The sequence below is a fragment of the Pan paniscus genome, chromosome 2 (assembly GCF_029289425.2).
Source record: "Pan paniscus chromosome 2, NHGRI_mPanPan1-v2.0_pri, whole genome shotgun sequence".
In the NCBI taxonomy this organism is placed as follows: domain Eukaryota; kingdom Metazoa; phylum Chordata; class Mammalia; order Primates; family Hominidae; genus Pan; species Pan paniscus.
Window position 1 is genome coordinate 46,118,972 of NC_085926.1, and position 72,089 is coordinate 46,191,060.

The window sequence follows — 72,089 nt, forward strand, 5'->3', positions numbered from 1 at the left end:
CACTCTAAAGGCTGATGGAAGTCTATTTTGCCTGCTCGGAGGTGGATAGGTGGAAATCAGAAGGTATAGCAGCTCTCTGCACCCTCATCTATGGGGACATTTTAAAATCATCCCAAAGAAAACCATTCACAGAGTTCTGGGGACATTTGAAACCCTCCAGAGTCCTGAAATGGGAGGTCATTTTTCTTGAACTGGAAGGGAGACAAGTCCCATGACCAACCCTTGTTCAGAACTCCTGGCTCCCTTCCTAATTTCCTTGTTGCCCGTATGCCTAAGTTCAAGAATTTCATATACATGGAATCAAACAGTATATAAACATTTGAGATCAACTTTTTCACTCCATGTAATTCCCCTGAGATTTGCCCAAGTTGTTGCAGGTACTAATGCTTTGCTCCTTTTTATTGCTTAGAAGTATTCCATGGTATAGATGTGCCACGGTTTGTTTAACCATCCACCTCTTGAAGAATATTTAGGTTCTGGCTAGTTTTGGGCTGTTATAAATAAAACTGCTAAAAATCAATTGGCCATATGTGTATAGGTCTATTCCTGGGTTTTCTATTCTGTTCCATTGGTCCAGGTGTCTATCCCTCTGCCAGTATTGCACTGTCTTGGTTATTATAGCTATATAGTGAAACTGAACACTGGGCTGAGTGATTCCTCACACTTTATTTCTCTTTTTCAAAATTGTTTTAGCTACTCTAGGTCCTGTGTCTTTCTATGTAAATTTAACAATAAGCTTCTCTACAATTGTTGTTTGCAGTTGTTGTAAAGTGATTGTTAACATTAAGCTTGTCAATGTCTACAAAAAAAAAAAACTTTTCTGGGATTTTGGTATAAATTGCAGTAAAATGAGGCAATTGACATCTTTATAATGTTGAGTCTGTTGTTGAGTCTTCTGACTCATGAATATGGCATGTCTCTACATTTCTTTAGGTCTTCTTTGATTTCTTTAATCAGCATTTTGTAATTTTCAGGATATAGATCCTGTACATATTTTGTTAGATTTTGAGTATTTCATTTTCTTCAGAGCAATTGAAAATTGCACTGTGTGTATGCATGTGTTTTTTAGAGACTTAATGTGTTATAAACAGTTTTAAATTCACAGCAAAATTGAAAGGAAGGTACAGAGATTCACCATACTACCCCTGCACTGACACATGCATAACGGCTCCTATTATCAACATCCTCCACCACAGTAGTACATTTTTGACAATTGATGAATCTACACTGACACATCATAATCACCCAAAGTCCACAGTTTACATTGGTGTTCACTCTTGGTATTGAACATTTTTTGGGTTTGAGCAAATGTATAATGACATGTACTCTCTTCTGGCTTGTAGAGTTTCTGCTGAGAGATCAGCTGTTAGTCTGATGGGCTTCCCAAGTATTTGCTCTTATAATATCATTCAGAGTATTTTCAATGTTCTAAATTTCTCTTTGCTCTATGTATTCATTCTTTTGTTCCCTGCCAACATATTGTGTTTTAATTTTTTCTTTTTGTATATTTGTTAGTCTATTAAAATGCAATTGATTTTTTTAAACGTCTATTTTAAGTTTAGGGGTACATGTGCAGGATATGCAGGTTTGTTACACAGGTAAGGATGTGTCATGGGGGTTTGTTGTACAGATTATTTCATCACCGAGGTATGAAGCCTAATAATATTCATTCGTTATTTTTCCTGATCCTCTCCCTCCTTCCTCCATCCTTCCTACCCTCTGCCATCTGGTAGGCCCCAGTGTATGTTGTTCACCTCTATGTATTCATGTGTTCTCATCATTTGGCTCCCACTTGTAAGTTAGAATGTGTGGTATTTGGTTTTCTCTTCCTGAATTAGTTTGCTAAGGATAAGGGCCTCTAGCTCCATCCATTCCTTGCAAAGGACATGATCTCATTCCCTTTTATAACTGCATAGTATTCCATGGTATACATGTACTAGATTTTCTTTATCCAGTCTATCATTAATGGGCATTTAGGTTGATTTCATGTCTTTGCTAGTATGACTAGTGCTACAATGAACATATGCATGCATGTGTCTTTATAATAGGGAAAGATTTATATTCCTCTGGGTATATACCCAGTAATGGGATTGCTGGGTTGAATGGTATTTCTGCCTCTAGGTCTTTGAGAAATCACCACACTGTCTTCCACAATGGCTGAACTAATTTACACTCCCACCAACAGTATAAAAGCATTCCTTTTTCTCCACAGGCTCACCAGCATCTGTTGTTTTTTGACTTTTTAATAGTAGCCATTCTGACTGGTATGAGATGGTATCTCATTATGGTTTTGATTTGCGTTTCTCTAATAATCAGTGATGTTGAACTTTTTTTCATATGTTTGTTGGCTGCATGTATGTCTTCTTTTGAGAAGTGTCTGTTCATGTCCTTTGCCCATTTTTAATGGGGTTGTTCGTTCTTTTCTTGTAAATTTGTCTAAGTTCCTTATAGATGCTGTATATTGGACCTTTGTCTGATGCATAGATGGCAAAAGTTTTCTCCCATTCTGTAGATTGTCTGTTTACTCTATTGATAGTTTCTTTTGCTATGCAGAAGCTCTTTAGTTTAATTAGATCCCATTTGTAAATTTTTGCTTTTGCTGTAATTGCTTTTGGCATTTTTGTCATGAAATCCTTCCCTGTGCCTATATCCTGAATGGTATTGCCTAGGTTTTCTTCTAGGGCTTTTATAGTTTTGGGTTTTATGTCAAAGACATTTAGGTTTAAAAGCATTTAGGTCTTTAATCTATCTTGAGTTGATTTTTGTATATGGTGTAAAGAAGGGTCCAGCCTCAATTTTCTGTATATGGCTAGCCAGTTCTCCCACCATTTATTAAATAAGGAATCCTTTCCCCATTGCTTGTTTTTGTTAGGTTTGTCAAAGATCAGATGGTTGTAGGTGTGTGGTATTATTTCTGGGCTCTCTATTCTGTTCCATTGATCTATGTATCTGTTCTTGTACCAGTACTATGCTGTTTTGGTTACTGTAGCCCTTTAGTATAGTTTGAAGCTGGGTAGCATGATGTCTCCAGCTTTGTTCCTTTTGCTTAGGATTGCCTTGGCTATTTGGGCTCTTTTTGGGTTCCATGTGAATTTTAAGATAGTTTTTTCGAATTCTGTGAAGAAAGTCAATGGTAGTTTAATGGGAATAGCATTGAATCTATAAATTTCTTTGGGCAGTATGGCCATTTTTATAATATTGATTCTTCCTATCCATGAGCATGAAATGTTTTTCCGTTTGTGTCATCACTGATTGCTTTGAGCAGTGGTTTGTAGTTTTCCTTGCAGAGATCCTTCACTTCCCCGTTAGCTATATTCTTAGGTATTTTATTCTTTTTGTGGCAATTGTGAATGGAAGTTCATTCATGATTTGGCTCTGTGTTTTGCCTGTTGTTGATGTATAGGGATGCTAGCAATTTTTGCACATTGATTTTTATATCCTGAGACATTGCTGAAGTTGCTTATCGGCTTAAGAAGGTTTTGGGATGAGACCATGGGGTTTCTTAGATACAGGATCATGTCATCTGCAAACAAAGATAATTTGACTTCCTTTCTTCCTATCTGAATACTCTTTATTTCCTTCTGTTGCCTGATTGCTCTGGCCAGAACTTCTCATACTATATTCAATAGGAGTGATGAGAGGGGGCATCTTTTTCTTGTGCTGCTTTTCAAGAGGAATGCTTCCAGCTTTTGCCCATTTGGTATGATATTGGCTGTGGGTCTGTCATATATGGTATGTTCTTATCATTTTGAGGTATTTTTTTTTTTTGGAGATGGAGTCTCGCTCTGTCACCCACGCTGGAGTGCAGTGGCACAATCTCCGCTCACTGCAACCTCCATCTCCCGGGTTCAAGCAATTCTCCTGCCTCAGCCTCCTGAGTAGCTGGGACTACAGGCGTATGCCACCACACCTGGCTAATTTTTTGTATTTTTAGTAGAGATGGGGTTTCACCATGTTGCCCAGGCTGGTCTTAAACTCCTGAGCTCAGGCAATCTGCCTGCCTTGGCCTCCCAAAGTGCTAGGATTACAAGCATGAGCTACCGTGCCTGGCCGTCTTTAGTTCTGTTTATGTGATGAATCACATTTATTGATTTGTGTATGTTGAACCAACCTTGCCTCTCAGGGACGGAGCCTACTTGATCATGGTGGATAAGTTTTTTGATATACGGCTAGATTTGGCTTGCCAGTGTTTTTTTGAGGTATTGTCAAGTGTATTGGCCTGAAGTTTTCTTTTTTTGTTGTATCTCTGCTAGGTTTTGGTGTCAGGATGATGCTGGCCTTATAGAATAAGTTAAGGAGGAGTCCTTCCTTTTCGATTTTTTGGAATAATTTCAGTAGGAATGGTACCAGCTCTTCTTTGTACATCTGGTATAATTCAATTGTGAATACTTCTGGTCCTGGGCCTTTTTTGGTTGGTAGACTATTACTGCTTCAATTTCAGAACTCGTTATTGGTCTGTTCAGGGATTCAATTTCTTCCTGGTTTGGTCTTGGGAGGGTGTACGTGTTCAGGAATTTATTCATTTATTCTAACTTTTCTAGTTTGTGTGCATATAGGTGTTCTTAGTAGTCTCTTATGGTTATTTGTATTTCTGTGGGGTCAGTTGTAATATCTCCTTTATCATTTCTGATTGTGCTTATTTGAATCTTTTATCTTCTTTATTAGCCTAGGTAGTGGTCTATTTTATTAATTTTTTCAAAAAGCCAGCTACTTTATTTGTTGATCTTTTGAAGGTTTTTTTGCATCTCTGTCTCCTTCAGTTCAGCTCTGATCTTGGTTATTTCTTGTCTTCTGCTACGTTTGGGGTTTGTTTTCTCTTGGTTCTCTAGTTCCTTTAGTTGTGATGTTAGGTTATTAACTTGAGATCTTTCTAGATTTTTGATGTGGGTATTTAGTGTTATAAATTTCCCTCTTAACAGTGCCTTAGCTGTGTCCCAGAGATTCTAGTATATTGTATCTTTGTTCTCATTAGTTTCAAATAACTTCTTGATTTCTGCTTTAATTTTACTTTTTACCCAAGAGTCATTCAGGAGCAGGTTGTTCAATTTCCATGTACTTCAATGGTTTTGAGTAGATTTCTTAGTCTTGAGTTCTAATTTGATTGCACTGTGGTACAGGAGATTCGTTTGTTATTATTTCAGTTCTTTTGCATTTGCTGAGGAGTGTTTTACTTCCTGATTATTTGATCAATTTTAGAGTAAGTGCCATGTGGAGATGAGACAATCATATATTCTGTTGTTTTGAGGTGGAGGGTTCTGTAGATATTTATCAGGTCCATTTGATCCATAGCTGAGTTCAGGTCCTGAATATCTTTTGTTAATTTTCTGTCTCAATGATCTGTCTAATATTGTCAGTGGGGTGTTAAAATGTCCCACAGTTATTGTGTGGGAATCTAAGTCTCTTTCAAGGTCTCTAAGAACTTGCTTTATGAATCTGAGTGCTCCTGTGTTGGGTACATATCTATTTAGGACAGTTAGCTGTTTTTGTTGAATTGAACCCTTTACCATTATGTAATACCCTTCTTTGTCTTTTTAAATCTTTGTTGGTTTAAAGTCAATTTGTCAAAAACTAGACTGCAACCCTGGCTTTTTGTGTTTTCCATTTGCTTGGTAAATTTTTCTCCATCCCTTTATTTTGAGCCTATGTATGTCTTTGCATGTGAGATGGGTCTCTTAAAGACAGCATACCAATTCCTCATCCAGCTCGCCACTCTGTGTCTTTTAATTGGGGCATTTAGCCCATTTACATTTAAGGTTAAGGATAATATTGTTAAATGTGAATTTGATCCTGTCATCATAATGCTAGCTGGTTATTTTGCAGACTGGTTTATGTGGTTGCTTCCTAGTGTCACCTGTCTGTGTATTTCAGTGTGTTTTTGCAGTGGCTGGTAACAATTTTTCCTTTCCATGTTTAGTGCTTCCTTCAGGAGCTCTTTTAAGGCAGGTCTGGTGGTAATGAATTCTCTCAGCATTTGCTTGTCTGAAAAGAATCTTATTTCTCTTTTGCTTATGAAGCTTAGTTTGGCCACATATGAAATTCTGGGTTGGAATTTCTTTTCTTTAAGAATGTTGAATATTGGCCTCCAATCTCTTCTGGCTTGCAGGGTTTCCACTGAGAGGTTTGCTGTTAGTCTGATGGGCTTCCCTTTGTAGGTGATCTGGCATTTCTCTCTGGCTGCCCTTAACATTTTTTTTTTTCATTTTGACCTTGGAGAATTTTATGATTGTGTCTTGGGGATAATCTTCTTGTGGAGATGGGGTTCTCTGCATTTCCTGAATTTGAATGTTGGCCTGTCTATCTAGGTTGGGGAAATTCCCCTGGATGATATCCTGAAATATGTTTCCCAAATTAGTTTCATTCTCTCTGTCTCTTTCAGGTATCTCAATCAACCATAGATTCGGTCTCTTTTTACATAATCCCATATTTATTGGAGATTTTGTTCATTCCTTTTCACTCTTTTTTTCTCTATTCTTGCCTGGCTGTCTTATTTCAGAAAGTCAGCCTTCAGGCTCTGATATTCTTTCCTCTGCTTGGCCTAATCTGCTTTTAATACTTGTGATTGCATTGTGAAGTTCTTGTAGTATGTTTTTCAGCTCTACCAGGTTGGTTATGTTCCTCTCTATACTGGTTATTTTGGCTGTCAGCTCCTGTATTGTTTTACCATGATTTTTAGCTTCCTTACATGGGGTTACAATGTGCTTCTTTAGCTCAGTGAAGTTTGTTTTTATCCGCATTCTGAAGCCTACTTCTGTCATTTCAGCAATGTCGTCCTCAGCCCAGTTCCAAATCCTTGTTGGAGAAGTATTGTGGTCATTTGGAGGAAAGAGGGTCCTCTGGCTTTTTTAGTTTTCAGTGTTTTTGTCCTGATTCTTTCTCATCTTTGTGGGCTTATCTACCTTGGATCTTTGAAGTTGCTGACCTTTGGATAGAGTTTCTGTGGGGTTTTTTGTTTCTGTTTGTTTGTTCATTTTTCTTTTAACAGTCTGGCCACTTTTCCATAGGGCAGCTGTAATTTGTTCTGAATCTGCTCCGGACCCTAGTCACTCTGGATTTTCCAGCACCTAGAGGTATCACCAGTGAAGGCTGCAAAACAGCAAAGATGGCAGCCTGCCCCTTTCTCTGGGAGCTCCATCCCAGGGGGGTATGGATCTGTAGGAGGTGGCTGGAGACCCCAGTTGGGAGGCCTTACCCAGTCAGGAGGAACAGGATCAGGGAACTGCTTAAAGAAGTAGTCTGGCTGTGTTTTGGCAGAGCAGCTGTACTTTGTTGGGGGAATCCCTTCAGTCTGCAATCAGTTTAGGCTCTTCAAGGCTGAGATGCCCAAACAGGAAAGGTGGTAGCCCTCAAACCCCTACCCCCAGCCCCTGCTGCTGAGCATTCTGTCCCAGGAAGACAACAGAAAATTGTCAGCCATAGAACACTGGTAGGGGTGACCAGAGACCCTGGCTGGGAGGTCCTGCCCAGCGAGGAGGAATGGGTCAGGGTTCCATTTAAAGAAGCAGTCTGGCCATGCCTTGGCAAAGCAGCCATACTGTGCTGGGGTGTTGCCTCCTCCCCAGTCTGTTTGGACTCTCCAAAGCTCACAGGCTGGAATACCCGAGTGACCCAAATAGCAAAGGTGGCAGCCTGCCCCTCCTAGTGGTCACTCTGTCCTAGGGGGAAATTTGAACTCTGTCAGCCATAGGATATGAGTTGGGGTGGCTGAAGGTCCTGGATGGGAGGTCCTGCCCAGTGAGGGGGAATGGATCAGGGTCCCGCTTAAAGAAGCCGTCTGGCCACAATTTGGTAAACCAGCTGTGGTATGCTGGGAGATCCCTTTCTTGTCTGGTCGGTTTGTACTCTCCAAAGCCCACAGGTTGGAATGGCTGAGTCATCCAAACAACACAGGTGGTGGCCTGCCCCTCCCTGCAGGCACTCTGTCCCAGGGAGAAATCAGAACTCTTTAGAATTTGGGTGAGGGTGGCTGGAGGCCCCGGATGGGAAGTCCAGCCCAGTGAGCAGGAGTGGATCAGGGTCCCACTTAAAGAAGGAGTCTGCCCACATTTTGGTAAAGCAGCTGTGTTGTGCTGGGCGAATCCCTTTCTTGTCTGGTTCATTTGGACCCTCCAAAGCCCACAGGCTGGAACGGCTGAGTCATCCAAACAAAAAAGGTGGCAGCCCATCCCTCCCCCAGGGGCTCTACCCTGTCTCAAGTAGGTGCTACCCTGTTGCTGGTGGCTGGCTGGAATTCCAAGCCAGTTGATCTTATCCTGTGAGGTCCCTTGGAAGTGGGGCCCACAGACTGACGCTGCTCTGCTTCCTGGATTCAGCCCTCTTCCTAAGGGTATGTATGGACCTCTTGTCTTGCTTAAGTTGTAGTCATGTTTGCCAAAGATCCCAGAGTAGATTATGTAAAGGTCCTGGGCCTCTGTGCATGTCTAAGCAGCTGCTCTGCTGTGACTCCACACAGCTCTGTGTGTCAGACCCAAGGCCCTGGTGGAGTGGGTTCATGAGGGGGATCTCCTGATCTGAGGGTTGCAAAAATCTGTGGGAGAAGCATGGTTTCCCTGGGTCACACATTCACTCACGGCTTCTCTTGGCTGGGAGTGGGGGTTCCCTTGGGTCTGTGTTGCTCCTGGGTGGGCTGACATCCTGCCCTGCTTTTCTACATTCTCCGTGGGTCGAGCAGTTTCTCTGATCAGTCCTAATGTGAGCACCTGGATGTTTTAGTTGAAGGTGCTGAATTTACTCACCCCTTTTGTCCATCTCCGTGAGTGCCACACCCTGTAGCTGCTTCTAATCGGCCATCGTGGCCCCAACTTCCAATTTTAAAATAAATATTTTAACTTTTATTTTAGGTGCAGGGATACATGTGTAGGTTTGTTATATAGGTAAACTTGTGACTTGGGGGTTTGGTGTACAGATTATTTTGTCACCCGGGTACTAAGGATAGTACCTGATAGTTTGATTTTTTTTCTGAACCTCTCCCTTCTCCCACCTTCCTCCCATGAATAGGCTCCAGTGTCTGTTGTTCCTCTCCTTCTGTCCAGGTGTTCTCATTATTTAGCTCCCACTTCTAAGTGAGAACATGTGGTATTTGGTTTTCTGTGCCTGCATTAGTTTGCTGAGGATAAGGGCCTCCAGTTCCATCCATGTTCCTACAAAGGACATAATCTTGTTCTTTTTTATAGCTGTGTAATATTCCATGGTGTATATGTACCACATTTTCTTTATCCAGTTTACCATTGATTGGCATTTAGGTTTATTCCATGTCTTTGCTATTGTGAACAGTGCTGCAATGAACATACAAAGATGCATGTGTCTTTCTGGTAGAACTCTTTATATTCCTTTGGGTATATACCCAGTAGTGGAACTGCTAGGTTGAATGGTAGTTCTGTCTTCAGTTCTTTGAGGAATTGCCACACTGTCTTCCACAATGGTTGAACTAATTTACACTCCCACAGCAGTGTATAAAGGTTCCTTTTTCTCCACAACCTCTCTGGCATCTGTTATTTTTTGACCTTTTAAAATAGCCATTCTGACTGGTGTGAGATGGTATCTCATTGTGGATTTGATTTGCAGTTCTCTAATTATCAGTGATATTGAGCATCTTTTCACATGCTTTTTGGCCACATATATGTCTTCTTTTGAAAAGTATCTGTTCATATCCTTTGCCCACTTCTTAATCGGGTTGTTTTTTGCTTGTACATTTGTTTAAGTTCCTTGTAGATTCTGGATATTAGACCTTTGTCAGATGTATAATTTGCAAATATTTTCTCTCATTCTGTAGGTTGCCTATTTACTGTATTGATAGTTTCTTTTGCTGTGCAGAAACTCTTTAGTTTAATGAGGTCCCATTTGTAAATTTTGCTTTTGTTGCAATTGCTTTTGGCATTTTCATTATGAAATCTTTGCCAGATTCTGTATCCAAAATGATATATTCTTGGTTTATTCCAGGGTTTTTATAGTTTTAGGTTTTACATTTAGGTCTTTAATCCATCTTGAGTTGATTTTTGTATATGGTATAAGGAAGGGGTCCAGTTCCAATCTTTTGTATATTGCTAGCCACTTATCCCTGCCCTATTTATTGAATAGGGAGTCTTTTCCCCATCGCTTATTTTTGTCAGCTTTGTCAAAGATCAGATAGTTGTAGGTGTATGGCTCTATTTCTGGGCTGCCTATTCTGTTCCATTGGTCTATGTGTCTGTTTTTGTACCAGTACCATACTGTTTTGGTTACTGTAGCCTTGTAGTACAGTTTGAAGTTGGGTAATGTGATTCCTCCAGCTTTGTTCTTTTTGCTTAGGATTGCTTTGGTTATTTGGGCTCTTTTTCAGGTTTTATATAAATTTTAGAATAGTTTTTTCTGTTCTGTGAGGAATGTCATTGGTAGTTTGATAGGAATGGCATTGAATCTATAAATTGCTTTGGGCAGCATGGCCATTTTAACAATATTGATTCTTCCTACCCATGAGCATGGAATGTTCTTCCATTTGTTTGTGTCATCTTTGATTTCTTTGAACAGTGTTTTGTAATTCTCATTGTAGAGATCTTTCACCTCCTTGGTTAGCTGTATTCCTAAGTATTTTATTCTTTTTGTGGCAGTCGTGAATGGGATCATGTTCCTGATTTGGCTCTTGGTTTGGGTGCTCTTAGAGTATAGGAATGCTACTGATTTTTGTACATTGATTTGTATGCCCAAACTTTGCTAAAGTTGCTTATCAGCTCAAGGAGCTTTTGGGTGGAGACTCTGGGGTTTTGTAGATATAGAATCATGTCATCTGCAAACAGGGATGGTTTGACTTCCTCTCTTCCTATTTGGATGCCTTTTGTTTCTCTTGCCTGATTGCTTTGGCCAGAACTTCCAATTCTATGTTCAATAGGAGTGGTAAGAGTGGGCATCATTTTCTTCTGCTGGTTTTCAAGGGGAATGCCTCCAGCTTTTGCCCATTTAGTATAATGTTGGCTATGGGTTTGTCATAGATAGCTCTTATTATTTTGAGGTATGTTCCTTTAATGCTTAGTTTATTGAGGGTTTTTAACATGAAGCGATGTTGAATTTTATTGAAAGCCTTTTCTGCATCGATTGCGATAATCATGTGTTTTGGTCTTTGGTTTGGTTATGTGATGAATCACATTTATTGATGTGTACATGTTGAACCAACCATGAATCCCAGGGATAAAGCCTACTTTGATCATTGTGGATTAGGTTTTTGATGTGCTGCTGGATTCTGTTTGCTAGGATTTTGTTGAGGATTTTTGAATCTATGGGTCATCAAGGATATTGGCCTAAAGTTTCCTTTTGGGTATGTGTGTCGATGTCAGGTTTTGGTATCAGGATGATGCTGGCCTCATAGAATGAGTTAGGGAGGAATCCTTCCTTTTCAAATTTTTGGAATAATTTCAGTAGAAATAGAACCAGCTCTTCTTTGTGCATCTGGTAGAATTCAGCTGTGAATCCTTCTGGTCCTGGGCTTTTTTTGTTGGTAGGCTATTTATTACTGATAATTTCCAAGCTCGTTATTTGTCTGTTCAGGGACTTATTCTTGACTCACTGTTGGGAGGATGCATGTGTCCAGGAATTTATCTATTTATTTTAGATTTTCTAGTTTGTGTACATAAAAGTGTTCATAGTAGTCTCTTACGGTTATTTGTATTTCTGCAAGGTCAGTGATAACATCCTCTTTGTCATTTCTGATTGTGTTTATTTGAATCTTCTCTCTTTTCTTCTTTATTAGTCTAGCTAGTGGTCTATCTTATTAATTTTTTCAAGAACAAATTCCTGGATTTGTTAATCTTTTGTATGCTTTTTCATGTCTCTATCTCTTTCAGTTCACCTCTGATTTTGGTTATTTCTTGTCTTCTGCTAGTTTGGGGTTTGTTTGCTCTTGGTTCTCTAGTTCTTCTAGTTGTGATGTTAGGTTGTTATTTGAGATCTTTCTAGATTTTTGATGTGGGCATTTAGTGCTACAAAATTCCCTCTTAACAATGCCTTAGCTGTGTTCCAGAGATTCTCGTGTGTTGTGTCTTTGTTTTCATTAGTTTAAAATAACCTCTTGATTTCTGCCTGAATTTTATTACTTACCCAAGAGTCATTCAGGAGCAAGTTGTTCAGTTTCCATGTAATTGTATGGTTTTGAGCAATTTTCTTGGCCTCAATTTCTACTTTTATTGTGCTGTGGTTCGAGAGTATAGTTAGTATGATTTAAATTTTTTTTGAGTTTGCTGAGGATTGTTTTATGTCCAACTGAATGGTCAATTTTAAAGTACGTACCATGTGGCAATGAAAAGAATGCATACTCTATTGCCTTTGGTGGAGAGTTTTGTATATGTCTATTAGGTCTATTTGTTCAAGCATTAAGTTCAGGTCTGGAATCTCTTTGTGAATTTTTTGCTTGATAATCTGTCTAATACTGTCAGTGGGGTTTGAAGTGTCCCATTTTATTGTGTATAAATCTCAGTCTCTTTGTAAGTCTCTAAGAAATTGCTTTATGAATCTGGGCACACCTGTGTTGGGTGCTTACAGAGTTAGGATAGTTAGATCTTCTTGTTTAATTGAACCCTTTACCATTATGTAATGCCCTTCTTTGTCTTTGTTTTGTTTTGTTTTGTTTTGTTTTGAGATGGAGTCTCGCTCTGTCACCCAGGCTGGAGTGCAGTGGCATGATCTCGGCTCACTGCAAGCTCTGCCTCCCAGGTTCCTACCATTCTCCTTCCTCAGCCTCCTGAGTATCTGGGACTACAGGGGCCCACCACCACACTCAGCTAATTTTTCTGTATTTTTAGTAGAGACAGGGTTTCACTGTGTTAGCCAGGGTGGTCTCGAGCTCCTGATCTTGTGATCTGCCCACCTTGGCCTCCCAAAGTGCTGGGATTACAGGTGTGAGCCACCGCGCCGGGCCCCTTCTTTGTCTTTTTTGTTCTTTGTTGGTTTAAAGTCTGCTTTGTCTGAAATTAGAATTGCAACCCCTGCTTTTTTGTGTTTTCCATTTGCTTGGTAGGTTTTTCTCCATCCTTTTATTTTGAGACTATGGGTGTCATTGCACGTGAGTTGGGTCTCTTGAAGACAGCATACTATTGGGTCTAGCTTCTTATCCAGTTTGCCACTCTGTGCCTTTTAACTGGGGCATTTAGCCCATTAACATTCAAGGTAAATCATTGATACGTGTGGTTTCATCGTGTTATCATGTTGTTAGCTGGTTACTATGCAGATTTCTTTGTGTGGTTGCTTTACAGTCACTGGTCCATGTACTTAAGTATTTTTGCAGTGGCTGGTAATGGTCTTTTCTTTCCATATTTAGTGCTTCTTTCAGGATCTCTGGTAGGGCTGGTATGCTGGTAACAAATTCCTTTAGCATTTGTTTGTGTGAAAGGAGTCTTATTTCTTCTTTGCTTATGAAACTATTTTGGCCAGATGTGAAAAAATCTTGGTTATAATTTCTTTGCTTTAAGAATGTTGAATATAGGCACCCAATCTTTTCTGGCTTATAGGGTTCCTGCTGAGATTTCTGCTGTTAGTCTGATGGGCTTCTATTTGTAGGTGGCCTGTCCTTTTTCTTTAGCTGCCTTTAACATTTTTTCTTTCATTTCAATCTTGGAGAATCTGATGATTATGTGTCTTGGGGATGATCCAATTGTGAAGTAACTTGCAGGGATTCTCTGCATTTCCTGAATTTGATTGTTGGCCTTACCAATTAGGTTGGGGAAATCTTCATGGATGATATTCTGAAATGTTTTCTAAGTTGCTTCCTTTCTCCCCATTTCTTTCAGGAATGCCAGTGAAGCATAGATTTAGTCTCTATGTAATTCGGTATTTCTTGAAGGTTTTCTTTATTCCTTTTCATTCTTTTTTCTTTATTCTTGTCTGACTGTCATATTTCAGAAAGCCAGTCTTTAAACTCTGAGATTCTTTCCTTAGCTTGGTCTATTCTGCTTTTAATACTAGTGATTGCATTATGAAATTCTTGTAGTGTGTTTTTCGTCTCTATCAAGTTGACTGTATTCTTTTCTATACTGGCTATTTTGTCTGTCAGCTTTTGTATCATTTTATCATGACTCTTCATTTCCTTGGATTGGGTTTCAATATTCTCCTGAATCTCGATGATCTTGGTTCCTACCCATATTCTGAATTTGATCTCTGTCATTTCTGCCATCTCAGCCTGCTTAAGAACCCTTTCCAGAGAACTATTGCAGTCGTTTGGAAGAAAGAAGGCACTCTGGCTTTTTGAGTTGCCAGAGTTGTTGCACTGGTTCTTTCTAATTTACATGGGCTGATGTTCCTTCAGTCTTTGAAATTGCTGTACTTTGGATGAACTGGTTTGCTTTTTTCTTCTTTGATGCCCTGGGGGGTTTGATTATGGTATAAAGTGTGTTTTGTTGACTGGCTTCAATTCTAGTCTGCTCCTGGGTCTTGGAGGAGTCCCCTCCAATTCCTACCTCTGTGTCTGCATTTCTTTGTTGGGTATTCTGGTCCACAGGGTTTCCTCAGGTTGAGGATGAAGTTGACCAACAAGCCATTGTTGGCCCTAATCGGCTGTCATGTGCTTCCTGGGGAAACACAAGTTTGAATCTTCCTGGAGAGTTCAGGTGGAAGTAGGACTGCTAGGTTGGAAACTCTAGCAGCTGTGGCCTATCTGGCTATGCAGGTGGGGGAGTTGCCAGTCCTGCTATCCAGATGTTTTCAGAACAACAGGAGGCTGCACCCCTTGGTAAATTCAGGCAGATGTAGGACCACTGAGCTGGAAGCAGTCAAGCTAGAGTCTTGGGCTCTACTTTTTTATTTTGAAGGGAAGTTTTCCAGGGAGTGTATTCTCCTGGGTTTGGTGATAACTGCAACTCAGTCTTTTTTTTTCTTAACACAATATTTCTGCTGACTTCTGAAAAATTTTCACTTGAATGTGTAAAGAAGGGGCAGCAGCAGCAACAGTCCTTGGCCCGGAGATGCACCACAGTGCCCAGCAAGTCTTTGGCACTACTTGCCCCACGCTCTTCTTGGTGCCCAGCTCTCTCCCTGGCCCTAGTCCTTGGGTTAGGCCACCCCACCCCTACTTAGCATTGTGCCTGCCCTGGCACCAGCTGGGCATGCTGGGCTACTGCCTGCCCTCTGGGTAAAGGTGGAAGGGGTGGGGGATGTCATTGCATGGCCTGTCCCTGGACACAGTCTCCCCAGGCCTGGCCCTGCCATGTGGAATGGCCTGCAGGGTGGATGTGAGTCTGCAAAGTGCTTGGTAGGTGTCTGCAGCAAGCAGCAGGGCCACAGTAGCTGCAGCAGAGGCTCAACTTGGCTCAGGCAGTGTGGTGCGAGTGATGCTAAGAATGTTTGTAGTAAGCACAGAGATGAAATAAACCACAATTGATTTTTGTGCATTGATCTTGTTCCTGCAAACTTGGTGAACTCATTTATTAGTACTAGAAGATTTTTTTGTTAGATTCCATTGGGATATTCTATGTGGACAATGATATCATCCGCAAATAGAGACAGTTTTATTTCTTCCTTTCCAATCTATATGCCTTTATCTCAGTTGTATGTTGAATAAGAATGGTGAGAATGTACATCCTTCCCATGTTCCTTGTTTTAGGGGGAAAGTATTCATTCTTTCACCATCAAGTATGTTATCTCTAGGCTTTGAGGACGCTCTTTATCACGTTGAGGAAGTACCTGTCTGTTCCTACCTTGCTGAGAGTTTTTCCTCGTTAACAGATGTTGGATTTTGTCAAATGATTTTTCTGTACCTAATGGTATGATTATACTGTTTTCTTCTTTAGCCTGTTGATATGGTGAGTTACGTTGGTTGATTGTTAAATGTTGAAACAGCCTTTTGTACTTGGAATAAATCCCGTTTCTTCATGGTGTAAAATTATTTTATACACTGTTTTATTACTAATGTTTTGTTGAGGATTTTTGTGTCTAAGTTCATGGCCTTTTGTGTTCTTTGTTTATACTGTCTGCCTCTCTGATTTTGATAACAGGATAATACCTGCCTCAAAAAGTGAGTTAGGAAGTGTTCCCTCTTTTACCTTCAGGAAGATATTAAGCAAAATTGGTACTAATTCTTTTTTAAATATTTGGTAGAATTCTCCAATGAAGCCTTCTGGTCCTTGATTTCTTTATGAGGAGCTTTTTATTTACAAATTTAATATCTTTAATGGTTATTATACTAGTCACATTATCTATCTCATATTGGTTGAGTTTTGGCAGTTTGTGGTTTTTAAGGATTCAGTCCATTTTTTATATGTCGTTGAATTTATGACACTAGAGTTATATGTAGTATCCTTTTAGTATTCCTGTTTCATTTCTGATACTGGTTATTTATGTCTTTTTCTCTTTTTTGAGAAAGGTTCCTGCTCTAGTGCCCAGGCTAGATAGAATGAAGTGGCACAATCAGGACTCAAATGATCCTCCTGCCTTAGCCCCCTGAGTAGCTGAGACTATAGGTGTGCACCACCACACCTGGCTAAAGTTTTTTGAATTTTAGTAGAGAAGAGATCTCACTATGTTGCCCAGGCTGGTCCCAAATTCCTGAGTTCACACAATCCTCCTGCCTCGGCCTCTCAAAGTGCTGGGATTACAGCACTAGAGATTTATCACTTTTACTGATTTTTTTGAAGAAGTAGCTTATTTTTCTCATTGATTTTTTTCTATTGTTTTAATTTTCAATTTCATTGATTCTGTTCTTATCTTTATATTTCCTTATTTTAAAATATTTAATTGACAAATAAAGATTGTATATATTCAAGGTGTACAATGTGATAATTAAAGATTGTATATATTCAAGGTGTACAATGTGATAATTTGATATACATATGCATCGTGTAATGATTACCACAATTACATAAATTACACATTCATCATCACCCATGCTGTACCTCAGATACCTGGAACTTGTTCATTTCGTAACTGAAAGTTTGTACCTTTTGGCCAATATTTCCTTTATCTCCACTCCCTTAGCCCTTCGTAATCATTGTTCTACTCTCTGCTTCTGTGAGTTCAACTTTTTAAAATTACACATATAAGTGAGATCATACAGTATTTGTCTTTCTGTGTCTAGCTTATTTCACTAATCCTAATGTCTTCCAGTTCACTCATGTTGCTATAAATGGCAGAATTTCCTTATTTTTTTAAGACTGAATAATATTCCATTGTGCTTATATACCACATTGTCTTTATTCATTCATCTACTGATGGACAATTAGTTTGTTTCTGTGTCTTGGCTATCATGAATAATCCTGCAATGAACATGGGGATGCCAATACCTCTTTAAGATACTGATTTCTTTTCCTTTGGATATATACCCAGAAGTGAAATTGCTGGATCATGTAGTAGTTCTATTTTATTTTTTTGAGGATCCTCCGTACTGTTTTCCATAATGGCTATACCAATTTACATTCCCACAAACAGTGTACAAAGGTTCCCTTTTCTACATACCCTCACCAACACTTATAATCTCATGTCTTTTTGAGAATAGCCATCCTAACAAGTGCGAGGTGATATCTCATTGTGATTTTAATTTGCATTTCTCTGATGACTTGTAATATTGAGTGACTTTATATACTCACTGACCATTTGCAATAAAAAATGTCTATTCTTGTCCTTTGCCCATTTTGCAATCAGGTTATTTGTGTTTTTCTATTGAGTTGTGTGAGTTCTTCATACATTTTGGATATCAATTTCTTATCAGGTATATGGTTTGCACATTTTCTTCCCATTCCATGGGTTGTCTTTTCATTTGTGTTGATTGTGCTCTTTGCTCTGCAGAAGCTTTTTCATTTGATGTAGTCCCCCTTGTTTATTTATTTTTGAGACAGAGTCTCATTTACTCTGTTGCCCAGGCTGCAGTGTTTATTTTTGCTTTTGTTGCCTGTGCTTTTTGTGTCATATCCAAAAAAATCATTGCCAAGATCAATTTCAAGGAATCTTCCCTATGTTTTCTTCTAGGAGTTTTATGGTTTCAGATCTTACATTTAAGTCTTTAATTCATTTCAAGTTAATTTTTGTATATGGTGTAAGTCAAGGATTCAATTTCATTCTGTTAATGTGGTGTATCATATTTATTGATTTGTATATGTTGTAACATCCTTGCATCCCAGGGATAAATCCAATTTGGTCATGGTATATGATCCACTCAGTGTGCTGTTGAATTTGGTTTGCTAGCATTTTGTTGAAGATTATTGAATCTATGTTCAGGGATATTGGCCTGTGATTTTCTTTTCTTATAGTGTCCTTATCTGGCTTTGGTATCAGGGTAATGCTGTAATGAAATGAGTTTGAAAATATTCCCATCTCTTCAATTTTTTTGGACAAGTTTGAGAAGGACTGGTATTAATTCTTATTTAACTGTTTGGTAGAATTAACCTGTGAAGACATCTAGTCTTGGGCTTTTTGAGGTTGGGAGGTTAGGAGGTTTGTGAATACTGATCCAATCTTCTTATTTGTTATTGGTTTGTTCAGATTGTCTATTTCTTCATAATTCATGCTTTGTAGGTTGTATTTCTAGGAATTTGTGCATCTTTTCTGAGTTACACAGTTTGTGGCATAGTCGTTTATAGTAGTCTATTATAGTTATTTGTATTTCTGTGGTATCAGTTGTAATGTCTCCCCTTTCATTTACACTTTCACTTATTTTAGTCCTTTTTTTTAGGTTTTGAAATTTCTTTTTTTTTAAATTTTATTATTATTATACTTTAAGTTTTAGGGTACATGTGCACAATGTGCAGGTTTGTTACATATGTATACATGTGACATGTTGGTGTGCTGCACCCATTAACTCGTCATTTAGCATTAGGTATATCTCCTAATGCTATCCCTCCCCCCTCCCCCCACCCCACAACAGTCCCCAGAGTGTGATGTTCCCCTTCCTGTGTCCATGTGTTCTCATTGTTCAGTTCCCACCTATGAGTGAGAACATGCGGTGTTTGGTTTTATGTCCTTGCGATAGTTTGCTGAGAATGATGGTTTCCAGTTTCATCCGTGTCCCTACAAAGGACATGAACTCATCATTTTTTATGGCTGCATAGTATTCCATGGTGTCTATGTGCCACAGTTCCTTAATCCAGTCTATCATTGTTGGACATTTGGGTTGGTTCCAAGTCTTTGCTATTGTGAATAGTGCCACTATAAACATACGTGTGCACGTGTCTTTATAGCAGCATGATTTTTAATCCTTTGGGTATATACCCAGTAATGGGATGGCTGGGTCAAATGGTATTTCTAGTTCTAGATCCCTGAGGAATCGCCATACTGACTTCCACAATGGTTGAACTAGTTTACAGTCCCACCAACAGTGTAAAAGTGTTCCTATTTCTCCACATCCTCTCCAGCACCTGTTGTTTCCTGACTTTTTAATGATTGCCATTCTAACTGGTGTGAGATGGTATCTCATTGTGGTTTTGATTTGCATTTCTCTGATGGCCAGTGATGATGAGCATTTTTTCATGTGTTTTTTGGCTGCATAAATATCTTCTTTTGAGAAGTGTCTGTTCATGTCCTTCGCCCACTTTTTGATGGGGTTGTTTGTTTTTTTCTTGTAAATTTGTTTGAGTTCATTGTAGATTCTGGATATTAGCCCTTTGTCAGATGAATAGGTTGCAAAATTTTTCTCCCATTTTGTAGGTTGCCTGTTCACTCTGATGGTAGTTTCTTTTGCTGTGCAGAAGCTCTTTAGTTGAATTAGATCCCATTTGTCAATTTTGGCTTTTGTTGCCATTGCTTTTGGTGTTTTAGACATGAAGTCCTTGCCCATGCCTATGTCCTGAATGGTGATGCCTAGGTTTTCTTCTAGGGTTTTTATGGTTTTAGGTCTAACGTTTAAGTCTTTAATCCATCTTGAATTAATTTTTGTATAAGGTGTAAGGAAGGGATCCAGTTTCAGCTTTCTACATATGGCTAGCCAGTTTTCCCAGCACCATTTATTAAATAGGGAATCCTTTCCCCATTGCTTGTTTTTCTCAGGTTTGTCAAAGATCAGATAGTTGTAGATATGTGGCATTATTTCTGAGGGCTCTGTTCTGTTCCATTGATCTATATCTCTGTTTTGGTACCAGTACCATGCTGTTTTAGTTACTGTAGCCTTGTAGTATAGTGTGAAGTCAGGTAGCATCTATTTGATTCTTCTCTCTTTTCTTCTTTATGAGTCTTGCTAGCAGTCTATCAATTTTGTTGATCTTTTAAAAAAAACCAGCTCCTGGATTCATTAATTTTTGGAAGGGTTTTTTGTGTCTCTATTTCCTTCAGTTCTGCTCTGATCTTAGTTATTTCTTGCCTTCTGCTAGCTTTTGAATGTGTTTGCTCTTGCTTTTCTAGTTCTTTTAATTGTGATGTTAGGGTGTCAATTTTAGATCTTTCCTGCTTTCTCTTGTGGGCATTTAGTGCTATAAATTTCCCTCTACACACTCCTTTCAATGTGTCCCAGAGATTCTGGTATGATGTGTCTTTGTTCTCGTTGGTTTCAAAGAACATCTTTATTTCTGCCTTCATTTCATTATTTACCCAGTAGTCATTCAGGAGCAGGTTGTTCAGTTTCCATGTAGTTGAGTGGTTTTGAGTGAGTTTCTTAATCCTCAGTTCTAGTTTGATTGCACTGTGGTCTGAGAGACAGTTTGTTATAATTTCTATTCTTTTACATTTGCTGAGGAGTGCTTTACTTACAACTATGTAGTCAATTTTGGAGTACGTGTGGTGTGTTGCTGTAAAGAATGTATATTCTGTTGATTTGGGGTGGAGAGTTCTGTAGATGTCTATTAGGTCCGCTTGGTGCAGAGCTGAATTCAATTCCTGGGTATCCTTGTTAACTTTCTGTCTCGTTGATCTGTCTAATGTTGCAGTGGGGTGTTAAAGTCTCCCATTATTATTGTGTGGGAGTCTAAGTCTCTTTGTAGGTCACTCAGGACTTGCTTTATGAATCTGGGTGCTCCTGTATTGGGTGCATATATATTTAGGATAGTTAGCTCTTCTTGTTGAATGGATCCCTTTACCATTATGTAATGGCCTTCTTTGTCTCTTTTGATCTTTGTTGGTTTAAAGTCTGTTTTATCAGAGACTAGGATTGCAACCCCTGCCTTTTTTTGTTTTCTATTTGCTTGGTAGATCTTCCTCCATCCCTTTATTTTGAGCCTATGTGTGTCTCTGCACGTGAGATGGGTTTCCTGAATACAGCACACTGATGGGTCTTGACTCTTTATCCAATTTGCCAGTCTGTGTCTTTTAATTGGAGCATTTAGCCCATTTACATTTAAAGTTAACATTGTTATGTGTGAATTTGATCCTGTCATTATGATGTTAGCTGGTTATTTTGCTCGTTAGTTGATGCAGTTTCTTTCTAGCATTGATGGTCTTTAGAATTTGGCATGTGTTTGCAGTGGCTGGTACTGGTTGTTCCTTTCCATTTTTAGTGCTTCCTTCAGGAGCTCTTTTAGGGCAGGCCTGGTGGTGACAAAATCTCTCAGCATTTGCTTGTCTGTAAAGTATTTTATTTCTCCTTCACTTATGAAGCTTAGTTTGGCTGGATATGAGATTCTGGGTTGAAAATTCTTTTCTTTAAGAATGTTGAATATTGGTCCCCACTCTCTTCTGGCTTGTAGGGTTTCTGCCGAGAGATCCGCTGTTAGTCTGATGGGCTTCCCCTTGTGGGTAACCCGACCTTTCTCTCTGGCTGCCCTTAACATTTTTTCCTTCATTTCAACTTTGGTGAATCTGACAATTATGTGTCTTGGAGTTGCTCCTCTCGAGGAGTATCTTTGTGGTGTTCTCTGTATTTCCTCAATTTGAATGTTGGCCTGCCTTGCTAGATTGGGGAAGTTCTCCTGGATAATATCCTGCAGAGTGTTTTCCAACTTGGTTCCATTCTCCCTGTCACTTTCAGGTACACCAATCAGATGTAGATTTGGTCTTTTCACATAGTCCCATATTTCTAGGAGGCTTTGTTCGTTTCTTTTTATTCTTTTTCCTCTAAACTTCTCTTCACGCTTCATTTCATTCATTTCGTCTTCCATCACTGATACCCTTTCTTTCAGTTGATCGCATTGGCTACTGAGGCTTCTGCATTCATCACGTAGCTCTCGTGCCTTGGTTTTCAGCTCCATCAGGTCCTTTAAGGACTTCTCTGCATTTGTTATTCTAGTTATCCATTCGTCTAATTTTTTTTCAAAGCTTTGAACTTCTTTGCCATTGGTTCGAATTTCCTCCTGTAGCTCGGAGTAGTTTGATCGTCTGAAGCCTTCTCCTCTCAACTCGTCAAAGTCATTCTCCATCCAGCTTTGTTCTGTTGCTGGTGAGGAGCTGTGTTCCTTTGGAGGAGGAGAGGTGCTCTGATTTTTAGAGTTTCCAGTTTTTCTGCTCTGTTTTTTCCCCATCTTTGTGGTTTTATCTACCTTTGGTCTTTGATGATGGTGAAGTACCAATGGGTTTTTGGTGTGGATGTCCTTTCTGTTTGTAAGCTTTCCTTCTAACAGATAGGACCCTCAGCTGCAGGTCTGCTGGAGTTTGCTAGAGGTCCACTCCAGACCCTGTTTGTTTAGTCCTTTCATTCTTAGTTTGTCTAGCTCATTGTCAATTTTGTCAATGAAACTCAGTTTCATTGATCTTTTTCTATTATCTTTCTAGTCTCTATGTCATTTATTTCTGCTCAATCTTTATTATTTCCCTCCTTTTTCTGATTTTGGGCTTAGTTTCTTCTTTTTTAAATTTTTATTATTTATAGAGATAGGTCTTGTCCTGTCACTCAGGCTGGAGTGCAGTGACCCAATCATATCTCACTGCAGTCTCGAACTCTTGGGCCCAAGCATTCCTCCCACCTCAGCCTCCCAAGTAACTGGGACTACAGGTGTGAGTCACTGTGCCTGGATAATTTTTAAATTACTTTTTGTAGAGATGGGGTCTTACTATGTTGCCCAGGTTAGTCTTGAATTCCTGCCTCAAGTAATCCTCCCACCTCAGCCTCCTGAGTGGCTGGGACTACAGGTGTGAGCCACCATGCCCAGACAGTTTGTTTTTCTTTTTCTAGTCCTTTGAGGTGTGAAGTTAAGTTTTTTATTTGAGATCTTTCTTTTTTCTTAATGTAGGCATACATTGCAATAAACTTCCCTCTTAGCACTGTTTTTGCTGCATCCCTTAAGTTTTGGTATGTGGTGTTTCCATTTTAATTTGTCTCAAGAAACTTTTTGATTTCCTTTTTGATTTTTTTCTTTGATCTATGGGTTGTTCCAGAGTATGTTGGTTCATTTTCATGTATTTGTGAGTTTTCCAAAATTCTTTCTATTATTGTTTTCTAGTCTTATACCATTGTGGACAGAAAAGATAGTTGCTAACACCAAGTATCTTATTATTTCCTTCTTTGTGCATGCTTTGGGTTTATTTTGCTCTTCTTTTTTAGTTTCTTGAAGTAGAAATTTAGACTATTTATTTGAGACCTTTTAAATTTTTTAACGTGTTTAGTGCTGTAAATTTTCCTGTCAGCACTATTTTAGCTGCCTCACTCATATCTTGATAGACTACTACATTTTTGTTTTCATTCACTTGTATATTTTGCTTTATTTCTTCCAAAACTTCATCTTTGATCCATGCATTGTTTTGATCAATCATGGATTGATTCTTTTATTATTATGTCATGTCCCTCTTTGTCTCTAGAAGTGTGCTGTTTAATTTCCAAGTGTTTTCCTGTTGTCGTGGTCAAAGAACAAATCTCGTAATCTTATATAATTTCAATTTTTAAAAATATGTTGGGGTGTTATTTTTGGCCCAGGATATTGTCAATTTTGGTAAATATTCCATGGGCACTTAAAACATGTGAATTCTGCTGTTGTCGGGTGGAATGTTCTATAAATGTCAATAGCTCCTGATGATTGATTGTGCTGTTCAGTTCTTCTATATCCTTGCTGTTTTTCTGTCTAATAGTTCTATAAGTTACCGAGAGTAGGGTGTGGAAGTTCCATATACACTTGTGAATTTGTCTATTTTTCCTTTCATGTTTATCACTTTTTGCATCATGTATTTTTATGCTCTATTGTTTGGTGCATACACCTTTAGGATCATATGTATTCCCCATGGATTAATTCTTTTATTATTATGTCGTGTCTCTCTTTGTCTCTAGTAATTTTCTTTGCTCCAAAGCCTGCTTTATATTATATTCACATAGTCACTCCTCCTTTTTTTCAATTATTATTAAGGCTTGCATAGTATATCGTGTCCCATCCTTTTACTTTTAACTTACCTATGCTGCTATATCTAAAGTGAGTTTCTTGTAGCAGCATGTTCTTAAATAATGGTTATTTTATTCACTTTGCTAATTTTTGCTCTTTAATTGGTATATTTCAACAATTTACATTTAAGGTAATTATTGATATGTTAGGGCATTCTAAGTCTGCCATTTTATTACCTATTTTCTGTTTGTTCCCTCCATTTCTTGTTCCCTGGTTTCTCTTTTCTTGTCTTTCTGTGGGTTACTTGGACATTTTTAATAATTTCATCTTGATTTATTTATAGTGTTTTTAGTATGTCGCTTGGTATGTTTATATTAGTCATCGTTCTATGTATAAGTATGTTCTTAGCATGGATACATATAACTTATCACAGTCTACTGGTATTGATATTTTACCAGTCCAAATGAAGTGTAGAAATTTTATTTCCATTTAGGTCCTTTTATCCTCCTCACTTTTCTTTCTCTTTCTCTTTTTTTTTTTTTTTTGAGACAGAGTCGTGCTCTGTCGCCCAAGCTGGAGTGCAGCGGCACGATCTCGGCTCACTGGAAGCTCTGCCTCCTGAGTTCATGCCATTCTCCTGCCTCAGCCCCCCGAGTAGCTGGGACTACAGGCGCCTGCCACCACATCCAGCTAATTTTTTGTATTTTTTTAAAATTTTAGTAGAGACAGGGTTTCACCGTGTTAGCCAGGATGGTCTTGATCTCCTGACCTCGTGATCCGCCCACCTCGGCCTCCCAAAGTGCTGGGATTACAGGCGTGAGCCACCGCACTCAGCCCCTCCTCACTTTTCAATAATAATAGTCCTAAGTATTTTCTCTTTGTACATTAAATACCACATTAGATGGTGCTAAACTTTTTGCTTCAAGTGTTAAGTATAATTTTAGAAGCTCATGAAAAGAAGAATGGTCTATAATATTTACCCGTGTGTGTATATATATATATGTGTATATATATACATATATATATATATATTTTTTTTTTGCGACAAAGTCTCGCTCTGTCACCCAGGCTGGAGTGCAGTGAGGTGATCTCAGCTCACTGAAACCTCCACCTCCTGGGTTCAAGCCATTCTCCTGCCTCAGCCTCCCAAGTATCTGGGATTATAGGCACCCGCCACCACACCCAACTCATTTTTGTGCTTTTAGTAGAGATAGGGTTTCACCATGTTGGCCAGGCACGTCTCAAACTCCTGACCTCAAGTGATCAGCCCGCCTCCGCCTCCCAAAGTGCTGGGATTACAGGCATGAGCCACTGCACCCGGCCTACCCTTATTTTTAGTAATTCCATTCTTATTTTTTTTTCTGAAGTTCCAAGTCTTCTATTATAATTTCCTTTCTGTTCAGATAACTTCTTTAGCTATTTTTACAGGTAGGCTTGCTTGCAATAAATTCTTTTAACTTTCCTTTGTTGAGGAATGTCTTTATTTTCTCTTTATTCATAAAGGATATTTTCATAAGATTTAGAATTCACAGTTAACATTTATTTTCTTTCAGCCCTTGAAAAATATTGTGCCATTTCCTTCTGGTCTCCATGGATTCATATGTCAAATATGCTGTCATTCATGTTGATATTCATCTATCTATAAGTAATGTGTCATTTCTCTCTGGATGCATTCAAGATTTGTTTGTTTGTTTTTAGTTTTCAGGAATGTAAGTATTACGTGTCTTTGCATGGATTTCTTTAGGTTTATCCTATGTCAGATTTGAGAAGTTTTCAGCCATTATTTCTTTGAACACTTTTTTCATATCCATTCTTTTTCTCCTCTTCTTTTGGAACTTTGATGATATGAATGCTATCCCTTTTGTTATTATTCTACAGATTCCTGAGACACTGTTCATTTTTTTTCAGTCTATTTTCTCTCTGTTCAGATTGTGTTTTCATCTCTCCTCAAGTTTACTGATTTTTATCCTCTATCACCTCCATTCTACTATTAAGCCCATCCAGCAAATTTTTTATTTCAGTTATTTTAGTTTTCAGTTATATAATTTTCATTTGATTATTTTGATAAGGTCTGTGTCTCTGATGAAATCATTTATTTAAAAAAATTTCAAGGGATCATTAATTTATTGTTGAAACATTTTTATGATGGCTACTATAAAATCTTGGTCAAATAATTCTAACATCTGATTCATCTCAGTGTTGGCATATGTTGATTGTGTTTTCTTCTTAAAGCTGTGATTTTCCTGGTTCTTGCTATGGCAAATGAGATTTTTACTGTGTATCTAAACATTTAAATATATTTTAGTAGATTTTAAGTCCTATTTAATTATCTTTTTTCTCTTCTTCCTCTTCCTCTTTCTCCTCCTCCTCTTCTTCTTCTTCTTCTTCTTCTTCTTCTTCCTCTCCTTCTTCTTCTTCTTTCTTCTTCTTCTTCCTCTCCTTCTTCTTCTTCTTCTTTCTTCTTCTTCTTCTTTCTTCTTCTTCTTCTTCCTTTCTTCTTCTAGTAGTCCCTCTGTTGAAGTGTAGTGTGAGGAGCAGATTAGTGTGTATGTTTATTTTCCAGCTAGGCCCCACTAACATCACTGGCAAAAGTAGAGGATTGACTCACATTGCCTTTTTAAAGATGGGTGTGGTGGAAGTTCAGCTCCCCACTGGGTCTCCCTGATACCTTGGGTCTTGCTGATACCTCTGGGTGAAAGTGGGACACCAACAGACACTGCCTCCCTTGAGTGGAGGTGTAAGCTGTGCTCCCTGCTGCGTAGCGGAGGGACTCCCTGACACTGGTAGGGGAGATGAAAAGTTAAGTGGCTAGCCCTACCTCACACTGTTTTATTCAGTCTCATTGATGCTGGGCAGGGTGGAGGATCAGTTCCTTGGGTCCCCACTGACACCAAGAGGTGGGGAGACAAGACAGCCTACCAGCTCTCCTTCATGCCATCTTGTTCAGCCTTTTTGCTGCTGGGTAGTTGGCGAGGTTTAGTTCCCCACTGGGCCCTACTGAGACCAGGCATGGGGGGAAAGTGGAGCACTTGCACTTACTAGACCTAATTTGCATTGCTTTGTTCAGTCTCATTAATGCTGGGTGAAGGTGGAGGCTCAGGGTACTGCTGAACCCTGCTAACATGGCTACCTTGGTCCTGGCAGGGGATCTCTGGGTACTGCCTGCTTCCACAGAGCAGGACATGGTAGATCAGCTCTCTGCTCAGCCCCTCCAAACACCACCCAGTGGAAGAATTGGAGCACAGCCTACTTCTGCCATATGGGGGATGGAAGGTTAGCATCCCTGTGGGCCCTGCTGACACTGGCACCATCGAGCAGAGTAATCAGAGAAGCACTGCTGCCCACTTCCACATGTGTGGGCTGAGCAGGATGGAAAGCAGCTTCCTGCTTGGCCCCGCTGAAATTACGTGTGTGTGTGTGCTGCGGAGGAGGGAAGGTTGTGAGATTTGCTGTGGGTATTTGGCTGGAGTACCACACATAGTGCCACAAAGGTTTTCTCTAGTTTGGCCACCCCTTTCCCAGGCTTTTGGTTAGGGGGAAGAGGCTTTCCTTGTAGTTATTAAAAAATCTGTGCCTATTGGCAGTTCCAGGTTGGAGGCTCCTGCAGCCCTATCTATGTCCAGAATATATGTGAGGCAATAAGCAAACCCGGAGAACTCAGTGCCACATCATTTCTCAAGTCCCAAAGTTCTTTGGAAGTCACCTTTCTCCCCACTGTTCAGTCTTCCTATGCTTTGTAATGTCCAGGGGTTTTTAAAGTTGTAAGAAAAGGGACCTGGGAGGAAACAAAGCTGCTGCATCTTGGTCACAAGCAGAAGTCATAATTCATAGCATTTGAATACTTCCAGGAGCACTGGAGATCATCTACAGAATTTATGGACTTTTATGTGATTTGGTACAACTCTTTAGTCTTAAAGGTAGGAAGCATGTAGTTTGGGCACAGTGGCTCACGCCTGTGATCCCAGCACTTTGGGAGGCCAAGGTAGGTGGATTATTTGAAGTCAGGGGTTTGAGACCAGCCTGGCCAACATGATGAAACACCATCTCTACTAAAAATACAAAAATTAATCTAGCATGGTGGCAGGCACCTGTAATTCCAGCTACTTGGGAGACTGAGGCAGGAGGATCACTTGAACCTGGGAGGCAGAGGTTGCAGTGAGCTGAGATGGTGCCACTGCACTCCAGCCTGGGTGACAGAGTGAGACTGTGTCAAAAAAAAAAAAAAAAAAAAAAAAAGAAAGGAAAAGAGAGAAACCTATAAATACCAATTTACAGTTATTCTCTGTTCCCAGCTCCAGCCAACTATTGGTCTGCTTTCTGCCTCTATAAATGTATTTTCGTTTTGGATGTTTCATATAAATGGAATCATACAACCTGTGGTTTCTTGTGTCTGACTTATTTTGCTCAGCAGTTGCTTTGAGGTTCACTCATCACACAGCATGTGTCAGTGATTCACTCCTTTTTATTGCCCAATAGCATTCCATTGTATGGGTATATATTTTGTCTACTTATTTGCCATCTGATAGATATTTATGTTTCTGCTTTTTGGCTTTTATGAATGTGTTAGTTGGTTCTCATGCTGCTATAAAGATACGACCTGAGACTGGGTAATTTATAAACAGAAGACATTTAACTAACTAACAGGTCCGCATGTCTAGGGAGGCCTCAGGGAACTTGCAATCCTGGTGGAAGAGGGGAACCAAGGCAAGTCTTACCTGGTGGCAGGCAGAGAGAGTACAAGGGGGGAACTGCCAAACACTTTTAAACCCATCAAATCTTGTGAGAACTCACTCACTATCATGAGAACTGCAGGGGGAAACCACCCCCATGATCCAATCACCTCCCACCAGGTCCCTCCCTCCCCACATTCGAGGATTACAATTTGCGATGAGATTTGGGTGGGGACACAGAGCCAAACCATGTCAATGAATAATGCTGTTGTAAGCATGTGCAATTTTTTTTACAGACATATGTTTTCATTTCTCTTGGATATATCCCTAGAAATGGAATTGCTAGGTCAGATGAACCCTCTATATTTAACATTTTGAGGAAATGCTAAATTGTTTTCCAAAGCAGCTATACCATTTTTTATCCCTACCAGCAATGCATGAGGGTTTAATTTCTCCACACCCTTCCTAACACTTGCTGTTGTGTGTCTTATTTATTACAGCCCTTTTGGTATGTGTGAAATGGCATCTCATTGTGGCTTTAATTTGCAATTGCATTTCCCTGATGACTAATGAATGATGTTGAGCATCTTTTCATACTTTATTAGCCTTTCATGTATCTTCTTTGGTGAAATGTCTGTTAATATTTTTTGCTTATTATTTTTAATTTTTATTTTGTAATTGTAAATTGACAAACTATTGTTGTACACAAAGTTTTGTTATAATGTATAAATACAATGTGGAATAATCAAATCAAGCTAATTAACATATCCATCACCTCAAGTACTTACATTTTGTGTTAAAAATATTTGAAATTTACTCTCTTAGAAATTTTGAAATGTACAACATATTATTATTTACTATATTCACCAAGCTATGCAATATACCTCAAAGAAATAAAAAATTATTCCTCCATGTAATTGAGGCTTTATGGCTATTTTTTCTCTTTCAACTTTTGTTTTAGGTTCTGGGGTTCATGTGCAGGTTTGTTATGTAGGTAAACTCGTGTCACAGGGGTCTGGTGTACAGATTGTTTCCTCACCCAGGTACTAAGCATAGTACTCGATAAGTATTTTTTTCTGAAATTTTCCCTCCTCCCACCCTCCACCTTCAAGTAGGCCCCAGTGTCTGTTGTTCCCCTCTTTGTGTCCATGTGTTTTTATTATTTAGCTTCCACTTATAAGTGAGAGCGTGCGTCTATCTTTGATTGTTTTTTTACAATTGAGTTGTACAAGCACTCTCTAAATTCTGGTACCGGCTTTTTATCATAAATGTGTTTTGCAAATATTTCTCCCAGTGTTTTTCCTGTCCTTCCATTTTCTTAATGGTATCTTTTGAAGTGCAAGGTTTTCAATTTTGATGAGGTCTATTTTATCAATTTTTTCATTTATAAATCACATTTTTAAAAGAAATCTGTCTGGCCCAAAGTCCTAAAGATTTACTTCTATGTTTACTTCTAAAAGTTTAATTGTTTCAACTCTTACATTTAAGTCTATGATTTGTTTTGAGTTAATTTTTATGCGTGGTGTGAGGTGAGGGTCCAAGGTCATTTTTTTTGCATACACATAGTTATATTATGAAATGTTTTTCTAGAAGTTAATATGATAATAGCTTAATATTTCATTTTATGAACATACTATAAACAGTGAGGTCCTGGTAAATATTTGACAATCATCTCTTTTAAAAAAGCCCTGATTTGTAGTATTTGCCAATTTCCCTGTGTAAATATTCCAACAGTGTTTAATTTAAAGCTACTACATGACATAACATAAGGAGTTGGGAAGAAGTCACACCATTGGTTCTTATGAATTGCTACAAGCTGGCTCTAGCATATCACTAAATCAATTTAACCAGTCTCCTGGGTTTTTGTTTTATTTTGTTTGCTTCTTGTTTTTCTCTCTTTTTACCCTCAATATATAAAAAAGATGCAAAAAAGAAACAAAAAGCAGAAAGAAACAGTCTATTTTATTCACCGCTATAAATGAATGCTGTATCTCTAGGGAGTTTCTAGTTCTCTCTCCTTAGGAACACAGCTGTGGGCAACATCCTTGAAGCCTTTCTGTGGTCACATTTAGTAATGTCTATCACATTTACTTTCAGACAACCCCCTCACCAGCCTTGCTTCCTTTTAATGATAAAGAAAATCAAGTTTTGACAAATAGAGTATAAAGCAGCTTGAACTTCTGCAATTTTGCAAAGACCCATATACAAAATTTAAATTATAGAGGTGACTTCCCCCCCCTTTTTTTCTCCATCTCAAGAACCAAGTATAGAATTAAGCAAATGCTGAGGAGGAAAATAGTTGTCTTGACAGGCAGTGGAAGTCAAGTGTGAATGGCCACAATGTGTCAGCTTCCTGAAAGTGTCTTGTACATAAGAGTACTGCAAAGAAATCACTGGAGTGTGACACTGTTTCAGATAAATATATCTGATCTTCCTTTCGAGGAAATCTTGTAAGAAGTGCAAATAAAACTAGGGGGCCACTTTGGAACAGATGCTTTTATTTATTTATTTTTTTTGAGGCAGGGTCTCACTCTGTCACCCACACTGGAGTGCAGTGGTGTGATCATGGCGCACTGCAGCCTCGACCTCCAGGGCTCAAACAATCCTCCCATCTCAGCCTCCTGAATAGCTGGGACTACAGGTGTGCACCACCATGAGTGACTCATTTTTGTATTTTTTGTAGAGACAGGGTTTTGCCATGTTGCCCAAGTTGGTCTCAAACTCTTGGGCTCTCAAAATGCTGAGATTATAGGCATGAGCCACCATGCCTGGCCAATAGATATTTTTAATAAGTAGTTATTAGATGCCTATCTGTAGCTCTGTGGAGCCCACATAGCTTTATCCACATTGTTACAAATGGGGAGCAGCAGAGGCCTGGGATCTGGGAGAGCAGTGAGCCATGGGGGATTTGGAGGCGAAAGGGCACTAAGTTGTATGGGGATAAGAAGGTTTTGAGCAACTGTCACTATTTGGCAAGACCTTTATTCAATATAATTACCATTATTTAAAGTACCCCTTTCTATTACTATGAAAAGTGAGGCTCAGAGAGATGTGAAAGTGCTTACACAGGGACTTCTGGCTTACAAATACCTGCTTTTTAAACTCTGTACTCAGAGTGTGCATTGGGAGTCACCTCATGAAGTGGAGACTCAAGCTCAGTGACTCATCACAGCCTCCTGCTCTGGCCCCATGTCCCAGTCAGCCCACTCACTGCCCCATGCTCCCCCTCTCACTCCTGCTCCTCTGCACATGACGGGAGTCATACTAAACTTTGTGCAGGTCCCAGAGAGAGTCATGCTTCTGGTCCTCATTCACTCCACACCCTTACCCTGGAATGTTCATTCCACTGTGTTCTTCTAAGAAGCACCTGCTCATCTTTTTCTTTTCTCTGTCTCCTTCTCTCTCTCTTTCCCCAACTTTCCCCCTATTAGACTTCTTCTCCTTTTTGCCCTTTCTCCTTCCTTTCTTTTCACAAAGAATAGTTTTTCTTATGATGTGGTCATTTTAAAAGTTGGATAGGCCAGCCTGGTGGCTCATGCCTGTAATCCCAGCACTTTGGGAGGCCAAGGCAGGAGTATCCCTTGAGGCCAGGAGTTCAAGACCAGCCTGGGCAACAAAGCAAGATCCTGTCTCTACAAAGGATAAAAATAAAGTATTAGCTGGGTGTGGTGACATGGGTCTGTGGTCCCAGCTACTGAGGAGGTTGGGGTGGGTGGATCTCTTGGGTCCAGGAGTTCAAGACCGCAGTGAACTGTGGTCACCACTGCAGTCCAGCCTGGATGACAGAGTGAGATCCTGCTCTAAAAAAAATATGTATTTTTTTTTTCAGTTAGATAGCACTGAAAGCATACAGAAGAAAATTAACATCACTCATTTGCAATGACTTTATACAATGTCAGTTTAAACGGGAACTACATTTCCCAGAACTCACTGTCAGTAGGGTTCCAGGTTAGCACAGGCCCGGGGATCTATATAACTAACTTGAGATTCACGAGAGAATGGAGCAACAGCTGTAATGTAACGCTGTGAATGTGCCAGCAGGTTCCGGGGCCCTGTGGTGGCTTGCGCACACTGCAGTCTATCTGCAGGCTCACTTTGGCGTAGGACAGCACCTGGACCCACTGGATTCCGGCTCCCATGCTCCCCTCTGGAAGTACAAGTCCTGGGCCAGGCGCATGTGAACCTCCATGGTGAATGCAGCAGCTTCCTCTGCAGATTCCTAGCGAGGTAGTGGCTGGATGCCGCGAGAGACAGATGAACCTCTGCCGCGAGAGACAGATGAACCTCCTGTTTGTCCTCAAGGCGGGTAGTGTCCGTGTAGGATCCGGCTTGTCCTTACAGGTGCCATCTGATCCTTGCTCACATCCTCAGCTGGCGTTCCTTCCTGACTGCTGGAGTGGCTGACCTGAAGAGACTTCCCACTCAACACTGCAGGCAGAGGGGACAGCCCAGAGAGACTTGCCCGCCAGCTCTCACCTTGCATATAATCTCACTCCTAAATAAATCCCTCAGCTCAGGGGTCCCCAAACTTTCTCTGTGAGTGGTGCCCTTAATTTCTCAGTACTCTCTTCTTAGTGCACCTGGGCCAAAAGAAATACCAAACAGTTCCATTAATTAAGTGGTTAGATCCAAATGACGTAGGTATGTTTGTAATGGCTGTTTGAAAAGAAAATACACATACATTGAAAGAAAAAATAATATTTGATTTTCCTCTTAAATAAGCAGTGCCGATGGGATATGTGCCTGTTGGACAAGGCCCAGCTTCTCCAACCTTGGAATCAAGTTGGACACTGTTGCCCTCATTTTCTGTCCCACACCATTTTACCTCAAAGCAATCATTGAAAACCCAGCTTTGGAAAGATATGACAACTGGGAAAGGAATATACTGCAATCTGATGTTCGAACTGTGAACTTCCTCAATCGAGTAGTTCCCAAGGTGTCCAAGAAGGGTCAGCTATCAATGCATATCCTCTGAAAACTGGAAATATTCCATGGCACCCCTGTGAACTCACTGTGGCCCCTACAGTTTTAGAACCATGGCCTTGTCTCATATTGCTTCTGATACACAGAGTGCCATGCTGATTTGGGTGTATTCTTTTCCTGTCTTTGTACTCTCCACATATATTATAAAATGTGGACCAGAAGAATTCTATATTTCTCTTTATTTAATTTGACAATGTTATGAGTGTATTCCCATGTCAATAAAAATTCTTTTAAAAATTATTTATATCTGAATCATATACCAAATTTACCAATATCGAATTTAATCTTCCTCCAGTCATTGAATTTTCCAGCTGTATTTCATTTTGCTATTATCTGTCAATATTCCTTAAAATGGATTTCTAGAAGCAGTATTACCAAATGAACTTCTTAAACAATCTTGATAACTATTGTTAAATTGCTTTTCAGAAATAATGCACTAATTTATATTCCAATAAAAAATACATGGCAGTGGCTATTTTGCCACATTCGTAACTGCACTGGGTATTTCCATTAATAAAATAAAATCTCCTCACCATTTTTAACAGGCAGAAGAAATATTTCATTGTAATTGGCATTTTGTTTTATTACTAGTATGATTAGTATTTTTATTTTAATGGGTATTGCATTTATTCCATGACTGTTTGTATCTTTGTTTATTTAAATAAATTATTGGCCTGTAATCCCAGCATGTTGGGAGGCTGAAGCGGGTGGATTACCTGAGGTTAGGAGTTCAAGACCAGCCTGGTCAACATGGTGAAACCCCATCTCTACTAAAAGTACAAAAATTAGCCGGGTATGGTGGCGTGCACCTGTAATCTCAGCTACTCGGGAGGCTGAGATGTGCGAATCGCTTGAACCCGGGAGGCAGAGGCTGCAGTGAGCTGAGATCACACCACTGCACACCAACTTGGGCAACAGAGTGAGACTCTGTCTCAAATAAATAAATAAATAAATAAGCAAATAAATAATTGGAATATATTATTAGTTTTCTTATTGATTCGTAAAATTGCCTTATATGTTAGGAGAGCTGATACTTTGGCATCTTTGTCTTAATCTTTAGTTTATTACACTTTAAAATTTTTTGGTACAGGATCTTTGTAGTTCAGGCTGTATAATGTATGTCAGCATACAAGCAAATTCTCCCCCAGTACAATACTGTTCTTTTTTGAAACTTACTTAGACTGTCTCATCTGATTATTCTACAAATGAATTTTAGATTTGCTAAATTAAAAGCCAACACACAATGCTTTTGTTCAACGCTTTCAAACAAAAGCTGTAACCAACCTTTGTTGGTCAAGAGGAGACTCTTGAAAGCTGGATGAAGTTAGACACCGCAGATATTCTCGAGTAGAGAGAGCATAAGCTCAAAGAAATTCACTGGTGTGTATCCAGGGCCAAACAGCGAGTCCCTGACAGTCTAGAGAACGCAGTGACCTTATTCCAGCAACTCCTCTGGTGGCTCCTGCCCACCATGGCACGGGGGAAGCTTCAGTGCATGGTGGGGTGGCAGGTCCTTCTTCAAGTGGCCTTCATACCCCTGATGTCTGATTCAAGGGGCTTGTACCAAATGAAGGGATGAGTGAATGAGTGGGTGGATGAGTGACATTTGAATGAATGAATAAACAAATCAATGGATAAATAAAATTTACGGGAAAATTCTCCTTTTCTCCTTCCAATGCTTGGCTCCCAGAACTCTGTTTCCTCTTGTTCTCTTGGGGGAACACACTTAGAGGTTTCTATAATTTAATTGTGTCCAAAAGGTCTGCTGGCAGCTTCAGAACATCACAGCTCCTGGCTTCAGGGTCCCTGTGCCTTAAGTCATCTCAAAGCCTTGGCACAGGGCAAGCAAGCCCACTCACTCATGGGAGTGGGGGCACTGAGATGCTCCAGGTGGGTAGAGCAGGGCTAAAACTGGATGGAAACTCTAGGTAAGGAAATGCAGATGGGCAAGGCTTCCAATTATGGAGGCATAGCAGGGGGTCAGGAGCATCCTGGATAGCACCCTGCCTGCTTCCAGGAGTTGCAGCACCCAGGAGTGGGGTCAGAACAGAAGCCTGAGGCTCTTCTTAGTAAATACCCTTGTTCTTTTCATGCCACCCAAGTTTCAGTCTTCTCACTCTTCCTCAGCTCCTACCACAGAAAGTGAGAATGGGAAATGAAAGGACCAGAAATAAATATTGGGCAACTTCAGACCTGGATAACCCTGTCAAGCCCAGATTCTTACACAACATTGAGATTTTATTGTACTGAACTAGGTCTGCACAGAGCAACAGCTGTGGACTTAAAAATCAGTTTTCTTTTTTCAAAAATTTCTCAAAGAATTTCATGACAAAAGATGTTAACTTATCAATGGGGTTAGTGTATCATTTTAAGTAGCTAATTAAGGGGAGAAATGAGTGTGAAGGGAAGGAAATGTAAAATCAGCCGACATCAGGATTTCTTATTGACTTGATGCTGAGTCCTTCCGCTCTGGGAAAATCAAAATGTATTCCTTCTGGTTCATGTTTCTCAAGCTTTAGTTATTAGAATTACCTTTTTGATTTTTGCTGTATTTTCACATATTGCATTGTTACTTAAACATTATACTTAAATACATTTATTTTAATAATAGCAATCACTTATATGGTACTATGTGCCAGGCACTCTTTTAAGCACTTTACATGCATTAAGACATTTCATCCTCATAACAACCCCATTAGATGAGATGCTACTATTACCTCCATTCAATGATGGAGACGATGAGTCTCTGAGAAGTTAAGTGACTTGCCATAGTTACACACCAGAATAAAGACCTAAATAAGAATTGAAATACTATTATGGTGATAGAAGAAAATATAGGACAAAATAGAAAAACAATTGTACTTAAGGGTGAGAAAGGAGGCTTTAAACTACATTGAGCTAGTATAAGCCAAAAGACAAAATTTAATGAATTTTAATTTAAATTTTATTACATCAAAAGTATTTCTATTTAATGAAGGATACCATAAACAAAGTTATGTACATATGACAATGATAAAAGTTATTTGCAATATCTTAAAGCAACAAAAAATTAAAATCCAGAGTATGTAAATAACTCTTGATAATCAACAAGAAATAGTGGGAAACCCAATAAAAAATGGCCAAAGATACGAGCAGGTAATTTATAGGAGAAACTCAAAAGCTTATAAAAAGATGTTCAAACCCATCGGTAATCAGAGAAAAGCAAAATGAAGCAACTATCAGAGTCACGTTACTTGTTCACCTAGCAAAGATTAGAGAGCAGCATAATGCCAAGTGTTGGTAAAGATGTGGGGAGAGGAAACTTTTTGCACAGTTAGTGGCTACATAGATTGAACTCATTTACATCTCCCTGTGATCTAGCATTTCCAGTCCAACTCTGTACAAGAACGTTGTAATTTTATTTGCCAGAGTGGAGAGCTGGCGGCAATCTTGGTTCCCATGCCTAGGAGAGTAAATAAGTAGAATGTGGAAGATATACTCTATGGAGTACTGTGAAGCAGGTGAAAGAAATGGGTTGAATATTCTAAATAGCAACATAGATGATCAGGCAAGCTGGGCACTATGTTAAAAAAGTAAGAAACATATATCATTTACCTGAATTAAAAATACTACATACAAAACAATACATATATTTTAGGACACATTAAAAAGAAAATGACACACATTAAAAAACCTTAGAATAGGACTTCTGCTTTTGGTCATGATGGAGTAACTGGTGCCAAATTTTCCTTTCCATTGTAAGCAACTATGAAACTGGACAAAGTATGAGTCAACTATTTTCAGGTATTGGGCAAATAGAGGACTCGTATCCCTGAGAAAAGGAACATTTTCCTGTGGTAGTACAGGGAGATGGAGCCCAGGCAGAGCAGAGGGTTCACTGAGCTGAAGAGGCAGAGATTAGACCTGGGCTGCTGAAGCAGCTACAATTTTCAGGGCAGGGGACTGGAGAGAAGGCAGCTCCATAGAGAAGAGGCTCAGAAGTCTCCACAGGGATTTTCTGTTGGATCCTTGGCTGAAGAAAGGATTGCACTAGAGGAAAGTGAGAGATCCTTGGCTGAAGGAAGGATTGCACTAGAGGAAAGTGAGACTCCATGAGGTATAAGTGTGTGGCTACTGAGGAGCTGAGAGCTGAACAATGGGATACCGGGATTTGCACAATGCTGAGAGAAGATTCCCAGCCAGGGTGGATAGACTCCTCTGCCCCCTCTTATGAGCAAAGGCTATGCCCTACAGCAGTGGTTTTCTAATGTTAGCATGTACCAGGGTCGTCTGAAACACTTGTTAAAATACGGATTGCTGGGTCTCACCCCTGGAATTTCTGATTCAGTAGCTCTGAAGTAGGGCCTGAAAATTTGTATTTTTAATAAGTTCCCAGGTGATGCTGTTGTTGTTGAAGACCACAGCCCTAGAGTAAATGCAAGCCCTAAAACTAAAGCCAAATCTGAAATAGACACATCCTAACAAAACATAAAACTGAGTCTGATGAGACTGAAAGGAAGCACCAATGATTTTACAACCCTGACAAAATGACACCCAGCACTTTTTAAAGGAAGATAATAGTCCAGACTCCGTACAACATATCACCTATAATGCTTGACATGCAATAAAAAAGTAATTGATGTGAAAAGAATTATAGCCATAATTCTAAAAAAAAAGTCCATAGAAACAGACCCCAAGATGACTGGGAAGTTGTAATTAGCAATTAGGGACTTTAAATCAACTATTATAATCAAGGACTTAAAGAATTAAATTGTCATAATGAATGAACAGATGTGGAATTTCAGTAGATAAATGGAAACTATGTAAAAGAACCAAATGGAAATTCTAGAACTGTTAATTACAGTATCTGAAATAAATTGGAGGGTCTTAACAACCTAGTAGAGACAATAGAAGAAAGGTCAAGAAATGAATATAAATTACTGTAAAAAATGAGTTTTAAAAGGAGATTTGAAACAAAATTAAGCAGTCTAATAAAGGTATAATACCCTTATCCATTGGTGATATGTTCCAAAACTCTCAATGGATGCCTGAAACTGCGGATAGTGCCAAATCCCAGCCAAGGAACATCAAGGTCACCTTTTCACTTAGGGAAGCACTTTCAAGTTTCTCTTTGACATATCCAGATTGCCAGCATCACTACTCTTAGGGCCATTACTAAGTTAAAAAAGGGTCACTTGAACACAAGTACTGCAATATCACAAGCGTCAACCTGATAGCTGAGACAGCTAAATGGCTAAGGGGCAGGTAGCAAATAAAGTGTAGGTATATGGGACAAAGGGATGATTCATGTGCAGGCAGGATGAAGCAATACAGTGTAAGATTTCATCATGCTACTCAGAATGGCGCATAATTTAAAACTTATGAATTCCTTATTTCTGGAATTTTCAATTTAATATTTTTAGACCATGGTTGACCAGGGATAACTGAAACTGCAGAAAGCAAAACTGCAGTTAAGTGGGGACCCACTGTATAACTGGTATATATGAAGGTGAAGAGAAAGTGATAATTAAGCAGGGAAAAAATGTATTTGAAGAAATCATGGCCCCAAATTTCTCAAATTGGGGGAAAATCAACCTAAAATTCAATGTTTCATAAACACCAAGAATAATAAACACAAATGAAGCAAAAAATGCTAAAAAAAAAAAAAAAGGGAAAGGGATAACATTAAAGGCAGCCAGAGGGGGGGGGGGAAAACATATTTCATAGGAGATAACAATGATAAGAGTAATTGCTAACTTTTTATCAGAGACAATGATGTACAGATGACAGTAGAATGATTTCTTTAAAGGACTGAGAAAAAATATTGCCAATTCAGAATGCTGTATCTGGAAAAAAAATCTCTCAAAAATGAGGGTAAAATAAAGACATTTTCAAATAAGTGAAAACTACCAGATTCTTTGCCAACAGACTCATGCTCAAGATATAGTAAAATAAGTTATTCAGGCTAAGGCAAATTGACACCAGATAGAAACTTGGATAAATATAAAAGATTACATTTTTTGTCTTGATGTCTTTTTAAAAATGAATTTGTTTAAAATGAAAATAATAACAGTGTATTATGAGGTTTTCTACATATGTAAATGTAAAATACATGATAACAATACAGAGAATGAGAGGAGGTTCTTACATTTTATATGAAATGGCACGATATTAATCCTAAATAGTCTGTGATATATTAAGGATGTATACTAAAATCCCTACAGAAAATCACTACAACAATAATATAAAGAGGTATAGCTTAAAAAGTCAATAGAGGGACTGAAATAGACTACTAAACATTTTTCAAATAATCAAAAAAAATATTAAGAGATAGAGAAAACAAAATACAAATAGGACAAATAGGAAACAAAGTGTACCGTAGTAGACTTAAACTCGATAATATCAATCATTACATAAAATGTTAATAGACTAAATAATTCAAGTGAAAGGGGTTGTCAGACTGGATGAGAAAGAAGATTGAGCGCCATGCTTTCTACGAGAGATTCCCTTTAAATTAAAAAACAAAACAACATATATTTAAAAATAAAAGTACTGAAAAAGATATACAGTCATGTTCTACATAATGATGTTTCAGTCAATGATGGATTGATTATACCAAGGTTGTCCCATGCGATTATAATGGAATTGAAAAATTCCTATTGCCTGGTGACATCAGAGCTGTTGTAACATCGTAGCACAACTCATTACTCCCGTATTTCTGGTGATGCTGTTGTAAACAAACTTACTGCACTTCAGCCACATAAAAATAGAGCATATACAATTATATACAGTACATAATACTTGATCACGATAATAAATGACTATGTTACTGGCTTAGGTATTCAGTATACTGAACTTTTTATTGTTATTTTAAGATGCACTTCTTCTACTTATAAAAAGAAAGTTAACTGTAAAACAGCCTCAGGCAGGTCCTTCAGGAGGAATTCCAGATGAAGACATTGTTATCATAGGAGACGCCAGCTCCATGCCTGTGATTGCCCCTGAAGGCCTTCCAGTGGGAAAAGATGTAGAGATGGAAGACAGTGATAATGATGATCTTGATCCTGTGTAGGTCTAGACCAAAGTGTGTGTTTGTGTCTTGATTTTTGGCAAAAAAGTTTAAAAAGTAAAAATGTTAAAAATTTTTTAAAATAGAAAAAATCTTATGGAATAGGGATATAAAGAAAGAAAGCATTTTTGTATAGCTGTACAATGCCTGTTTTAAGCTAAGTGTTATTACAAAAAAGTATAATAAAAAAGAGTCAAAAAGTTTAAAATTAAAAAGTTTATAAGTAAAGTTGTAGTAAGCTAAGGTTAATTTATCACTGGAGAAATTGTTTTTTATAAATTTAGTGTAGCCTAAGTGTACAGTTTATAAAGCCTACAGTAATATACGATAATGTCCTAGGCCTTCACATTCACTCACCACTCACTCAGTAACTCACCCAGAGCAGCTTCCAGTCCTGCAACCTCCATTCATGGTAAGTATCCTATGCAGGTGTACCTTTTAAAAATCCTTTTTATTGTATTTTTAATGTACCTTTTCTATGCTTAGGTATACAAATACTTACCATGGTGTTACAATTGGCTACAGTATTCAGTACAGTAACATGCTGTACAAGGTTGTAGCCTGGGAGAAATAGGATATGCCATGTGGCATAAGTGTGTAGTAGGGTATACCATCTAGGTTTGTGTAAGTACACTCTATAATGTTCACACAATGACAAAATAGCCTAAGAGTGCATTTCTTAGAATGTATCCCCATCATTAAAGCACAAATGACTGTACCATGCGAAGAATAAGCATTAAAAAGTTAGAATAGCAGTAATATCAGAAAAAGTGAACTTCTAGACAAGAACTATTACCAGGGATAAAGGGATATATTTCTTAATGACAAAGGAGTCAATGAGAAGACAGAATAGTCTTATATGTCTTTCATATAATAGAGCTAGGACATATATGAAGCAAAAATTGACAGAAATAAAGGAAGATGCAGACAAATCCATAATCATAATTAAATATTTTAACAAGGCAACTTATTGTTCTATCTAGCTAGCTGATATAACAATGAGGCAAAAAATTAGTATTGAATAGAAGATATGAGCAACACTATTGGCCAACTTGACCCAACTGACATTTATTAAATATTATAATGCAAGACACATAGTCTTTTCAAGTGCTCATGGAACATTAACCAACCTAGACTACATACACACAGAACATTTACTAATATAGCTCATTCTCTGAGCCATAAAAGGAACCTCAGTACATTTAGAATTATTCAAATTGTGTAAGTCACAGCAGAATTACATTAGAAATTAATAGCAAATATATCTGAAAAATCCACAAATCTTTGGAAGCTGACAAACTTTTAAATAACTTACAGGCAAATAATTATAAAAGGATATTAAAAATTATTTTGAACTGAATGAGATACAAAGATAACATATGAAAATTTGTTGAATGCAGCAAAAGCAGTCCTTAGAGGTACATTTATAGCTCTAGATGCTGATACTGGAGAAGGAGAATGGTTTAAATAAATTATCATAGCTGCTTCTATTTTAATAAACTAGACAAAAACAAAATAAAACAAAATCAAATGAACCCAAAGTAAGCAGAAGAAAAGAGATAAGAAAGACCAGAAAAGAAATCAATGAAACAAAAGCTGTTTCTTTAAAAAAGTCAATAAAATTAAATTGTGCCTATGATGTTGGGGTGGGGAGCAGATCGGGGATATGTGGATTTTTTTAAAAGGAAAAGATGAAAAATTTATGAAGGTAAAAGGTGTCATCCTCGCCCTGGTGCCAAGACTGTGTAGAGCGGTTCACATGCTGGAGCCTGACTCAAAAGACTGAGGGGTACTCAAGTGATGTACAGAGTCTCTCATCATTGGCAGCAGTAAGGCATTAGACTGGCCTATTCAGAAGAACTGTGATTACTCACTAAAGGATTATGTAAAAAGGAATACATTGACAGCAATGAGAACCAGGTTTCTTGTTGTGAGAGAAGCCAGTTTCAACTATGAAAAGGTAGAAGAGGCTGGGCGTGGTGGCTCACTCCTGTAATCCCAGCACTTTGAGAGGGCGAGGCGGTTGGATCATGAGGTCAGGAGTTCAAAACCAGCCTGGCCAAGATGTTGAAACCCCGTTTCTATTAAAACTACAAAAATTAGCCAGGCGTGGTGGCAGGCACCTGTAATCCCAGCTACACGGGAGGCTGAGGCAGGAGAATCGCTTGAACCTGGGAGGCCGAGGTTGTAGTGAGCCGAGATGGTGCCATTGCACTCCTGCCTTGGCAACAGAGTGAGACTCTGTCTCAAAAAGAAAAAAAAGTAGACTAGAAAGAACAATGCTATGTAAGATTGTCATTGAAGGTATTGGTGTGAACGCATGGCTATGTGATAGATTAGATAGATAGATATGCTTGTGTGTGTGTGGGTGGGGGGTGTGTGTTACTGTATTTACACATACATAGATATTTTTCGTAGCTCTGTCCACGGAGAAGGCCCAAAAACAATAGTACTCCACTAACAATGAACACATCTAGCTCTCCAATCTTGGTTTCTAAATATTAGTTTCCACTACAAAAAACCAGACTGCTTGGAGATGTGTCTTTCTGTGGCCAGGGCAGGGAAAATACAAGACAGAGCTGGAACCTCTTTGCTAAAGAGGGAGGGATTGCTCAAAGTACAATGGAGACAGAACAAAAGGACATAGGATCCAGCTCCCATTAGATCAATCTGGGGTGATTTGTGCATCAAAATAAAGACAACATTTAACTATATTCCACTGAATATAGTTTAACCCCATGAGACGCTGCTGATACAAATAATAAATAAGAGGAGGAGAAGAGAAGCTTTCACTTTTCAGAAAGAAGTGAACTAATAATTGTCACTTATTAAGTAATAAGTACAAAATGCTTTACAGTGGCAAAAACTGGTAGACACCTTCTTAAGCAAGTGATAAAGTTTAACATCACCAGTTGTGGGGAAGATTGGCATTAGGTGCGTTCTGATATTATGCACTGAGAACACAGCAACTGTTCTGTGAGATTCCTGCCCTAGTTTCATAACCTGGATCTAAGGAAACATCAGTCAGCCAAATCGAGGAATTGTTGTCTATCAGGTAACTGTAGTGTTCTCTTAAATGCTGAAGTCATGAAAGACAAGAAAAGCCTGAGGAACTGCTCTTAAAGGAGACTAGAGGAGCAGACGACTAAGTAAACAAGCATTTCTGGACCCTGGGATTATTGAGGACATTATTGGCAAAGTGGGCAAAACTGGAAACAGGGCTACAGATAATATGATGATATTGTGTCCATATCAGTTTCCTGTTTTGGTTAGGTGGGAGAATATCCTTGTTGCTAGTAAAAACATTCTGAGGGTAATGATGATAATGAGGCATCGTATTTGCAACTTGCTCTCAAATGATTGTGGAGAAAAAATAACATTGTATATCTATCTATATCTAGCATCTAGATCTAGATATGTATGTATGTACGTATCTAATATATATTAGATTCATCTAGAGAATGATGAATTTAACACAAACATGGTAAAATGCTGACAACTGGTGAGTCTGAATAGGGGACAAGGGAGTTGTGCTCTTCTGGCAGACTTTCTGTAAGGATGAAATCGAAAAGACAACGGGGACAACAATAGCGACGAGTCTGGGGCTGCACCCCATTAGCACAGGACCAGGGCATGGGAGGGGCAGGAGAGGCAGTCAGGAGGAGCTGGAATTTCTTAAGTGACCAAGGAAAGGTGCTGGCAGACATCTTATTGGATAATGTTGGAGGAATACTACCCGATTTCCCTAACTTTATGTTATTTAATCCTCAGAACAGCAGCATGAGGTAGATACCAGGCTCCTCTTCACTTTATAGATTAGGAAATTGGAGCTCAGAAATTGAACTTCACTCAGCCAGCATTTACTTAGTGTTTACTATGTGTCAAACATTACCGAGGTTACACGCACAGAAAATATTAAGTGTGATCATCTATGTATGTGTGTGCATTTATAAAACAGTACTAGAAGGAAATGTACTAAAACAGTAGTATAATAAGGGAGGCTATATTTGGGGAGCGGAATTGCACAGATGTTTTCATTTTTCTCCTTTGTGTTTTTTAGCTATTTCTAGTTTTCTACAACTAGAAATTCCCTTTGTAATAAGGGAAAAAACAAGTATTACTTCAAAACGGAATTGGAGGATCTTGTGAAATATTCCACATTATGATTTCACTGTGGACCAAATACTGTTTTCTGATGCAGTTTTATTTTACTAAAGCAATAGACAAATATGTCTTAATTCAGTTAAGCCTCCTTTCCACACACTGAGAGCTGGTGGGTTTACAACTGGAAAGCTGACATCCACTTGGACTCCTAAGGCCTATATTTGTCTATATTTTCTGTGTGGGGGTGTAAGCCCAGGTGGCATGACCTCCTCTATCCCAGACGAAAGTTTTCAAGACCATCATGACACCAGCTTCTTTGTACAAAGACCACATGTGAACACAATTCCCACTGAAGGGGGCGGGTGGTTTGGTAAGAGTGCAGCTCTAGTGTCCACAAAAGGAGAAAAGTCAGCCCAATGGTGTCACTGTATTGTAAGGTGGGACACCCGTCAGCTTAGGGTGTCTTCTGACTGATGATTCCTTCTTCCCTTTTACTGCCTTGGCGCCCTGAGCTCTGCAGTCCCCCCAACCCCCTGCCATGCTGCCTGGGCCCTGTTGGCATCCCTGTGTCTGTCTGGCTCACTGAGCTGAGCACCCTGCAAGAACAGACATTCCTCATGCACCAGTGTCTCTCATGGCTCAAGAGCTTGCTTTGAATGGAGCCCACAGTCATCACTGTTGGGTTGAACTGATTTGTGCAAGCAATAGTGGGTAAACAGATGGAGTAAATTAGGGTGCATCCCTGCCAAGGACTTCAGTGCAGGCACCAAAAACAATGCTTTGAAATGATTTATTCACCTGGGAAAGTGATCACAACTTGCTGCTAATTAAAACCAACAACAGAACAGTGAGTACAATTGAAGTCCATCATTGTTATTATCATAAATATGCACCCAACAAAAAACAAACTAAAAGAAAATACACTCAAAAGCACACAGTGGGCACATTTTGTCTTTGGGTAGTGGAAGTGTAGGTAATGTCAGTGTTTGGGGTTTTTCTTTGAATTTTTAAGCTGTTTTAGAAATAAGTTTTGTTATTAGGAAAATTATTTTTAAAGAAATATACATCTGAGGGAAAAGAGAACAAAGGCATGATAAATAAGGGGTCCTTGGTTGGAGATAATGCATCTAGAATATTTTGGATAAATAAGCTACTTTGAGTTAAGGGCCTTCTCGGCCTCCTACATCAACACAGAATCTCACCCCACCCTCCTAGTAGACACTTTCCTCCCAACCCCCTATCAGCTACAAATACTGTCAGCTTACACAGCAGGCCTTTTTTTTTTTTTTTTTGCTGACAAGTCCAAGATGGCAGTCGGAACTCTGACCCATAAAACCAGAAGGCTTAGATGAAGAACAAAAAGAAGGGAAACCAACCCTGCTTCCTTTTGCCTGTTATTAATCGCTGCAATAAAGCCATTAGAATCTACCAACATATCACCCAACTTGAAGAGAAGGGAGATTCTGAAAAATAGTCAGAAAAGAAGGGTAAATGGAAATGATGAGTTCCTCCCCTTTATGGCTATTTTAAGAAGCACACCATGTTATTCATATGGCCCGTGCTTAGCCCACTCCCTGAATTGTTTGATTTTAGTGGATATAAAAATTCTTCCTAAGGGCTTTCTTAGTTCCACTGCCAGCAGTAGTTCCCCATTTCTATTTCTCATTAGGTCTCAATTCTTCCATCATGAGTTCTATGTTCCCCAGGATTCCAAGAGCCCAAATCCTGCGGTGGAAGTGAAGGGGAGGCAGATGCTGGCTACTGATTGGCTCTGGGACTCAGAGTGGAGTCACTGTGGAAATCACTATTTCCAAGTTCTTTGGCAGTGGGAGGGTGGGGGGGTGGGTGATGGAAGAACAGAAATTCCTCATACATCAGTGTCTCCCATGGCTTAGGAGCTCACTTTGAATGGAGCCCACAGTCACCACTACTGGGTTTAATTGGTTTGTGCAAGCAATAGTGGGAAGTGGGTGACTTTGTTGACAAACGCTAATGGTCACAAATCTGAAATCTTGCTTGAGTCCAAGCCCTTCTCTGGTACACTTAGTCCCAGTCTCTGGAATATTTGGTTTTGCTCATTCATCTTCTTTCTACCAGGGGAGAAGTTCATGGAAAAGACTGAAGCCCCAGAAGCCTCAGAAGCCCCAGGCCACCATTACATTCCCTCTCTATCCCAAGTGGCTGTGACTCCATGCTGTGCCAAGAGTCAGAACCTGGCTGGGAGAGCCAGGCCGCTGGCTCAGTGTGCCTGGCAGGTCACGCCTGCTTATTTTGGGTTGGCCTCCTATGGTCTGAGTCAGAACCCAGCAGAGAGTTCATGCTCCCCTGTGGAGGGAGATGTGGAGCTGACCCTCTCCAGCCTGTCCACGGAGAGGAAGGGGAGCCATTTAACCAGGTGCACAGCCACACGCCTGTGGAACAACTGCCGCAGGTACTTCTGGAACCTCTCACCAACGAAGGCGTAGATCACTGGGTTGACACAGCAGTGCGTGTAGGCGATCACCTCCGTCACTTGCACAGCCAGGTCCAAATGTCTGCTCTGCTCACACTCATGGGTGAACAGGAAGTCTTGGAAAACAGAAATAAGTATAGTCAAATTGTAGGGGGTCCAAAAGAGAAAAAAGATGATCATGATGACAAAAATCAAACGGACAGCTTTGGATTTCTTCTCATTTGGTCGTCTTAGCAGAATCTTTATAATCCCTGTGTAGCAGATGATCATGACCAACAAAGGCAATACCAGCCCAAAGAGGTTCAGTTTCAGAGCCTGAAACAGCTTCCACTCTCGTAGGCTTTCGTGAGGGAAGTGAAGGCTGCAGGTGTGGTGAGTGAATTCCCATTGGGTCTTGGAAAAGTATAAGCCTGGCATGGAAGCCAAGATGGCCAGGGCCCAAACGATGATGCTGGTGATGACACCAAAAGTGACGGTCCGTGCCCGCAAGGCAAACACGGCGTGGACGATGGCCAGGTACCTGTCAATCGTCAGCAGGATGATGAAAAAGATCTCGCTGTACAAGCCTGTGTAATAAAACCCAGAGAGGATCTTACACATGGCATCACCAAAAACCCAGTCATCCTTCAACTTGTAGTCGATCCAGAAGGGAAGCGTGAACAGGAAGAGCAGGTCAGAAATGGCCAGGTTCAGGAGGTAGATGCTGGTCATGTTTTTTAGCCTCTTGTATTGCACAAGGACCAGGACCACCAGGATGTTTCCAACCAGGCCAATGACAAATACCAAGGAGTACAGAGGGGGCAGCAGTTGGGCCCCAAAGGCCCTCTCGTTCACCTTCTGGCACGGAGTTGCATCCCCATAGTCAAACTCTGTGGTCGTGTCATAGTCCTCTGTGGTGTTTGGAGTTTCCATCCCGGCTTCTCCTACAGGTTAAAAAAAAAAAGATTTGTCTTTACTCTGCTACTAAAGGCAGTGGGCACTGGACAGTAAAGACAAGGGAGAGGTAACATTTTTTCAGCCACTCCGTAAATGTTTATTGAGTGCCTTCTGTGTACCATGCCCTGGGGACAAAATGGAGTATTAGAGAGACCCAGGTCCTCTCTGCCTTCTTGGAATCTTAATCTAACAGGGAGTGGAAGCAATAAGTAAATAAGTGCACAAATCATTAATTCAATCATTTCAGCAAAGAGTTTTGTAAGGGATAAGTTCAATGGGTGGAAAGCCAGAGGGAGACCTTACCATACTATTCATAACCAACACTTCCTAAGCACCCCCATGGGCTAGGCACTGGACTTAGGGTTAAAGAGCCCTGGAGGGGTCCCATTGTTGTTCTCATTTAAGAGGTGATGAAACAGAGGTTCAGAGTGGTTAGGAAACATGTTCAAGGACACACCTCTTGTGAGAACAGACCTGGAGCTCCAACCCAGCTATGCATCATTCTCATGCCCGGCCCTGACACCACTACGCTTTCCTGCCGCTGTCCCCGAGCAGTAGCTTTGCACTGTGGAGCCCACAGGAGGACTCTGAGAAGGAAAATGGTCCTGGCTCAGAGAAAGATACATGGCTTTTGGTCTAAGAAGATTCTCAGCCGAGAGTGACTTAGTACCCTTGGGGCACTTGGAAATGTGTGGGCATTTGTTGTTGTTGTCACCAAAACTGGGGGATGTTACCGTCATTTGGTAGGCAGGGCCAAGGATGTCCTACAGTGCAGAGATCATTCTACCCCAAACACCAATGGTGTTGCCATAGTGAAATCCTAGTAGGTCAACCACATTATTTTGGAGATGAGGACACTGAGGGCACCAGAGTGGGCTGAGCCTGACCCACATTGCACAGCCCTTAGGTGGCACAGGTAGATCTAAGGTCACTTTGCAGACCTCCTGAAGGAGAGGAAAGTGCAGGCAGAGAGGGGGGAGGTAACCTGGTCAGAAAAAGAGAAAACTGGGCATCAGGGGAGGAAGAGTTCAGAATGGTCTGGAGCTATGAGGTGATGTTACACAGTGACTAGCTGAATTCTGCTGAGATAAGCTCTTAGATATTTTTTCCCACGGATGCCTTAAAGCAAACAAAAATGAAACAAAAAAGAATCACTCTGTAGGTTGCCTTTGTAGGACTTCTCCCAGTCCCTGCTTTTTTGGCACTTGAATCCTTTCCAGTTGCTTATTAAAGATGCCTCCCCAAATGGAGCATGGGCTTTGGTGTAACCTACGAGCTTTGTGACTTTGGATAAATTATTTTACCTCTCTGAGCTTCATTCCTCATCTGCAATGTGGGAAAGCAACTCTTATCTTGCAAGGCTACTGTGAGGTAATGTATGAGAAAAGTGCCACCATCACCCTCCCACCACCACCACCTGGCAACAGCCAGGCCCCTTATTGAGGGCCTGGCAAGAGCCAGGCCAGGGCACTTTTCTTGGGGACCTTCCCTGAGAGACCTCCTTCACTGCAGGAGCCCTTCCCTAAGGCCTGTCACCACCAGCACATCCCAGGCACCAATGTCCAGGATGTCCCTGGCTGGCTGGTATACCCTGTCTCCCATCCCCCCTGCCAAATTTCTTTGTAGTTAATCTAGAAAGTGATTTTTCTTGATAACGGTGGACAATGATGGTCCCTTCCATGTGAATGACATTTGAAATTGTCAATCTATTGCCGCCAATCTAAATTGATTTGACCCAAATACCAATCAGTAAAGTAGGTGGCACCTACTTTATAATTTCTATCTTAACCTGGGTCTCTGGTGTTCTTCCTTCTACTCTCCTTAAGGAATGTTTCCTGCTTACACAATTCACATTTTTTCAATAGCCATTGTAAAGGAAATTAAGGCACATGGAGGGTATAGGGCACCCTGGCTGGAAAGGGAGATACTGTATTAGGGTGAGAAGCGAGGAGCTTTAATTTTTTATCAAACCCATCCCCTGGCCCACTCCTCCATCTCCAGAGAGATCCAATCAGCCCTCTTTCTGGAGAGAGTCAGGCTAACGGTCACTAACAAAGCTGTGTTGGCAGTTTCTAATTTCTGCAGCCACAGCCATTGCTGATGAGGGCAGACAGTTCAGTTTGATAGTCAGCACTTTTCGGTGGGCTGGCAGGTTAACAGTGGAAGTATGCAAACAGTTTGGAAAGCACAAAGAACAGCTAGTGCAAGGCTGATCCCATGAGTCCAGTTTCTGGGAAGGTTTGGCAAAGGCAAAGGCAAGTTGGGTCAACATTGTCAGGTGGCATTTTAAACCGAGTCACCTCCATACACCCCCCTACCTCCAACCCATTTGTTATTTCCCCAACTTGTTAAGCCCCAGGCAACCACTCCAAGGCATGCTGTTCCTAAAGGGAGGTGATCTGGGGTGGGGCCCGAGAAGAGAAACCAAAGGACCATGTTGTCATCTAATCTGCCAGCCCTGCTGTAGTCTACTGCAGAAGTCTGCCTCAAGGCCACTGCACAGTGGTCAGCTATAGCCCTGGATCCTGGACCCTCCACTGCCAGTGTCTTCCAGCCTGGGAGTTGGTGAAGTCTCTGAGCAGAGATAAAGCAGTCTGTGATGGTGAAAGACACCCAGGCCTATGGTGCGCTGGCTGGCTTATACTGGTTTATAAGTGCCAATTGCGTGCATCTCTTCCCCACTCCACATTCAGCATGTTGGTAGCTTGAAACTGACCACAGTGGGGGCATTTATATCATGAAAATCAACAAATGTTATAAAGCAGGGATCTTTTCTTCAGAAGAGTCAGTTGTTGAACATTACCAGCACATCACTGCCCAGGCCCCACATTCTGAACAGTCCAGCACTGTCCCACTGCTCGGTGCGGGAACTAAAGGATCAGTGAGTGGCACATAGCCTGGTGCCAGGTTGTGCAAACTTTTGGGAGTTTCCATCTCTTCTTTGAAATCTGGGACCCACCAAGACCACCTATGAAGTAGATACCTATACGGAGCCACCATGCCCCTCTATCTTCAGAACAAAATCCTGACCTGTGTCTTTGTTAGTAGAGCAGAACAGATGCCCCCCAAGATCACCTGGCCAGCTCCTTGCCTTTGGGTGAGTGAAAGCCTACCTCTTCCAAAGATAGCAGTGCCAATTTTGAGGATCCTTGGTTCTAGTCTTCTTAAGAGATAGGTTCAGTATCAAATCATCCTTGCATCTGCCAAGATTTTTCTAACTAATATTTCCCTCTTGCTATAATTTCTTCATACACCATGTTTGGTTTTCCTTTACATGGGGGAATTTGGCAAGCAATTTTTTTTTTTTTTTTTTCAGACAGACTCTTGCTCTGTCGCCAGGCTGGAGTGTAGTGGTGCAATCTCAGCTCACTGCAACCTCCACCTCCCGGATTCAAGTGATTCTCCTGCCTCAGCCTCTTGAGTAGCTGGGACTACAGGCATGCGCCACCATGCCCGGCTAATTTTTATTTTTAGTAGAGACAGGGTTTCACCATGTGGCCAGGATTGTCTCCATCTCTTGACCTCATGATCCACCCGCCTCGGTCTCCCAAAGTGCTGGGATTACAGCCGTGAGCCACTGCGCCCAGCCAAGTAATTTCTTATTGAATAGGTTTCCACAGAAAACACCTTTTGTCCCTTAGTACTGACTGACTTTCTTAATCAGTAACCAACAGCCAATCCTTCAAGTAAGCTTCCTTTTTAGCAAAAAAGCCTATATTTCAACTGAGCACCCAGCTTTATAAATCCACCATTCTCAGTATTGCTACAGTATTAATTGCCTTGGAGATGCATCCATGGGCTACTTAGACATTTGCCCGGCCCTCAAAGAATTCCCCCTACCTTTGAGGAGCCCCTAGCTGCATGCATGTCTTTGAACAAGACTGCCCTCCACAGTAACAGATAAGACAGAAAAGACAAGTGACACTTACTCTGGTTCCAAGGGACTTTGTCCGTGAAGTCTTTGTTTCTGGGGCTTTCTGGGTTTTTATGAATTCAAGTTTCAAGGTCCTGACCAAGTAGGAAGTACTCAGCTTCCTGTGTGATGATGGAGAATTGGCTCCAGTTTCACAGTCTTTCAAAATGACAAGAAAGGGACAAAGTTCTTCTTTTTGTGTGGTTTGGTGCTCATGAATGGCCACAACGCCCACCAGTGGCCACTTCCTGGAAGCCAAGTTAACTGCGAGGATTTTCTCTGCTCACTCTGAGGCTCTTGAGTCTTGGCCCTGGGAGCTCAGCCTTAAGGGAATTGGGGGCAGGTGAAGCTGAGTTGGGTGAGGTGGGTGGCAGTGAGATGTTCCCAGAATGTTTGGAGCAATTGAAGTGTGGGATGTGTGTATGTGGGATGGGGGCAGGGCATAGAGCTCTTGTGGTCAGCGGCAGACTTCTTTTTTTTCTTCTTCTTAAAGATTGTGAATGGAAGGATTTAAACTGGAACCCTGAGTCCTGTTCCTCAAAACTAATTGACATGGGTGCTCACAGAGGCAGCAGCTTCTCTTTGGCACCCCATGCCCCTTGGCTTCTGGGAGCTCACTGTCCCTCTGCTCTCTGCTCCCCAAGTCCCTCCCCACCAAACCTCAGAGAGTGGCTTTGCCCCAGGAACCTCCAGCATGGAGGGAATATAGGTCTGTTGGTTATGTTTTGACCTTCCCTTTCTGATGCCCCATTCCTGCTTTATGTGATGGTCAAACATGGGCCAAGTTCAAATCCCAGCTCTCTACCTGTGACATGGGCAGATCACTCACCTTTCTAAGTCTTGGTTCCTACTCTGCTAAATGAGAGTACTGAATGCTTACCTCAGAGGAGAAGCATGAAGTCAACTTGTACATGAAAAATGTCAGAGTGCCTGGCACAGTGAAAAATGTCTGACAAATGATGAGTACTGTGACTCTCCTCACAACTGCCAACACCTACTCTGCCTCTGCCCTTGTGTCTTCTATAAAGTGGGGACACCCCTAACCTTCCTCACGGCATTGCTACAAAGCACTGTTTCAGAAATCATCAGTGTGAATGTGCTTTGAAAAGATCACTTGTCTCTTCATGGTTCAGTTTCCTTATCTGTAAAATGAAGAATTCAGACAAGATGGCCTAAGCTTGACATCTGATCATCACTCAGCTTCACCCCGAAGAAATAAATGGGGGTCTGCATGTGCCTGGCTATTTGCAGTACTTTGCTGGTGGATCAGTTTCCAAAGAGAACAGAGGCTTGTGAGGCCTGCCTTTTCGTTGATCCTGTCTAAGGTAAGGGACACGGTCAGTACCTCATCCTTGACCAGGCTTCCAGCTCTGCTCTAGGTTTCATTTCACAGAGGGGATGTACCAGGCAAATCTGCTTGTTCATTGAACAAATATTTATTCAGTACTCACAATGTGCCAGACATTGTGTTAGGTGCTTGGGATATAGTGGTGAAGAAAGAGGCTGGATCCATTCTTTGAGAGCTTATAGCTTAGGAAGGATCACAAACAATTAACCAAGTTACCACAATGAGGAACAGCTTTTGTAGTGGCCTGGGAAATACCCTGGGCTAAGGAAGGGTGCATCGAGGGTGGGAAGGGGTGAGGAAGTCCTTTAGAGCAGTGGTTCTCAAAGTGAGGTCCCTGGACCAGCAGCATTCACATTCCCTGGGACGTTGCTAGCCATGCAAATTCTGGGGTTACATGCCAGATATACTGACTCAGAAATCCTGGGGATGCGGCCAAGCAATCCAGGTTTTGACAAAGACTGGCATATGATTCTGATGCATGCTTAAATTTGGGGGGCATGGATCTAGCTTAAATTTGGGGGGCATGGATCTAGATTTTCTCAATGCTTTTGGCTCAGAGTCCCATGTGATCTTTCTTCAGAAGAGTTAGGCTGGACCAGCTGTGAGCTAGGAAGCCTTCTTTCTCTCCTTAGCTCAAGGCCTAAACAAGAGGCTGCTCAGTTGCCTGCTCTGTCTCCCCTCCCACACCCACACTCAGGTCTCCTATGGCCTTGCAAACCCCTTAGTGCACACACCCCTCTCACCACAGCAGATGTGTACAATGGGGGCAGCACAGAGAGACAAGAGAGAAACCAGCAAAGAGGGATGACCTTGCTCCATCCATTTCTCTTAAAAGCCCTTTGACTCCTCTCCTTAAAAGCTGTAGTGTTCTCTCAAGGTTGCCATATTGTCCTTGATCCACATCAATGTTCCTCTTCCTTGGAGAGAAGGGGGAGATGTGGGCAGCTTCCTTTGCCCCAGAGAGGTTGCAGTGGAAGCCCAGCACTAAGCCAAACCCTGTCCTGGGACAGCCTTCCACCCCAGCCTTGGCACCAATGTTCAGGGAAGAGATGCAGGGGACCCTGCCAGTGGTGGATGTGGATGACTCTGTCTTTAACACCTGCAGAGCTCATGGACCCTGGCCGTCATCAGGTTCAACCTCATATTCAACTGCTGGGCCTTGTCTTCTGGCCACACACTCTCTCCAAATCAGCGATGGTGGGGAACTGAGGAGCCAGAGGCCATTGTGGAAGAACTCCAAGAAAACAATCTCCAGGTTATCACATCTAAAGCCTGAGCAAGATTTGAGGCTGGGAAGTGGTGGATCCCAGAATTGGAAGAAGGTAGGTGAAACCAGTGTTGCCTCCGCTGTGTTAGAGTCACATGGAAGCTTGAAGGACAATTGACTCCTAGGCCCACCCCCAGATATTCTGATATACTTGGTCTAGGGTGCAGCCTGGGCATTGGAATTTTAATATGTAAAAAAATCTGAGAACTAGAATCCCTGGCCTAAAGCAATGGTTCTCTAATTTGAATATCCATCAGAATCTACAGAGGGCTTGTTAAAACAGATTTCTGGACTTATCTCCAGAGATTAAGTTCAGTAGGTCTGGAATGGGGCCTGAGAATTTACTTTTTTTTTTTTTTTTTTAGACAAGGTCTTGCTCTGTCGCCCAGGCTGGAGTGCAGTAGCATGATCATGGCTCACTGCAGCCTCAACCTTCTGGGCTCAAGTGATCCTCCCACTTCAGTCTCCTAAGTAGCTGGAACCACAGGTGCATGGCACCACACCTGGCTAATTTGAAAAAATATGTATATATATATATGTAAAACATATATATATATTTTGTAGAAATGGGTGTCTTGCCATGTTGCCTAGGTTGGTCTCAAACTCCTGGGCTCTAGTGACCCTCTTGCCCCAGCCTCCCAAAGTGCTGGGATTACAGGTGTGACCTGTGATCCCACCATGCCTGACCTAGATTTGCATTTCTAATAAGTTTTGAGAACCACTGGTCTACAGGAATTCTCTGAGATGTAATTTGTTTATATTTGTAAGTACACAAAATATAAGGTGAAGAGCTAAGTTTGCCTACCCCTGGCCCCTTATTTCCCCCATTTCTCTTCCCAAAAGGAACAACAGTATCAGATTCTCATGTCACTTTGAACATAGAACACACACACACACACACTTTTTTTTACACAGGTGAGCGAATACAATACACGTTGTCTTCCATTGCTTTTGTCACTGAACCTCATACCCAGAAGATTCTTCTCCACCAGCAAGCACGTGGGAATAAGCATGTAGGCAGTGACTATAGCCTCTCGATGTGGTGGAAACAGAGAAATATCAATAAGGTGCACACCTGAAGATTCTAACCTTGAGTTTGTCTAGGTCTCTGATTCCTTAATTTGATACCCCCTCCTGTGTCAGCCCCATGACTTGGCCTGCTCATTCCTCCTCTTCCTTCTCACCTATTTATTTGCCTTTCATGACCTGCACACATCATCCATGGCATCCAATTTTGACTTGGCCCTGTTTCTGATTCTCCTTTCGTGACACAACCTCAACATTCCAGAAACCTTATGTTCTGATTTAAACAAGACAGGGCAGGACCCAGGCACCTCAACTGCATGGACCCTGGTGGTCACTGATGCAAACCTTTTAGGTTCGGTGGCTACATGAATAGGTTAATTTGGTGGTGCCGTGATCACAGAGATGTGAGATGTCCCTGTTGCCTAATCCTGGGGCACACTGTCTGCATGACGAAAGAGGTTGCTCCTGATCCCAGGCTATTTCCAGAACACCAAAGTCACATTGGTTACTGCCTCACAGATGGGCAAAAGTGGTTTTGGGAGATGTAAGAGGGTCTTAGGCAGTAGCACCCCAGGTCCCTCGACATCACCTCATTTCCCTCCTCTTGGCCCCCCTACCCCACTCCTCTTGTCTTGTCTAATTTCTTTCCCTAGCCTCTCTTGCCACCTCCCCTCCTCACTCCATACTTCTTCTATCCAGGTGGTCATTTTTCCTCCTGCATCTCTGCCTCTTTTTGCCTGCCTGGCCTCTGGCCTCTCCAAGGTGCTCTCTCACCTCCCATTCTGCAAAGTCCAACTTGACAAACCAAGGAGAAAGGGGCCAAGACTTCTTTGCCCCCTCTCTCCCTACTCTCTGTCCTGCTCATCTATCCCACTGTGCTTCACCGTGTCCCAAAGTGAAAGAGGGCATTGGGCACATCAGTGTGAGATCCCTCACCATGGATCATCCAAGAGGCTGCCTCCTCCCTGAAGCCTTCCCATCCTCCATGACAGGAAGTCATCAATGAAAGACTGATGTAGCACCTCTGAGGTTTTTAAGCTTCTTAGGGGGGTAGGGGGAGACCTGTGTTGAAACCTCATTATATAAATTGGGTACTTTTGACAGCAAATAACAAAGCAATGGACTCAAAATAGCTCAAAAAAGAAAAAGAAAAGAAATCATTGTTTTCTCACAAATCTAGATATTAGCTCTGGTTTGAAATTACTCTTTAACAGTCTCTTGTAATAATTCTTAATGATTTCACTATTCACATGTTTCTATTCGTCTTTACAGCCTAAAATACAACCTCAGAACTCAGGGGCTTGAAATCACAGTGACATTTTTTCTTGTGATTCTGTGAGTTAGATGAATCGTCCAAGGTGCTCTCACTCCCACATCTGGGGTTGGGGCCAGCTGTCAACTGTCAATTCACCTTTATGTGGCTGCTCATCCTCCAATCAGCTAGATAGACATGACATCTCATCTCTGTCTCAGGCCAGTTAAGAGAGTACAAAATAGAAGCTGTAAAGCATTTTAAGGCATAACCTCAGAAGTCACATGATGCTGCTTTTGCAAGTAAGTCACAAAGCCAAGCCACATTCAAGGAGTCAGGAAATAGAAACTACCTTTTTTGGAAGAGCTACAAAGTCAAATTGTAAAAGGCTGTGTGTACTAGGCTTGGAGGAGTTTGAGTCCGTAAATTATCTTCTACCACAATGCACAAATTTCCTCTAGTTCCGTAGCCAAGTAGTTCCTTGAACTTCATCCCTCTAATGGTCTTGTCTTCCCCATACCTCAGTCACGTATGCCCATGATCATAGCTCCTGAATCTTACTATCACTAATATCTGTAGCTCTTCATACTTCCTGCTGCCAGCATCCAGCCTCTGACCACCACCTCCTACATTTACTACTCACTGCCTTCAGCACCTCAACTCCAACAGTTCTTTGACCCCAGTAAGACCTCCAGTCCATTGATATTTTAATTTTCCACTGACCTTCAGCCTTCTCATGCCCTTACTTCCCATCATCTTAAAAATCCATGAGCCATCATTACAGTCTCTCCCTTAAACACACCCTCAATTCCTTTGCTCTTTTCTGATCCTGTCATGCCCACTTGGCAAAATTTTGGTCCTAGTTAGATCCAGCTCCCCAACTTGCATCTGTGAAGTTAAATATGGCCAGAGAAAATCACACAACCACAGTGACTAGGGTGGCTCTAAATGATGATACCTGTATCCAAAGCATCCTTAATGCCCATCAACTGCATTCCCCTCTTTTAGACATTATTTCACACCTTTTGCCTTTTCCTTAAACCTCCAACACCACCTGTTATCCTCATTCTTAGCTGATGATCTTGTTTCCTATTTCACTGAGAAAATGAAAACCATCAGAAGAAACTTTCTACAAGCCCCCACCTCTCACCTCCCCTGCTACCGGTCACTTTTTTCCTGGACACTTCTCTGCCTCCCACCTGTTACATGGCTGGATTCTCCATGTTCCTGTCTAAACCCATCCCTTCCGCTTGTGCAGGATCCCAACCTCTCTCACTCACTCAAGGACATTGCTCTATTGATTTTCTCTTACCTTGTCAGTTTTTCCTGCTCTATTGCATTATTCCTATCCGAGTTATTTAATTTAGCAGCTTCATCTGGGACCCAGGTTCCTCCCATCTTTCTGCTCTGACATGTTCAGACCACCTCTGCTCAAGGATGTGGCTGCTGGTGTCACACTGAGGTATGAGGACATCTAACAGAGAAAAGGGCTGCCTTTTCTTTTTGCCAATTTATAGAAATAAGGAGCCCTGATGTTCTGTGATAAAACAGCCATTTGTGAGGCAGATCCTCTGGGGAGACCAGGAGATAGTGCCTCCACCTTTCCTCCCTGGACAAGCAGAGGGTAATGGATGCTGCAGGACAGTGTGGATGATGTAGGGAAGCCCCTTCCCTCAGGTCTTCTGGCACAGTGAAGTGCTTAGCAGAAAGCAGACACTGGGGGGCAGGATTTGAGAGCCTGTGAATGAACCAAGAGCACATTATCCCCTTCCAATGTCCCTCCCTGTCCCCAAACACAGAAGTTTCTGGGGTGGTTCCTGCTGGCAGAGAGCCTGAGAGCATGGCCATTGTACCTGAAGAGGCTGGTGCCAAGAGCTGCCAACTAGAACCTGGTAGGTCTGTAATCTAAGTGCTCACAAGAATGGGGCAGTGGCTCATTGTGGTTTGAGCCTGGCAGGGGGGCAGGCAGGAATGAAGAGCTGATAATGATCCTTGTACTCCAAACCTAAGCTCCAGACAGTCACATGTATGTTCCTGTCACTTATTACATCCAGTCTGAGTGCTCATGCTGGTATTTGTTCCCTTACACCTCATCCATCACACAGCTATTAAGCATGTGTTCTCTCTGTCAAGCATGGAGTAGTTAAGAGTCCTAAAAGTTGAATTAGGTAGGGCCTGGAAGTAGTGTTATGCAAGGTGAGGTATGTGAACCAGCAGCATCTGTGTCACCTGGGAGCTTGGTGGAAATGAAGGTTCTCAGGCCCCATTGAAGGTTAGACCCAGGAATCTGTGTTTTAACAAGTCCTCCATGTGCTTCTTATTTATGCTAGAGTTTGAGAATCAGTGCTGGACCCTGCTGTTCAAAGTGATGGCAAAACCTGAGAGCTTACCAGAAATGCAGACTCTCAGGCCCCACCACAGGTTTACTGGGTGGGAGTCTGCATTTTTATCAGATCCCCAAGGGATTTGTTTGCACACGACAGTGTGAGACACCCTGGTCTAGAGGATCATGGTCTAGCGGGATAGAAGTCTGTATAGGGTTCAAGAGATACAAAAAGGAAGTTAGCTGGAGTCAAAAACACTTTGCATCGATGTTTACCCTGGGGCTAGAGAAATGAATTGGAGTCTGCCAGAGGACCAAGAGGGCTGGAGATGAATGAACGGTGCCACAGAGCAACCCAGCACACCCCAGCACATTTCAGCTTGTAGATGTTCAGTAAACATTTTTTGGTTGGTCATGGGCTGTAGGGAGCAGGCTCACTAGGCTGCCCCTATAGATGGCTACTTCTGAGACCCAACCTGCAGCTTCACTTCATGGGAATAGCCAGAATCTGGGAGTCAGACACCTGACTTCAGATCTGGTTCCAGCACTGAGTTGGTGAAGCTGTGGAGGAAGAGTCATGCCTGCCTATTGCTGATGGGAGGGGAAATTGGGTCCCACTCCATGGAGGGCTGTTTGGCAATAGCTATCGGAATTTGAAGTGTATGCATTTTTTATTCCAGCAATTCCACTTTTATGAATTTATCTTACAAATATTTACACATGTGGCAGAAGATACAGATTATAGGCACGTTCACTGCAATGTAAGGGACTGATTAAGTCCCCCTGGAATGCTATGCAACTTTATGTGTTGACACGAAACGCCCCCCAGGTTGGAGTGCCAAGTGAATGAGCAAGGACCTTGTACTATGTACACACTGCACACATTGGGTGAGCTTGAAGGCACCTGTGTCTCTGGAAGAATAATTGGTGTGCCTGAGGAAGAAAGGGAATCTAAAACTTATCTGAAAACGTATCTGAGGGAATAATTGAGGAAAATTTCTCCAGTCTTGCTAGTGATCTAGAAATCCAAATACAAGAAGCTCAAAGAACACCTGGAAAATTCATCACAAAAAGATCATCGTCTAGGCACCTAGTCATCAAGTTACCTAAAGTCAAGATGAAGGAAAGACTCTTAAGAGCTGTGAGGCAAAAACCTCAGCTTCTCCTTTATAGGTAATCTATAATGAAAACCTATCAGATTAACAGCAGAATTCTCAGCAGAAACCCTGCAAGTCAGAAGATGTTGGGGTCCTATCTTTTGCCTCCTTAAAATAATTATCACCCTAGAGCATTGGATCCAATCCAACTAAGCTTCATTAATAAAGGAAGATAAAGTATTTTTCAGGTAAACAAATGCTGAGAGAATTCACTACTACCAAGCCAGCACTACAAGAACTGCTAAAAAGAAGTCCTAAATTGTGAAATAAAACCTCAAAATATACCAAAATAGAACCTACTTAAAGTGAAAATCTCACAGGACCTATAAAACAATAACACAATGAAAAAAAGGTATCAGGCGACAACTAGCATGATGAATAGAACAGTACCTCACATCTCAATACTAACATTGAATGTAAGTGGCCTAAATGCTTTACTTAAAAGAAACAGAATGACAGATAGATAAAAATCCACCAAACTCACATAAACTTAAGGTAAAGTGAGGGGGAGGGAAGACATTCCATGCAAATGGAAACCAAAAGCAAGCAATAGTAGCTATTCTTACATCAGTCAAAAGAGACTTAAAACCAACAACAGTTAAAAAAGACAAAGAGAAACATTATGTAATGATAAAAGTATTAGTCCAACAGGAAAATATCACAATCCTAGATATATATGCACCTAACACTGGAGCTCCCAAATTTATAAGACAATTACTACTAGACCTGAGAAATGAGATTGATGGCAACACAATAGTCGTAGGGGGAGTCAGTACTCTTCTGACAGTACTAAACAGGTCATCAAGATAGAAAGTCAACAAAGAAACATTAGACTTAAACTGTACCCTAGAACAAATGGACCTTACAGATATTTACAGAACATTCTACCCAACAACTGCAGAATATACATTCTTTTCATCAGCTCATGGAACATTCTCCAAGATAGACTATATGATAGGCCACAAAATAAGTTTCAATAAATTTAAGAAAATCAAAATTGTATCAAGTACTCCGTCAGACCACAGTGGAATAAAATTGGAAATTAAAAGTTAAAAGGAACTGCCAAAACTACACAAATACATGGAAATTAAATAATCTGCTCCCAAATGATCCTTGGGTTAACTATAAAATCAAGAGGGAAATTTAGCAATTCTTTGGACTGAATGACAATAGTAACAAAACTGATCAAAACCTCTGGGATACAGCAAAAGCGGTGCTAAGAGGAAAGTTCATAGCATTAAACCCCTACATCAAAAAGTCTGAAACAGCACAAATAGACACTCTAAGGCCACACCTCAAGGAACCAGAGAAACAAGAACAAATCAAACCTGAACCAAGCAGAAGGAAAGAAATACAAAGATCAGAGCAGAACTAAATAAAATTGAAACAAACAAAAAAAATACAAAAGCTAAATGAAACAAAAAGTCGGTTCTTTGAAAAGATAAGCAAAATCGATAGACCATTAGCAAGATTAACCAAGAAAAGAAGAGAGAAGTTTCAAATAAGCTCAATTAGAAATGAAATGGGAGATACTACAAATGATGCCACAGAAATGCAAAAGATTATTCAAGGCTACTATAAGCAAGCTTATGTGCACAAACTAGAAAACCTAGAGGAGATGGATAAATTCCTAGAAATGTACCACCCTCCTAGATTAAACCAGGAAGAAATAGAAACTCTGAACAGACCAATAACAAGCAGCAAGATTAAAACGGTAATTTTAAAAATTGCCAACAAAAAAAAAAGTCTAGGACCAGATGGATTGACAGCTTGAATTCTATCAGGCATTCAAAGAAGAATTGGCACCAATACTACTGAAACTATTCCAAAAGATAGAGAAAGAAGGAATCCTCCCTAAATCATTCTATGAAGCTAGTATTACCCTAATACCAAAACCAGGAAATGACGTAATGAAAAAAGAAAATTACTGATCAATATCCCTCATGAATGTGGATGCAAAAATCCTCAACAAAACACTAGGTAACCGAATTCAACAGGATATCAAAAAGGTAATGCACCATAATCAAGTGGGTTTCATACCCGGGAGGCAGGGCTGATTTAACATATGTAAGTCAATAAATGTGATATACCACGTAAACAGAAGTAAAAACAAAAATCATATAATCATCTCAATAGATGCAGAAAAAGTATTTGACAAAATCCAGCCTCCATTTATGATTAAAACCCTTAGCAAAATCAGCATAGAAGGGACATACCATAAGGTAATCAAAGCCGTCTATGACAAACCCACAGCTAACATTATACTGAAAAGGGAAAAGTTGAAAGCATTTTCTCTGAGAACTGGAACAAGACAAGGATGCCCACTTTCACACTTCTATTCAACATATTACTGGAAGTTCTAGCCAGAGCAGTCAGACAAGAGAAAGAAATAAAGGGCATCCAAATTAGTAATGAAGAAGTCAAACTGTCGCTGTTTGCCCATGATATGATCATATACCTAGAAAACTCTAAAGACTCATCCAAAAAGCTCCTAGATCTGATAAAGGAATTCAGTAAAGTTTCAGGATACAAAATCAATGTATAAAAATCAGTAGCACTGCTATACACCAACAGCAACCAAGCTGAGAATCAAATCAAAACCTCAACCCCTTTTATAACAGCTGCAAAAAATAATATTATAAAATACTTAGGAATATACCTAATCAAAGAGGTGAAAGATCTCTACAGGGAAAACTACCAAACACTGCTGAATGAAATCATAGATGACACAAACAAATAGAAACACATCCCATGCTCATGGACGGATAGAATCAATGTTATGAAAATGACCATACTGCCTAAAGCAATCTATAAATTCAATGCAATTCTCATCAAAATGTCATCATCATTCTTCACAGAACTAGAAAAAAAATCCTATAATTCATATGGAACCAAAAAAGAGCCCACATAGCCAAAGCAAGACTAAACAAAAAGAACAAATCTGGAGGCCTCACATTACCCAACTTCAAACTATACTACAAGGCTATAGTTACCAAAACAGCATGGTACTGGTATAAAAATAGGCACAGGCACATAGACCAATGGAACAGAATAGAGAACCCAGAAATAAAGCCAAATACTTACAACCAACTGATCTTTGACAAAGCAAACAAAAACATAAAGTGGGGAAAGGACACCCTTTCCAGCGAATGGTGCTGGGATAATTGTCAAACCACATGTAGAAGAATGAAACTGAATCCTCATCTCTCACCTTAGACAAAAATCATCTCAAGATGGATAAAAGACTTAAATCTAAGACCTGAAACCATGAAAAGTCTAGAAGATAACATCAGAAGAACTCTCCTAGACATTGGCCTAAGCAAAGAGTTCATGTCCAAGAACCCAAAAGCAAATGCAACAAAAACAAAGATAAATAGATGGGACTGAATTAAACTAAAAAGCTTCTGCATAGCAAAAGTAATAATCAGCAGAGTAAACAGACAACCCACAGAGTGGGAGAAAATCTTTGCAAACTATGCATCTAACAAAATGGTGAATATCCAGAATTTACAAGGAACTCAAATCAGCAAGAAAAGAACAAATAATCCCATCAAAAAGTGGGCTAAGGACATGAGTAGACAATTCTGAAAAGAAGATACACAAGTGGACAACAAACATATGAAAAAATGCTGAACATCACTAATTATCAGGGAAATGCAAATCAAAACCACAATGCAATATCACCTTACTCCTGCAAGAATGGCATAATTAAAAAATCAAAAAATAATAGATAATAATAATAGATGTTGGCAGGGATGTGGTGAAAAGAGAATACTTTTACACTGCTGGTGGGCATGTAAACTAGTACAACCACTATAGAAAACACTATGGAGATTCCTTAAAGAACCAAAAGTAGAACTACCATTTGAATCAGCAATCCCACTACTGGGTATCTACCCGGAGGAAAAGAAGTCGTTACAATGAAAAAGGCACCTGCACATGCATCTTTATAGCAGCGCAATTCACAATTGCAAAAATATGGAACCAAAGTAAATGTCCGTCAACTAACGAGTGGATAAAGAAAATGTGATATACATATACCATGGAATTCTACTCAGCCACAAAAAGGAACAAAATAATGTCATTCCCAGCAACCTGGATGGAGTTGGAGACCATTATTCCAAGTGAAGTAACTCAGGAGTGGAAAACCAAACATCCTATGGTCTCACCTATAAGTGGAAGCTATGCTATGAGGATATAAAGGCATCAGAATGACATAATGGACTCTGGAGACTTAGACGGAAGGGTGGGAAAGAGACAAGGGATTAAAGACTACACGCTGGGTGCAGTGTACACTGCTTAGGTGATGGGGGTACCAAAATCTCAGAAATCACACCTAAGGAACTTATCCATGTAACCAAACACCACCTGTTCCCCAAAAACTATTGAAATAATAAAATAAAATGATACACATGAAGAATTTAGCAAATAATGTAAACTCAACAAACTCTGTTATTATGGTTACCTAAACTCTGTTAGACTCAGACTACCCACCTTCGCCTTAGTGATATTAAGTTCACAACTTGAACTTGGCCACGGAGAGTATTTACACCAAGGACATTGGAAACTGATGCTATTATATCAGGCATGTTGTGCCTGTTTTGATTCTTCCTCCAGAAAGCTGGTTGTTAAACATTTACCAGCACACCATTGCAGAGTACCTATAGGCCATGAATGTACAGGGAAGATGTTTGCATTTCTTTCATCTTAAGTCTTCAAGGACAAATGGATCTGACAACAGCAACAAATACTGTATCTGAGTTTATATAAATCTTTGGTTTCAGCAGAAATAGCTTTTACTTGAATATCTGCTCTTCCCACTAGTAGCTGGGGCCTGATTCCCTAGTTGTAGGGGTATTCCTGCACATGCAAGATGCACCCCTCACATGCCCCCCGCAGCCCAGTCCTTCACAGAGAGGTCCTGACCTTGGCTGGGCTATGGTTCAAGTCACACAAACAGTTCAAACCACACGGCTCTGCCTGCAGTTGAGGCATCTTGAACCCAATTTGCACTTCCCTTTTCTAGACTTTTAGTCTTATTCCTGTCTTCCTTTTCCCTCTGTGGGTTATTTTGGGGGGTGGGTTGGAGTAGGGCTATTTTGTTTTGCTTAAGCCTTCATTTTTGAGCTTGCTTTCCTCCAAGCACCCCTGGCAGGTTTCCGGTTGTTGAAATGCACATTCACTTCTTCCAAAGGATCATCCTGTGTTCTTTTGCCCCTTGCAAAGCAGACCTACCCAAGACCACTGAAGACAAAGAAGGGGGTCCATGAAGGAGTGTGTCTGGGCCCCTGACTGACCGCCACCCCGCACTTAGCTCTGCCTGCCTTTCCTCCTCCCGTGTGCCCCCTAGTCCCTCCCCAGCCCCTCTCTTGCCACTGCTGTCCACACAATTTCCCACAGGCTTCCTCCACACAAACTGGCACTGAAGATTCCCCCTGAGGACTGGGCAGGAGCCCTGAAGGTCAGATAGGCAGGCCTCCCAGGCTGTCCCACTCTCTAGGACAATAAGGTGTGACACTCTCCACATCAAAGGACCCATGTCTGAATTCCTGTTTCAGAGCAGTGAGACAGAGGAAGCAGGACCACGTATCATGCCACACCACCAATCCATATCAACACAGCAGCCACAGAGTGTGGCACACCTAGGGCATTCTTGGATGGCCATGGTGGAGGTGGGGAGATGGGGGTTTCATGGGGATAGATGAACTTCTAGCTAGACTGGGCAAGTGATGGGTCCAGTATGATAATCTGGAGAAGTTACAGGGGCTGACAGGCAGCCTGGTTGCGTTACTTTCTCTTATTTAATTTGTCGCCCTCTTGCTGCTGCCTTGCCTCTGAAGCTACCTATCAGGAAGCCCTAGGATTCTTCTTGAAGGGTACTGCCAGGCTAGTAGAGAACTCAGGAAAAAAACTTCCAGAGTCGCTTAATCTTTCAGGGCCCCGCCCCACAGATCTGGTGCCCTAGGTCCTGGGCTCTAACTTCAGACATCATGCATGGCCAGGCATGCTGCGCTCCTCACCTTGTTCAAGCAACAGACAATGGCAGCACCTTGCCACAGGCAGCAAGTCCTCCAGCACACCAGACGTGGCACAGCCCTCAGATGCCAGCCATGCCACCTTGGGCATTTTTATTTTCCGCTTGTCAGAACCTCAGCTTCCCCACGTTTAAAATAGTGAGAGTAATATTTCTTTCTCAGGATTGTTGCAATAATTAAATATGATTCAATATGTGTCTGGCACTTGGTAAATGTTCAGCCGATGGGAGCTACGTGGCTATTTATTTCCTCACCCTATGCCTCAGTCAAACTGGTAAACATCTGTTGAATGTCTCCTATGTGCAAGAAAATTGTCAAGAAACCCTTCATGCTAAAAAGGGGAAGGAGAGAGTATATTAAGTAAGTGCTCTAAAAACTCCCTGTCCAGGTCCAGCCCAAGTTAACACTTACAGTCTTGCATGCCAAGTTTTAAAACTCTTTTCAGGCCAGGTGTGTTGGCTCATGCCTGTAATCCTAACACTTTGGGAGGCTGAGGTGGGCGGATCATGAGGTCAGGAGTTCGAGACCAGCCTGGCCAATGTGGTGAAACCCTGTCTCTACTAAAAATACAAAAATTAGCTGGGTGTGGTGGTGGGCATCTGTAATCCCAGCAGAGGGAGAGAACTGCTTGAGCCCAGGATGTGGAGGTTGCAGTGAGCCGAGATCGTGCCACTGCACTCCAGCCTGGGTGACAGAGCAAGACTCTGTCTTGAAAACAAACAAACAAACAAACAAACAAATAAAACCTCTTTTGAGTCTGGGCTTACATACAGTCTAATACACAGCATTTTATATCACGTTATCTGTATTACATCTTTTCTCTCCAGCTAAATTGTAAGCTTCTCAGCTGCTGGGCCCATGCCCAATCCTTTTTCATATGTTTTCCACAGTACCCAGCACTGAGATGCATATATATAAGAGGTGGTCAGTGTAAGGACTTGCTGATTAAAGTTGATGCTTGTGTGTGTGCATGCATGTTGTGTGCATGCATGCAGGAGTGTGTGTGCATGTATGTATGTGTGACTATTGATAAGTACAGTTTGACCTCTTTTATTCAGAGTGACATTATCACATGTCACTTGTATCAATCTGTTTTCCCTTTTCAGCCTGCCTCAGTTTCAGGAAGCAAGAATTCTTTTGGCTCCTGACAAAGAAGGGAGAGAGACATTTTAGATCCCATGGCTTGCCTGAAACTTGGCCAGGGACAGTGTGCTGGTGCAGGTATGGGACATGGATAGAGGTACTAGAGGACAGTGGATGACTTGAGCAGGTTCAGAAACATAAGCCCAGAGGTGTCGGTAAATAGAGTCTCCATCGGGTGTGATCAGGGTGTGCCAGGAGCTGGGTAGAAAGCAGCATGAGTGCCCACAGCCAGAAACAGCTCGGGGAGAGCTCTTTCAAATAAAGGGTTGCATATACAAAATAGATTAAATACTTCTGCCAGTTAATAAGAAAAGGACCAATGGCCTATTTTTTTTTAAATAGGCAAAAGACTTGATTAGAAACTTCATAGATGAGGATATCCAAATAACTAACATGTATGTGAAAATGTGCTCTGCATCACTAATCATTTGAGAAATGCAAATTAAAACCACTGGTTTTAATGAGACGACCCAATGAGACAGCAGCACATAACCACCAGAATGGCTAAAATGAAAAAAACGCAAAACAACATCAACAAAAAACCAAACCCTGGGCCAGGCACGGTGGCTCACACCTGTAATCCCACCACTTTGGGAGGCTGAGGCAGGCAGATTACCTGAGGCCAGGAGTTCAAGACCAGCCTGGCCAACACCAACATGGTGAAACCCCATCTCTAATAAAAATACAAAAATTAGCTGGGCATGGTGGCACACACCTGTAATCCCAGCACTTTGGGAGGCTGAGGCAGGCAGATTACCTGAGGTGAGGAGTTAGAGATATCCTGGCCAACATGGTGAAACCCTGTCTCTACTAAAAATACAAAAATTAGCCAGGCATGGTGGCACACACCTGTAATCCCAGCTACTCAGGAGACTGAGGCAGCAGAATTGCTTGAGCCTGGGAGACGGAGGTTGCAGTGAGCCGAGATCATGCCACTGCACTCCAGCCTGGGCAACAGAGCAAGACTCTGTCAAAAAAAAAAAAAAAAGCCATCAACAACAAAAAACAAACCCTGACAATAGACAATACCAAGTATTAACAAGGTTATGAGGCAATGAGAACTCTCACACTGTGCTGGTGCAAGTATAAATTGGTACAACCACTTGAAAAATTGTTTAGCTGTATGTAAAGCTAAACATGTGCTTTCCCTGTGACCCAGCAATTCTACTTCCAGGTAAATACCCAAGAGAAGTGCACATAAACCCAAAAGATGTGTTCAAGAATGTTGTTAGTAACTTTATTCATAATAGTCTCAAACTGATAGTCCAAAATTCTTATCAGTAGTAAAATAGGTAAATTAGTCATATGAGAGAATACTATATATAGTAATATAAAATACCAAACTATTGCTACTGCATGCTACATAACCTCATTTATAATGAATTCAATAATGGTCAAAACTGATCAGCAGTGATAGAAATAAAATAGACATGACCTCTATGGAGGTGGGTACTGACTGGGAAGAAGCACTAGGGAACATTCTGGGGTTCTAGTAATGTCTTGACTGGTGGTTACATGGTTATGTGCATATGCAAAAACTTAAGATTTAGGCATTAACGCATTAGGCATCTTACCATCTCAATCTTTAAATCTTTGAACATTTTTTAGGTAAATTGTCCATGGCGTGGTGGCACCTCCCTGTAATCCCAGCTACTCGGGATTACCCAGCTACAATTGCTGGGTTGTATTGTAAGCATGAATTTAGTTTTGTAAGAAAGTGCCATGCTCTTTTTCATAATGGCTGTATTATTTTATGTTCCCAGCTGCAAAGTATGAGTGATTCATTTTCTCTGCATCCTTGCCAGTGTTTGTTTTACTATTCTTTATTTCAGCCATTCTGATAGGTATGTAGTAACATCTCATGGTAGTTTTAATTTGCATTTCCCTAAAGACTAATGATATTGAACATCTCTGTATGTGCTTAGTGATTATCTGTATATCCTCTTCAGTGATATGTCTGTGCATATCTTTGACCATTTTCTAATTGGAATTTTTGCTTTTTTGCTTTTGAGTTTTGAGAATGCTTCATATTCTAAACAAATATTTTGTTAGATATGTTGTTTGCATTTTGAGTTACTTCTTGTATAAGGTGTGAGGTTTAGGCTGAGGGTCATTTTGTTTTTTGGTTTATCTACGAATGTACAATTCCTCAAGCACCATTTTTTGAAAAGACTATCCCTCCATTTAATGGCTTTACACCTTTGTCAAAAAACAGTTAAGCATATTTGTGAGTCTAGTTCTGAGTTCTCTATTTGTTCTTTGATCAGTATGTCTATCTCTCTGCCAATATCACTCTATCTGGATTACTGTAGCTATATAATAAGTCATGAAATCAGATAAGTGATTCCTCTCACTTTATTATCAAAATTATTTTAGCTATTCTAGGTCCTGTGACTTTCCATATAAACTTAAGAATAATAAGCTTACAAATGGCTATAAAAATTTCACTGGAATTTTTATAATATAAATTGCCCCAAACCTTGGATTAATTTGGGGAAAATTGACATCTTTACTGTTGAATCTTCTAATCTATGAACATGGTGTATCTCTCTATATTTATTTAGGTCTTCTTTGATTTATTTTATCAGCATTTTGTAGTTTTCAGCATACAAGTCATGTACATACTTAGCTAGAGTTATACTTAAGTATCATCTAAAAGCTTTTTGGAGCAACTGAAAATGGCACAGAAATTTTTAATTTTGGCTTCCACATGTTCCTTAGTACATATAAATGTGATTGACTTTTGTTTCCTGGTTTTGTTCCTGCAATCTTACTGACCTTGGGATTTTCTATGTAGACCGCTATGTCTTTCTTAAATAATAGGGACAGTTTTATTTCCTCCTTTCCAATCTGTATGCCTTTTATTTATTTTTCTTGTCTTACTGCACTGGCTTAAACTTCCAGCTGAATAGGAGTGGTGAGAGTAGACGTCCTTGCTTTGTTCTTGATCTTAGAGGAAAACATTCATTCTTTCTCCATCAAGTATAATGTTTTCTCTAGACTCTTTGTAAATGCTGTTTATCAAGTTGAGGAAGTGTCTTTCTATTTTTAGTTTGCTGAGTGTTTACCATGAATGGGTGAAATATATATATATATATATATTTTCTTTTTTAATTGAGATGGAGTCTTGCTCTTTTGCCCAGGCTGGAGTGCAGTGGCATGATCTCGGCTCACTGCAACCTCTGCTGCCCAGGTTCAAGCGATTCTCATGCCTCAGCCTCCTGAGTAGCTGGGACTATGGGTGCATGCCACCATGCCTGGCTATTTTTTTTTGTTTTTCATATTTTTAGTAGAGACAGGGTTTTGCCATGTTGGCCAGGCTGTTCTCAAACTCCTGACCTCAGGTAATCCCAGCCCCTGCCTCAGCCTCTCAAAGTGCTGGGATTACAGGCCTGAGCCACCACGCCCAGCTGAAACATTTTGTTAAATCACTCTGTTGTAGATATTTTATCTATGTCAATATTCAACAAACTAGTTTTTCTGAATTGTTGAATTTATAATAATAAAGTTGTTCATAGTATTCTACTATTATTCCTTTTAATGGCTGAAGAAGCTGTAGTAATATCCCCTGTTTTATTTCTGATATTGGTGATTTATGTCTTCTCTTTTTCTTTTGTATGTCTTGCTAGAGGTTTATCACTTTTCTTGATTTTTTTGAAAAACTGGCTTTTTGTTTCCTTGCCTTTTTTTCTCTTGCATCCCTTGTGATGGAAGTTTCTTTGATTTTTATCTACTGTTTTTCTGTTTTCAATTTTATTTATATTTTCTCTTTATTTTTGTCTCCTTTCTACTTGTTTTGAGTTAATTTTGCTCTGCATTTTCTGGTTTCTTGAGAAAAGAACTTGGATTATTGATGCGAGACTGTTCTTTTCTAATGGAAGCATTTAGCGCTGCATATTTTCCTCTCAGAACTGCTTTAGCTACAGCCCACATACCTTGATATATTATTATTTTGTTTTCATTTAGTTCTGTATATTTTTAAATTTCCTTTGAAACTTCCTCTTTGACCCATGAATTAGTTAGAAGTGTTTTTACATTTTCAAGTGTTTAGAGATTTTCCTGTTATCTTTCTGTTATTAAAATTTAGGTGATTCCACTTTGGCTTGAGAACATACTTGGCATAATTTTAATGAAAAAACTAAAACCCTGGATATGGTTGATCTCGGTGAATGTTCCATAGGTACTTGAAAAAGTGTATTCGTTGTGAAGGTATCTACATTTTATATGAAGCCCCTTCCTAGTCAACATACCTAGAGAAGATTTGTATGACCGAACCCTGACAATAGGAAGATAACATCCCACACTATACAGCAAGCCTTCCT

At 40.6% G+C, this 72,089-nt stretch overlaps 1 protein-coding gene across 1 annotated transcript; it reads right to left on the reverse strand.

The window, feature by feature from the left end:
• Positions 1 to 45,689: 45,689 nt before the first annotated feature.
• On the reverse strand, positions 45,690 to 52,391 carry CCR1 (C-C motif chemokine receptor 1). Its single transcript, XM_003818470.5, has 2 exons — positions 52,233 to 52,391; positions 45,690 to 48,290 (listed from the first exon to the last, which is right to left on the reverse strand). The coding sequence occupies exon 2, from the start codon at positions 48,277 to 48,279 to the stop codon at positions 47,212 to 47,214; it is 1,068 nt and encodes a 355-aa protein (XP_003818518.2). The 5' UTR covers positions 48,280 to 48,290; positions 52,233 to 52,391; the 3' UTR covers positions 45,690 to 47,211.
• Positions 52,392 to 72,089: the final 19,698 nt, after the last annotated feature.

Bases quoted from the DNA above. Each gene is read 5' to 3' on its own strand.
- CCR1 (XM_003818470.5), bottom strand. From the start codon at position 48,279: ATGGAAACTCCAAACACCACAGAGGACTATGACACGACCACAGAGTTT.